General features: G+C 47.6%; 17 protein-coding genes across 17 annotated transcripts in view; 9 read left to right on the forward strand and 8 right to left on the reverse strand.

The window, feature by feature from the left end:
- Positions 1 to 295: 295 nt before the first annotated feature.
- Positions 296 to 3,330, forward strand: F5Y00DRAFT_218343 (fungal-specific transcription factor domain-containing protein). Its single transcript, XM_048005615.1, has 3 exons — positions 296 to 589; positions 769 to 2,944; positions 3,002 to 3,330. The coding sequence occupies exons 1-3, from the start codon at positions 433 to 435 to the stop codon at positions 3,138 to 3,140; spliced, it is 2,472 nt and encodes an 823-aa protein (XP_047867767.1). The 5' UTR covers positions 296 to 432; the 3' UTR covers positions 3,141 to 3,330.
- A 753-nt stretch (positions 3,331 to 4,083) lies between these two features.
- F5Y00DRAFT_218382 (glycoside hydrolase family 16 protein) lies at positions 4,084 to 5,881 on the forward strand. The gene is made up of 2 exons (XM_048005616.1): positions 4,084 to 5,132; positions 5,243 to 5,881. Exons 1-2 carry the CDS (start codon positions 4,650 to 4,652, stop codon positions 5,864 to 5,866), a joined length of 1,107 nt encoding a protein of 368 aa, XP_047867768.1. The 5' UTR covers positions 4,084 to 4,649; the 3' UTR covers positions 5,867 to 5,881.
- Positions 5,882 to 8,282: 2,401 nt separating this feature from the next.
- F5Y00DRAFT_274676 (glycoside hydrolase family 64 protein) lies at positions 8,283 to 10,482 on the forward strand. Its single transcript, XM_048013403.1, has 2 exons — positions 8,283 to 9,515; positions 9,681 to 10,482. Exons 1-2 carry the CDS (start codon positions 8,517 to 8,519, stop codon positions 9,978 to 9,980), a joined length of 1,299 nt encoding a protein of 432 aa, XP_047867769.1. The 5' UTR covers positions 8,283 to 8,516; the 3' UTR covers positions 9,981 to 10,482.
- A 781-nt stretch (positions 10,483 to 11,263) lies between these two features.
- F5Y00DRAFT_259330 (uncharacterized protein) lies at positions 11,264 to 12,205 on the reverse strand (the record flags this gene model as incomplete). Its single annotated transcript, XM_048010855.1, has 3 exons — positions 11,264 to 11,397; positions 11,452 to 12,006; positions 12,070 to 12,205. The coding sequence occupies 3 exons, from the start codon at positions 12,203 to 12,205 to the stop codon at positions 11,264 to 11,266; spliced, it is 825 nt and encodes a 274-aa protein (XP_047867770.1).
- Positions 12,206 to 13,465: 1,260 nt separating this feature from the next.
- F5Y00DRAFT_218405 (SGNH hydrolase) lies at positions 13,466 to 15,398 on the forward strand. The gene has a single exon (XM_048005617.1). It carries the CDS (start codon positions 13,667 to 13,669, stop codon positions 14,948 to 14,950), a length of 1,284 nt encoding a protein of 427 aa, XP_047867771.1. The 5' UTR covers positions 13,466 to 13,666; the 3' UTR covers positions 14,951 to 15,398.
- Positions 15,399 to 18,946: 3,548 nt separating this feature from the next.
- F5Y00DRAFT_218460 (uncharacterized protein) lies at positions 18,947 to 21,854 on the forward strand. The gene is made up of 2 exons (XM_048005619.1): positions 18,947 to 19,378; positions 19,549 to 21,854. The coding sequence occupies exon 2, from the start codon at positions 19,588 to 19,590 to the stop codon at positions 21,847 to 21,849; it is 2,262 nt and encodes a 753-aa protein (XP_047867772.1). The 5' UTR covers positions 18,947 to 19,378; positions 19,549 to 19,587; the 3' UTR covers positions 21,850 to 21,854.
- Positions 21,855 to 23,220: 1,366 nt separating this feature from the next.
- Positions 23,221 to 24,151, reverse strand: F5Y00DRAFT_259333 (DUF1649-domain-containing protein; the record flags this gene model as incomplete). Its single annotated transcript, XM_048010856.1, has 3 exons — positions 23,221 to 23,408; positions 23,487 to 23,825; positions 24,076 to 24,151. 3 exons carry the CDS (start codon positions 24,149 to 24,151, stop codon positions 23,221 to 23,223), a joined length of 603 nt encoding a protein of 200 aa, XP_047867773.1.
- Positions 24,152 to 24,852: 701 nt separating this feature from the next.
- Positions 24,853 to 26,643, forward strand: F5Y00DRAFT_259334 (Peroxin-3; the record flags this gene model as incomplete). The annotated part of the gene is made up of 3 exons (XM_048010857.1): positions 24,853 to 25,010; positions 25,076 to 25,455; positions 25,514 to 26,643. The coding sequence occupies 3 exons, from the start codon at positions 24,853 to 24,855 to the stop codon at positions 26,641 to 26,643; spliced, it is 1,668 nt and encodes a 555-aa protein (XP_047867774.1).
- Positions 26,644 to 26,933: 290 nt separating this feature from the next.
- Positions 26,934 to 28,199, reverse strand: F5Y00DRAFT_218477 (snare-like protein). Its single transcript, XM_048005620.1, has 3 exons — positions 27,965 to 28,199; positions 27,427 to 27,870; positions 26,934 to 27,327 (listed from the first exon to the last, which is right to left on the reverse strand). The coding sequence occupies exons 1-3, from the start codon at positions 28,005 to 28,007 to the stop codon at positions 27,224 to 27,226; spliced, it is 591 nt and encodes a 196-aa protein (XP_047867775.1). The 5' UTR covers positions 28,008 to 28,199; the 3' UTR covers positions 26,934 to 27,223.
- A 519-nt stretch (positions 28,200 to 28,718) lies between these two features.
- On the forward strand, positions 28,719 to 32,209 carry F5Y00DRAFT_229412 (Pkinase-domain-containing protein). The gene is made up of 7 exons (XM_048006763.1): positions 28,719 to 29,180; positions 29,313 to 29,394; positions 29,453 to 29,602; positions 29,660 to 30,053; positions 30,113 to 30,528; positions 30,577 to 30,714; positions 30,775 to 32,209. Exons 1-7 carry the CDS (start codon positions 29,002 to 29,004, stop codon positions 31,543 to 31,545), a joined length of 2,130 nt encoding a protein of 709 aa, XP_047867776.1. The 5' UTR covers positions 28,719 to 29,001; the 3' UTR covers positions 31,546 to 32,209.
- Positions 32,210 to 39,092: 6,883 nt separating this feature from the next.
- F5Y00DRAFT_218673 (serine/threonine-protein kinase hal4) lies at positions 39,093 to 41,684 on the forward strand. The gene is made up of 2 exons (XM_048005621.1): positions 39,093 to 41,138; positions 41,201 to 41,684. The coding sequence occupies exons 1-2, from the start codon at positions 39,792 to 39,794 to the stop codon at positions 41,330 to 41,332; spliced, it is 1,479 nt and encodes a 492-aa protein (XP_047867777.1). The 5' UTR covers positions 39,093 to 39,791; the 3' UTR covers positions 41,333 to 41,684.
- Positions 41,685 to 42,630: 946 nt separating this feature from the next.
- On the reverse strand, positions 42,631 to 43,812 carry F5Y00DRAFT_259338 (FabD/lysophospholipase-like protein; the record flags this gene model as incomplete). Its single annotated transcript, XM_048010858.1, has 4 exons — positions 42,631 to 43,180; positions 43,244 to 43,464; positions 43,529 to 43,683; positions 43,758 to 43,812. 4 exons carry the CDS (start codon positions 43,810 to 43,812, stop codon positions 42,631 to 42,633), a joined length of 981 nt encoding a protein of 326 aa, XP_047867778.1.
- A 2,287-nt stretch (positions 43,813 to 46,099) lies between these two features.
- On the forward strand, positions 46,100 to 47,602 carry F5Y00DRAFT_259339 (uncharacterized protein; the record flags this gene model as incomplete). Its single annotated transcript, XM_048010859.1, has 1 exon — positions 46,100 to 47,602. One exon carries the CDS (start codon positions 46,100 to 46,102, stop codon positions 47,600 to 47,602), a length of 1,503 nt encoding a protein of 500 aa, XP_047867779.1.
- A 44-nt stretch (positions 47,603 to 47,646) lies between these two features.
- F5Y00DRAFT_274688 (uncharacterized protein) lies at positions 47,647 to 51,437 on the reverse strand (the record flags this gene model as incomplete). Its single annotated transcript, XM_048013404.1, has 2 exons — positions 51,122 to 51,437; positions 47,647 to 51,044 (listed from the first exon to the last, which is right to left on the reverse strand). The coding sequence occupies exons 1-2, from the start codon at positions 51,180 to 51,182 to the stop codon at positions 47,647 to 47,649; spliced, it is 3,459 nt and encodes a 1,152-aa protein (XP_047867780.1). The 5' UTR covers positions 51,183 to 51,437.
- Positions 51,438 to 52,366: 929 nt separating this feature from the next.
- On the reverse strand, positions 52,367 to 54,591 carry F5Y00DRAFT_218705 (uncharacterized protein). The gene is made up of 2 exons (XM_048005622.1): positions 53,896 to 54,591; positions 52,367 to 53,724 (listed from the first exon to the last, which is right to left on the reverse strand). Exons 1-2 carry the CDS (start codon positions 54,165 to 54,167, stop codon positions 52,635 to 52,637), a joined length of 1,362 nt encoding a protein of 453 aa, XP_047867781.1. The 5' UTR covers positions 54,168 to 54,591; the 3' UTR covers positions 52,367 to 52,634.
- Positions 54,592 to 60,673: 6,082 nt separating this feature from the next.
- On the reverse strand, positions 60,674 to 63,229 carry F5Y00DRAFT_251624 (uncharacterized protein; the record flags this gene model as incomplete). The annotated part of the gene is made up of 2 exons (XM_048009845.1): positions 60,674 to 62,418; positions 62,536 to 63,229. 2 exons carry the CDS (start codon positions 63,227 to 63,229, stop codon positions 60,674 to 60,676), a joined length of 2,439 nt encoding a protein of 812 aa, XP_047867782.1.
- A 2,095-nt stretch (positions 63,230 to 65,324) lies between these two features.
- F5Y00DRAFT_259343 (putative glutathione S-transferase) overlaps positions 65,325 to 65,658 on the reverse strand; it is a gene marked incomplete at both ends in the record, with an annotated part of 858 nt that continues 524 nt past the window's right edge. The window contains one exon of the mRNA XM_048010860.1: positions 65,325 to 65,658. This exon is cut by the window's right edge and continues 426 nt beyond it. Within this exon, the coding sequence (XP_047867783.1) occupies positions 65,325 to 65,658 (334 nt within the window).

A 65,658-nucleotide genomic window follows, 5' to 3' on the forward strand; every position in this document is an offset into this window, starting at 1 on the left:
TAATCTCTATCAACCCCTCGAACCCCTCTTTCACTCATAACGGTCGCAACCCGCGCATCGTTAGCTTTTTTCCTGCGTCGTCTTATATTTGACGACTGCATCATCTCGAACACGTCTGTGCTTCGAGATTAATTTCCCCCGGCATAGGCCGTACCACCTTATTACAAAGCCCATTCCATGCTCCTTATACCGATACAAATGACCAACTATCATCAGTCCAGTCAAGAAGACACACTTTAAATCCCACGGGAGCGCGCGTGCGAGCGAGGAGAGCTAGGCGATTTCAACGATCGGCCTGTGAAGGTTCAAGAACATCAATTTTCGGAGCGTCGACCGCAATTATTGTTTAAAGCGAGAGAAGCCTATTGACTTTGGAATCCTTTTTTTATACCAACCACCCATTGTCAACCAACGCGACAAACATTATTCAAGATGCCGGGCGCAAGCGTGGCAGTCCTCCCCACATCCGCCTCGTCGACTCCGGTCCCCCGAAAGACCTCACTCGCGCAACCAGAGAGGAAGTATAAGTGCCAGTTCTGTAACAGGGCATTTAGCAGAAGCGAACATCGTAGCAGACACGAGCGATCACGTACGTACCGCGAAATTATCCTTTCCCTCCAATCTCTTTCAAGCCCCCAAACCCCTCCCTTCGACGCCGTCCCTTGCCCCCCATTGAAAATTGCTACCCCTCAACACCTCATTCAATTCAATTTAATGTAGTCAATTGCATTACCCCGAGTTCTCCAAAGCTGACTTGAAATGGAATAGATACAAAGGAGCGCCCTTTCAAATGTATGAAGTGTAGAAGTACCTTCGTACGACGCGACCTCCTTCTTCGTCACGACCGAACCGTCCATGCTAAAGATGGAGGTGTACCTCTTCACAGCGACGGAAAACGCCGCTCCGGCGCCGGCGTCTCTAAGGCTCGATCTGTCGGCGGCCCCTCCAAATCTTCCATTGCTATCGATACTTCGACCTTGAGCGAACAGATTGAGGCTAGCAGTGAAGGTGCTTTCGACGTTGAACACGCTGCTATGCTAGTAGCCGATCTCCACCACAAGGCCATGATGCGCGACAATGGAAGCCCGTACGAATCTGGCCCTTCAATGGCGTACACTCCGAACAACGCTCCGATAATGGACCCCGCTGTTACTTATCCTGCCAGCTCTGTTCCTCTACCTCATAGCGTACCCTGGGATTCGTTTGCTCCCCAGTCAACAATGGATGCCAAAGCCCAGTCTGTCGCATCGAACACATCAGGTTCATTCGAATCGCAACAACCATTTGCCAATGTGAGTGCCATCGAGGTCCAACCTAACTTGTCGCCATTGTCCCCCGGTCCCAGCTACAACAGCTACATGTCTGCGTCACAGTCCATAGCAAACTCACCGCTTCTAAGCACCGGCCCAGCGGCCTTCAACATACCAATTTCAAACGAGCCCCTTCTTGTGAACACATGCACTAACCCACCCCAGACCTCGGGTGGATTCAACGTTCCTCGAGTGAACAGCGACGAAGAGCGAAATATAATTTTAGATAATATCCGAGCGAACGATATCGAACACGCAATTCCCGAAGGTTTCCGTGTTCCAAACCTATCTTGTTTGAATCGTTATCTATCAACTTATTTCACCCTCTTCCACCACCACCTACCGTTCTTGCATCCTGCGTCGTTCGATGTCACTCAGGTGTCTCCTGCCTTGCTGCTTGCAGTATTATCAATCGGAGCGCTCTACGCTTTCGACCAAGACCAGGCTTATATGTGCCATATTGGTTCCAAGGTTCTCGTCAACCAATTCTTGCAGAATAAGGAGAACTTCAGCTCTCGGAAATGCCCTCTATGGACGATGCAGGGCTCGCTTCTTAATATGATCTTCGCTAGCTGGAGCGGAGACCCCAAGGGGTTAGAATGGGCATGTTCTATCAAGAGTCTTCTTGCCAATATGGTTGCTGGTAATCGCTATGAATTGAAGCTTCGGCAAGATGGTCGTGAGGGTGCGCAGCCAAAACGTGACGAGTGGATCGAGGATGAAGGTTGTCGGCGCACGTACTATGCTGTCTACATCTTTTTCGGGTTGCTCACTCTAACTTACAATCACACACCTGCCATTAGTTTCAACGAGTTTGAGGATCTCCAACTTCCTTCCCAGGAGGCGCTTTGGAATTCTAAAGTCACTGACGAAGCTGCTTGGCAAGAACAGTTAAAAGCATCGCCTGCAGTTACATTTATGGTTGCTCACGAAAACCTCTTCCAGGGTGTGATGTTAAAATATAGCGCCTTCGCAACGCGTGTTATGATCAACGCATTGTTCCTCGAAGTTTGGTATCATAAGCGTAGCCCTGAGGCCCTCCAAGACGTGGTGACTGAGTACAAGCTCCGAATGGCTCTAGAGACGTGGGAGAAATCTCTAGATCTCTGCGAACCCGAGGCTGATACGGTCCCGCTCAGCGCGCCTCACAAGGGGCATCCCCTAATCTTCAATGCCAAGGCAATGTATCGCAACGCTCGTGCTCGCCTAGAAGTCGACTTGAAGACAGTTCAAGAAGCGCTCCGATACCATGATCACTACGAAGTAGCCGCCGCCATGTCAAACGCACGCGACAGAGTAAAGCGCTCCAGTGAAATGATCAAGGTAATTGACGAGTGCTACAATTGCATTGAGACTGCTGTCCGCCAAGGCGTGCGCTGGGTTGCGCGTACCTCTCCGACCAACTGGAGCATCGAACACCCTCTGTGTGGCATGGATCTCATGATTACCCTCACGCTGTGGCTATACCGTCTGGAACATGACGAAGAAGCCGCCTCCGAGGAAGAGATGGCCATGTACCTGAAGGTTAGGAGTCTCTTCGATAAGGATGCGGAGGGTGCTATGAACTCGCAACAGCTGAGTTCGACTGTGGCTCACCTCTGGGGCTCCATGCTCGATGAAGTAGTCGTTTGGGGGTAAGTTACATATACGAATCTCTACTTTTTGATACGAGGCTAACTTTTGTTCTATAGCATTACCCGGCTCATGGGCGAAGCCTTCCGACTTCACTCTCAAGCACTCGTTGGCTACGTAGATGATGTCGAAGCATCGTCTAACGTCTCGACGCCCTCTATGATCTCACAAGGGGGCGACGAGGAGAGTGTGTATTAGAAATTATTACGAGACCCACGATTTTATTTATGGTTTTATCTACTAATTAGGGACGGTGTGGGAGTAGTGTACGCGGCATATACCTCCTACGTTCGTCTTTTTGTTACTGTCTTGTTTCTCAACTTGAAGGTCTGGACAGGCGCGAGGGTGTTGTGTTTCTCATAGTGTTTGCATCCGACATCTGCATCTTACGTCACTGGTCTAAGGGGGGGCCCGGAATTGGGAAGGCTCTCGCGATATGACCTAGCGGAAAAGGGGAGGGGAAACCTCAGCGCGACGCGCGCAATATAATGTGTGATGCAGTTGGCTGGCTGGACCATTTGCGATATCTTCCTTTCCCCTCTGTTCTATTAGCTACGGCACTCTTATTTTTATTTTAATGCTGCTGCTAGTTTTTTCGAAGCTTTTACTCTTTTTTTTTATGCGCCTGTCGTCGTCAGATACCTTGTTCTACATACTGGCTGTCGTTTTCTATCCGATGCTCTCCTTGCGCAATCTTCTGTTTTTTAGTTTCGTTTTTTTCTTCGTCCTTCTCCTTTTATTTTCACGTTTGTTTCTCATTTTCAACTTTCCTAATTTGAGTCATGTTAATAGAGTTGGCAAACCGAGTATCTCAGGATGGAAACTTGAGCCTGGTAAATCGGAAAGCACAGGCGAGTACACAGATTGAATTAATCACCTTTTTCGGGTTCGATTGGAAGTGGTTCTCGTCGAGTTATAGATAACTACACACGCGTCAGATATTCAATATATCACTTCTCTCTGCACACGTTCGGATATTTAGATGTTACACCATGTTATTACCGATCGTCGTATTATTATTGTTATGGTTATCAGTAAAAAGGGGAAGTGTATCACATCGTAGTATCTACCAAGACAAGCAATCGACCGATCTGTAAGCTCTAAGTGGACGCCACGGCGCCCTTTTTCTATCTGTGCGCTGCAGGCACCCGAACTCTCGTTGGTTCCTCCCGCCTGTTCTTACAACCTCGTGATACTCGGAAAGTGAAATTTCATATGCACATGAAGCCCCCTTATTGTGCTACATGACATTAAAATATCACCGAAGGGAGACCCTTGCTTCGAGTACAAGGGTACGAGTTAATCTATCCTTCACTACCTAACATATGCACATGTAGGTAGAGAGATGCTCTTACCCAAGTACCTCTATGATTTTGCTTATCGTCACTGCCAGCAATGGCGGGATATTTTCACCTTCAGAAGGCGTGAAATCGTGAAATCGTGAAGGCGTATCCACGGATGGATGTCACTCATTTGCTTTTCCTTAGCTTATTGCCTCACATGAAGCCAAAAAGTATCAATCAACTACTACATACGTTCAGTTTTCCCTCGTGTGCTTTCGCTCCCTCCGGATCGCTCCTTTACTCGAGTTTTTGCATGCGAGATTGCTTCGTCTTCACGATACCGCCCCGACACCCTAATCTGTCGGCGGCTCAGCAAAGTATTCACCTTTAATCCTAAGCGCGTGCGCGAATAATTTGCTGCATAATGGCTATGGCTTCTTTTCGTATACTAGCCTCGTCGTTGCTCTTTTTCAACCTCGTGCTGGCGGACTGCGAATGCGGATATTCGATAATAACGCCTTCCGACGACAAACGATACGTTTTCACCGATATATTGGAGAGCGACTTCGTCCATCTAGATATTACGGATAAGGCTCAGGGTTATGGGGAATACGGTTGGACGCCGCAAGAGTTTGATATGTCGAGCGAAGTCGCGAGAGGGCCTTACGGTCAAGCGTTTACTACGCAAAATGTGATATCAAATAATATCGCCGACGAACAAATATTCGGTGGGCCTGGAGTTAAGGGCGGTGATGCCGGTCTGAAGCTTGTGGTTGGAAGCGAAATCAAAAACGGGATGGTTCCCTGCGCCGACGTGTCCACGACGGATGTTCATTATTTCCACGGAACTTTCAGGGCGGGTATCAAAGTTACCGATGTTCCAGGAACCTGTAGTGCTTTCTTCTGGGTGAGTGGTAATGTGGTAATCCTAACGGACGAGTCATTTGTCCACGACTATCCCCATTCCCCACGTCCCAGTCCTAAAGACTCACTAATCTTATTTATATCTTATATCAGTATATGAACGATACTCAAGAAATCGACATAGAATTCTTATCAGCCGAGTTCAACAAGAGCAATAACACGTTCCCAGTTAACCTCGTCCTACAATCTCAGGAGTCGAAAGACCACGGGTTCGACGCTTCTAAAACGGGAGACTTCAAGACAATTCACCTACCGTTCGACCCCACCACGGATTTTCACGAGTATAGAATCGACTTTTTGCCGGACAGGGTGCTTTTCTACGCGGATGCTCAACTTCTCACGGAGATGAAGGGTGCTGGTGTGCCGTCCACTCCCGGAAACCTACAAGTGTCGCACTGGAGCAACGGGAATGTAGGGTGGTCGCAGGGACCGCCCAAGGCAGATGCTACAACTACAGTCAGCTACGTGAAGGCGTACTTCAACTCGTCCTTGAAGTCGAGGCAGGACGATTATACGATGCGGTGTAAAGACCCGTCGGCCCCGAGGGCAGTCTGCGCAATCCCGGATAGAAACGCGACATACTTCTTTGGTAATGTCGCCAACATGACACCTAACCAAACGACTTACCACGAGAACAACGGAAGGCGGGCGAGGCGGTGGCGACCTCTCCCATTTGCTGCGGCTATTGCAACTAGCACTTGGGTGGTTGGTCTATAAAGTATAAAGGAGTTTCTGTCTAGAATATTCTTAGAAGGATGTGATAGGGATGATACAATAAGGGCGACGACTCGGATAAGCATATTCTAGCATTTTGATTATGGCGCGGGTTGTTGAGCTAGCACTTTTTAGTTTTTAGTTGTATGATACCTTTTCAAGTCGGCGCCGGGACGATTCTTTTTAAAGCCGTCTGTTGCCGGGGGCTCTCGGTTGCCTATATGTATATCTTCTTGCAAGGCTAATTGAGATGAGACATTTATAAGTGTTGCACAGTTCATATGTACCTAGGTTAGGTAGTTGTTATATTATGTATTAAAATTAGCTTGAGTTATTTACACCTGGGTAATATTTTAAGAGAAGAGAGGTTTAAGAAGTAGCTAAAAGGGTTCGTTGCTAGTTACTACTATTTATCTTGGTGGACTTTCATATAAAATTTCATCATGTGCCAAAAGTGTAACGTTACTAACCAATGCTATATATTCACAAGCCAGAAACTCCATAACTAAATTTTTAAAATAAGAGGAAATGATGTGTCTCACTTGCTCCCCTTACATATATGTAAGAGTATCTCGTGACGCGCGTTGGATGTGTGCAACCGGCGGACGGGAGGAACCTAACTCGACGATCTCGCCCGGGTGACACAACCAACTTTAGCTCAACCCCAGCTTTTGCAGGTGTTCCCCCCCTCTTCCGCTAGGTTAGTTGTTGACGGCGGTCGCACGAGCCATCTGGGCTGGGGGGAATGCGGAGATGCTTGTATTGTAATGTATTATGTAGAAGTGGAATGAACTGGAGTTCGTTTTTTATTAGCGTCTTGACTTACATTAACCTAGCAAGTTTAGCATATGGGGAAGAATAGGTACATACCTAGGTTAGGTACCTGTAGGTATGTATAGAAGGAGAGAGGTACAACGCTACCTACATAGGTTAGCTGATGCTTAAAGCTTAAGTTGAACTCTATTATATATCGAGCGGTCCAGTCACATTGTGCGGTAACACTCTCCACCTGCCTGATTGGGGTGGCCCCCCCTTTTTCACACCCCCTTTTCTGGACAAACAACATGTGGTCATGCTTGGAGGCGTTTGGGGGCTTCGAATAGGGACTAGGTTAGTGGTTTCGCAAAGCTCGGAGGCTTGATCGATCGGATGGGGGATCGTGGAGAAGGGTAAACGTGTTTTCGGCTTTTTTCGAATTGGGCCGATCCAATTATATGCGAAGGACTTTAAGACTGGGAGGTATTTGAGGCTAATAAAACTTGTGATAATTGGTTATATACCTAGGTAGGTAGGGATCTGTTATATATTAGAATATGCAGATACGAGGTAGTATTGATATTTATAATATACGCTTCTTACTTATACCGTCTGTCACCCTTGAATATATATATACCTATATATATAATATAGATTTGCCATGATTTGCCATTACGTAGTTAAACACCCACACCTTTCCTATGCTGTTCCACATCAGCATATTGTACGTATATTGGTCATGACCTTAAGCACCTATAACAGACCCTCCGCATTTCTCTTACGTATAAAGACGCCGACGCCCGCCTACGGCCCGACCACCTTCCACCATGACGGACACCTGTCTTCTGCCGCCGGCCTTCTCCTTTGGCTGTAACCTCCGAGACACCAACGCGCGTGTTCACACAGCTATAATTGGTAAAGGCCTTTATTGGCTCCGTAGGATGAAACAATCTCATCTAGCCTCGCAATTTAGTAGATCTACCCTACAACACATAAGTCGATGACATACCCTAAACCATTAGGGATTTTCATCGTGGATGAGACGTCATACCTCATGTTCCACAGTCTCCTTTGTTTTTTCTTCCTGGATCCTGTTTTCTGTATCTCTCTACCATGTTAGATCCGTTGTTGTTGCTTTTCCCCTCGTCAGCCGGTCGTGGCTGGATAGTTGGATACCACACATGCTAGCATGAAAACCTATCGATTTCAACCCTCTCATGTCTTCTTCTTTGCCATGTGCTATGACATACTGCGGATGAGTGGCTTGAAGAGGCTGTGCCAGTACTACGACCCTATTTGAGATGTCCTTAACCATGGTTCGAGATACATATCACATGAAGTTCGTCACATCGACGACACATGATGCCACTTCTCCTTAGAGCTCGGTTAGATTTTCAAGGAATAGCCTAAGCAAAGCCTTTTCCCTATGCTCGGCGCATATACGACCTATCATGGAATTGCTTTTCCAGGTCCTGGTTGACAGGACTGGATATCAAATGATCGTAGGCCCAGCTCACAAGCCCGACCTAAGGGAACATCAACTGAACGGCTGGATTTTATCTTACGTATGCGGTATTCGCTCCCGTATGCTCTGTTGGCTTTCATCTCTTCTTGTCGTCCTACGTCTCTACTTCTTGACGGTCACAAGTTGCCCCCTTAAACAAGGAATCTCGAGCACATGCTCGCAAACTCTACCCCTAGACTTAGAAATCTCTTGGAACCCCTATACTTCTAACCGTATATCTAAAGCTCATCTCGCATTTCAACCCAAAGGAAGTCTACACATCCTCAGAGCTTTAAATGTAATCCTACGCACCTATCGGCTGAAGTTAGCTCGGCTTCGACTTACTTACCTTTATATCTATACGTGTTCTAGTAGACTAGGAAATCCGGCAAGATGACGAATCCCACAACCGCGATAGCTATCAAGAATAACACGGGCTCGTCCCAGGCGTACGCCTATATCACCGGCCTAGACCTGAACAATAACAACGCCCCGCTGTTCATCCAAGCCGACGGCACAACCGTGTACCGGCCGTCATCCCCGTCCGCACCCCAGTCAGCCCTCGAAGCCGATGTCTCTATCCCGCTCGGCGAGCCCGGCGCCTCGACATCCGTCACGATACCCCAAATCGCCGGCGGTCGCATCTGGTTCAGCACAGGTTCCAAACTGACGTTCCTACTGAACCCAGGCCCCGCCGTCGTCGAGCCTAGCGTGACCAACTCCGCGGACCCCAACTACAACATCGCATGGGGCTTCTGCGAGTTCACGTACAACTCGGCGCAGCTGTTCGTTAACATCAGCTACGTGGACTTCGTAGGCCCGCTGCCCATCGCCCTCGAGCTGCGCAACACCGCCGGCGACGTCCAGACCGTCCAGGGCCTGCCTGCGGGCGGTCTGGACACTGTTGCCGACAAGCTGACGCAGCAGAACGCGGCAGACGGCGCCGGCTGGGATAAGTTGATCGTGAAGGGGCCCGACGGCAAGACGCTGCGCGCGCTGAGCCCGAATAGCGGCCGCGTGGCGGACGCGAACCTGTTCCAGGGGTACTACGACGACTACGTCAACCAAGTCTGGAGCAAGTACGCATCTACCGACCTGACGATCAACACGCAGGCTTCGTGGGGGACCGTCACGGGGCGAGTGCAAGGCGACCTGCTGACGTTCGCGGACGTGGGCACTTTTGCGAAGCCCAGCGCCGGCGATATATTCAGCTGCTCGACGGGGCCGTTCGGCAGCTACCCCGAGGCGACGAGCGACGAGATGGGGGCGCTGGGCGCGAGGATCGCCGCGGCGCTGAACCGCTCTACGCTGCTGGACGATGCGCAGCAGCCGGATGGAGAGAAGATTGATAATTATTATAAGACTAGCCCGACGAACCATTATGCGCGTATCGTACGTCTGGTGGATTTCCTTTTTCTGTTTAACTTGACTTGATATCCCTCCCCTCCCCTTCCCCCTTTTCCATACAATCCCACAAAAAAGCCAAGTCAATTCAATCAATCATACATTAGGTACCTAGTTAATTCATGTTCACTAACACCCCCTTCCCCTCCCCAGACCCACGAAGTCAACCTCGACGGCCGCGGCTACGCCTTCCCCTACGACGACGTGGTGCCCTCGGGCGCCGCGGGCCCAGACCAGGCAGGCACCGTCTTCGACGCCAACCCGGAGCTGCTAACGGTGACGGTCGGCGGGCCGGCCTCGGGCTCCAACGGCCCGTCGAACGGAGGGGGCAAGAAGAAGGAGAAGGACGGCGGGGATAAGACTAAGACCCCGACGACCCCGACTACGCCTGCTTGGCTGAGTAAACTGAAGAGTTGGCTTAGCGCGCTGAAGAAGGCGCTGCATATCAAGTAGGAGAGGAGAGGAGAGGAGAGTCCGATTGTTCTGCATTATATTATACCCAACTATTGGCTTTGGCTTCGCACACTCGCTGAGAATATATTTTTTTTCGGCTTCTCGGGCTCGCCCCGGCGTTGGGAGGGGAAGGCATTTGTTTGTCTGCATGAGAATTTGAATTTGAATTTGAATCCAGGTTCTAGGATCGCTCGTTTTCTTCCCTTCGTCTTTCGTTTACCCCATGGGCTTAGTATTTCTTGCATATTACCATTCTGAGGCTGCATTGCTTTTTGGTCCCCTTATACCCAGCTATATTACCTGCTTTCTTGACTGCCCTAGTTTAGATACGGGCAAAGGGGGGGCTATCTAGTTGGTGTTGTTAGTTTGTTTTTCTTCGAGGCTGGGGTCGAGTGATCCTTAATTGTTGCCGTTTGCTGTATATAGTTCCCTCTTCGTCATTGGCCGCTGTGTATATAGTCTACCTAACTCTTAGAGTTAATTTGTCATATGTATATTGTAGCTAAGTTTATATTGTAGCTAAGTTCTAATCTACGTGATGTAGGCTCGCTGTTCTTTTATAATGTTGTACATCATAAACCAGGCAAACTTTCGGTGCTTCTATGTAAGATGGGAGCGATAGAATAGAATTCGTATTAAGGTAGCCGGTTCATATTCCCTAAGATCTTGTAGACTTACCCCAGAATTTGGGGACTAGGGAACTGTCATGCAGTGAATCTGACTGTTGGTATAGGGTTTGGTCTGTTCGAATCGATATCGGCGTCTCTAATTTCCGTTGTAGGAATATTTATATAAGCGTCTCGATATGGCCATAAGTTGCCTATTTTTTTTTCTTGGGGAGACAAACAGCTATTACATTACTTTGTTTGACTTGGCCTAACGCGAGATCAAGATGATAGGGAGAGAGCAAATATTTAATTACAGTGAATTTCGACTCTGATGTTTGATTATATTTCATTCTCAAGACGGGAATTAGTCGCTAAGACACTATAAACAAACTAGAGTAAATATGATTACATCAAATAAACGAGGAAGACAGCTTCTTCTCTTTAAGGGGGGATAATAGGCCATACGGAGTAACAGTGAAAATATTTCATATTAAATCATAACTACCTAGATAGTACTAACAATACAGACGCCGCAAAGCGAAAGACGCCCGAGCTAGACGGCGACTCCATGCCCATATAACCGCGGTAGTCAAACAAGGCGAGCATCACGGCTCTCGGAAATCGTGCATCATCATTATCGTAAGCACCCGTAGTCGATCGCTACGACCGGCGAAATCAGTGTCGGTGCAACTTATCCTTGATTTTCTGCCCCATGCTCTTCTTGTCCTTATCATTCTTGTCGCTGTGCTCCGGCGCAGGATTTTCGCCTTTCGGGCCTGTGGGGTGGATTCCCTTCTCCTCTAGCAGACCTAATTTCTTGTCAATTATTACAGCTGCTATACCGTTTAGCGTAGTAAACTTACGATCAGCTTCCCTACCGGCCCCCGGGTTCGAAGCGTCAAAGTCCCCGCCGTCGGCCTTGAGGCCGCTGCTCTTAACGTACTTCTCGCCGGTGCCATCGCCGGTACTCTTCGCGTTCGGGCCGTCTTTGTCTTCGTCTTCGCCGCTAGTCCCGCTGCTCTTGCCCTCGCTTTCATCGCCGGGAAGCGGTTTGCTCTTGTCCTTTTGTATTTTACCCGCGTCGCCGCCGTGATCGCGCGCTACTTCGTCGAGAGGTTTAGGCCCGGGGCCGTCTAGCTTCTGGGCCTCGTTCGGGCCGCCCTCGTTGTCGTTGACGTCAGTAGGCGCGGACTTGGGGTGTGTATTCGGGTCCTCTGGGTTGCGCGTGTCGTTCTGGGCCTTGGTTGTGTCGTCGGGTGCGGTCTTCGACTTGAGCTCTGTCGACGGGTTGTCTGGCGTATCCTTGGCCTCTGCTGCAGTGCCTGTCTCCTTAGAGAACTCGGCATCTTTAGTGTGTACTGTTGATCTGTTGGCCTCGCCATTGGTTCCTGTCTTGGCGGCTTGGACTTCAGGATCCTCTGTTTTAAAAGTCCATGTTAGTTTCTAATTTGTATGATGATATATTTGCGGAGGAATATTACCAATGTTGCCAGCATCGTATGGTTCACCTTTGGAAGTGTCGCCAGCCTGCCCCGAGATAGGTTCCGAGCCGTTTTGCTTATTCTCGCCCCAGACAGCCTTAGCAGCGGCAGAAGCCACGTTGCTTACGGTCTCCATGGTGAATTAGATCTTAAGAGTAATATGCTAGATTAGGTGTATAGGTAGGTTAGGTATCTAAGGTTAGGGTAAGGGTTAGGGGTTTGAAGCTTATTTAGATGTTTAGGTCGTAAAGGGTCGTGTAAATCTGGAGAATTAAGAATGGCCAAGACCAAATAAGTGGTAGGGTAGGTTTTGTAGGTATTATATGGATATATTTGCTACATAAGACTGCAACTGGGTAGGTTAGAGTAGAGGGGGGGCCTTGTCTCTGACGTCTTTTATGATGGAATACGACCGCTTCCTTGTAAGGGAAGAATGACCGCTTATGACGGCAAGGAGAAGACACAAAGAGGTTCCTTGTAAGCCCCATATTCCTTCCTTTCGGCATACGAGGATATGTGGCTTGACTACGTGAATTCGAATCTGGGATTGAAGCTTTGGATTGGTTGCCACTGACCTAACTACCTAGGTATACTCACCTATAAACTGACTTATACGTAAGAGCTATGTGCCACAGCCAAGTTAATATCAAGATATCAGGATATCAAGGAGTCTCTAGCCAATGAAGGTTACTTCTGCGTACGTATGAATGGTCGAGACATGAATAATGCTGCGTATTTGGAACAAGCTTAAGCGGGGGGAGGATGGGAAGAATAGATGAGCGATGACGTTGGTGGGGTTAAAGAGATATTGACGTCATTGTATTTCTAGTTCGGAACCGTTTTGAGCTTACATACATACATGTACATATGAGCTGCAGCAAGAAGCAAGTACCTTTCAGCTATTTCCACACTCGCTTGAACTTTAAACATTTAGTTCGAATGCATACAATAAGTCGATATGCCACTTAAATGACGAAAAATCACCCCAGGAATAATGAATGCCGTTACCAACCGGCTGGAAATTTCAAGATTATCCCCACTGCCTCTGGTATCTAGTAGTGTAATGTTTCTACTATTATTCTTAGAAACGTGTCGTAAGACAAGGCTCAAAAAGCTAATAGTTAATTTTTAATGAATGATATAAAAGGCTAAACATATCTAGTCATTTAGACTTATTAATATGTCTACAATGCGAATTGCTTTGCAAAGGGGGAGGGTGTGTTTTCCATAGAGGTAAGCTTGATTACATAGACCACGTGTGGCCGAAGCTTTTTATACTCTCCGGCCTAGGAGCTAAGATAACCAGATAACAGAAGGAATCAGGACCCCAATATTGCGCATGTGCATAAGGCATTGGCTCAACGCTTCCTATTGGCTTAGTCTTGTGACTTCACCTTGTGATCCACAACATAATGCAAACAACGCATACAACGCAGTTGACGTGACCTCCTTTTTCCTATCTCCTAAATGGCTGCCTAGATCTACTGAATGTTGAGATTCATATATTTAGATTCATATGTTTTACCTCAAGTTCTAGAACTTATACTACTCGCACTATGCATCTTGACATTCGGCCTCATTGAGGCCTAGCTTCGCTATGCGCCTGGCTGCTGTACTCCATCTTGTTGTCTCCTCCAGGGTTGTTTCTGGTCGCGCGTTTCAGCAGCGTCGACCAATCGCTCCGGAGGGTCAATATGTTATCGGGAACGGCGTGTCAGGCCATCATCGACGACCGCCACTCCCTATCCCCTCGGGCTCATCCGAGGACATTGGCTCAGTAACCGGCTTTATTGCTTTGGGTGATTCCTACAGTGCTGGAATTGGCACCGGTGTAGATGGCAAGGAGGATGACTGTCGACATGGTTTAGGTGCTCATAGTGTTTTAATTGCTTCCGATTTGTTGGCCGACGAAGACGGACGGAATTCTACGACGTTCCAATTTTTATCTTGTACAGGAGCCACGACCCAAGAGATTCTGTCCAGTCGTGACGGCAGTCATGATAGCCAGATAGACGCTTTCAACGCTTCACTACCAGTAGACTTTGCACTGTTGTCAATCGGCGGGAACGATCTGGGCTTCTTTGACGTAATGAATGCGTGTGTGTTTCGCTTCTACAACTTCTACTCTGGTACCTGCGAGACGGCGCTTAAGAACACACGGGACCAGATCGAGAGCGATGAATTCGAGCACCGTCTGGAGATAATCATCATGGAAATCCTCGATAAAGTCCGTTGGGAGAAGAAGCCCTCGTTCACAATTACGGTTACGGGATACGCCCGGTTCTTTAACGATGTCACCGACGACTGCGACGAGATGAGCTTTGGTGTCTGGTGGCGCGGGCCGAAGCTGAAAAAGGACTTGAGGATTCAGATGAATACGATGGTACTCACAGTCAACGCCAAGATCCGTAAGACCATCAACACGATAAACTCGCGGTTTACCAAAGATAAGGTCATATTTATTGATTATGACAAGGGGTTTGATGGTCATCGGTTCTGCGAGGAGGGTGTGAAAGAGCCTGATTACGACCGTAGAGATACGTGGTTTTTCCTCGTAGGCGGCCCGGATAACGCCAGAAACGGAACCCGATCAAATCATGTATCTGACCTTCAGACTTTGCCCCCAACATCGGCTCTGGTTGACCCATTATCGTGTCTTGATCCAGCGCAAGCATCTGGGGATTGGGGCCGATTGGCTTTGTGTTATATGGCTATGGCAAAGCATCAAGACCCGAGCTTGCAGCTTGCCCGCGGAGACTTCGTTGCCGAGAACTCAATGTGGTACGTCCCAACATATTACGGCAAGACGTTCCATCCTAGGTCTCTTGGCCACGAGGCCATCAGAAATAAAATTTATGAGGTATGGCAAACACTAGAATAGTTGGCTAGTTTGGCATATTGCTTGCAATATTGGTATGTACAGTACCGAGTTCTCATTCTGATGACCACGTACGTACTTTCTATGCTACGCCTCGTAGAATAGAGCCTCCTTAGGGATGACCACGCCCCTTCGTGGTTGCTTTCAGAATGTCACCGTCCGAGTTACTGGCTCGCCTGATTTTACATCTGCAGTCGGGCACTCCGAACTGGTAGCCGCTTCCCCGTCATTTCTTGAAGAGCTCGTCTTATTATCATATACTCCATGTAGTCTGATCTTCATTTATAATATATTGTGACCGAAAAGGTCTGCTAGGTTGAGTATAGTATTTGCGGGGAGGAGCGTAATAACCAATTACGTGTGCCGGTCCAGCTAATAGGCATAATTTGTTTTAAGGGTCTTTAGAATAGTGTCCTGGTATCCCTAATTAGATACAATGTATCCAAGATACATCAATAAACATCTTCTCGAAGGCTGAGGGTGTTGATAGCAATAATCGTGTGTACTAATTTGAGTGACTGAACCCCCTTTCACGAAAAGGGGCCACCGGTATGCAGACTTTCACAACTGTCTCCACCGAGTGATAGCCTATTCGAAGGATAGGCCAAACAAGCAATAGTTCAGAAACACGGACCCGAAATCTGACCTGTAAATCCTTCAATTCCTCCAAGCAGCCGTCAGAATGCTACCAATGAACCAACGGACTAGCAATAGAGGTTTGGCCTAAACAAAGATGATTCATTGTATCCGGTCTCAGACGACCAGACCAATACTGGGCCGGATCTGTGACAAGTTTCTCGATTCGATCTGATGATGAAGACCTGCTGCTATCCTGGAGCCTTTGACTCTATCACCTGGCCCTATCCATATTGCTAGTTATTTACGTTGGGCTTCATCGGCGCCCAGCGTGAGCCTCGCCTGACCTACTAACACACCCTCCGGCCCCTCATGGCTCACTCACGAAAGATCTCGCGCCAATTTCGACAGCGCGAATGGCGGCGACGGGCAATTTGGGGGTTGTTGTCTCTCGTCAGCCTAAGAGCAATGGTCGTTGCGCATTCTATGGCTGCGCTGAAGGAGGGCCATAGTGTATCTGCCTAGGTCTGAATATGCTTCACCGTCTATTCTGGCTGACGCTTCGTGGTGGTGTTACTACCGGGTGAAGGGTATGGCCTGATGATTACTGGGGAATGCTCACAGACAACTGTTCACCACTAGGCTCGTGGGGAACCTTAGCTATCATAGTTATTAGTACGGCCTACTATAACCAGGCATCTCACGGACGAGACGGACCTTTGGGCTGGGGGTCTTGGCCGGTCCGATGGCGGCCACGGGCCTGGAATTCCCGTGTTTCATAATTTATCGCATCTCGTAAGGCGTCTGGAAACAAGATGTCGAGCACGTCATAAACGCTAGTCTCATTTCTGCCTCGTTGCTTAGTGTAGGACTTAGGTATGTATTGTACTCGAGGTTATTCCCAACATTTCTCAAATCCTATGCGATATGTCCGTACGTATCATCGATCGAGGCCTCATACTATATTATACTAGACTAGTTATACTTATGCTTTGCACTATACCATTTGCACTTTGCGATTCAATGCGATGTCTGTACTGACGCGGCACAAAGGTACGTAGTCGGTTGACCTGCCTAATTAGGGGTTAATGGGAAACGAATAAAGCAGGGGTATGCGGTCAAACTCCAAGGCAGATCGCGAATCAACGGTGAACTTGGAAGATATCATTTCTTAGTATAATAGCGTATGTGTGTTATGGCAGTATGGCAGTATGGTAATGTGTGATCAAAACTGGCATGGTAAGACTCTGGAAAAATACGATTCCTGCCAATGGAAGACGGCGAAAAGATCATGGATGGTCCTGGATCGCCGTCGTGCTGCTGTTGGCCGAAGTGGCGACGATAAGACTACGGATGCGGCCCCATACCGGAAACTGAACTTACCTCTCTGCTCTGCTGGGAAAATATTCTGCAGTGGCTTCATCCCGGCAGCCGCCCGGGTTATGTGGTTCATTGCCGGACTGGCTCGTTTAATTAATTAAGCTAGAAAGGGCGCGATGAGTTGTACAGTAGCTTTTACCGTGGCGCATGGGGATGGTATGGTGTACAAGAAATACTTGCACGTTCACAACACTGTTTTAAGCTGTTCGGGATAGATGGTTCACATACATACACTACTAACATAGCTCGTACTTGAAATTGATCGGAAACAAGAATTCGATCGTGTCTGAGTACGTGGTACGTTTTGGCGGTAGTTTAATTAGAAAGTTGAGTCAGATCGAGACAGCGAGGCTTTAGTCTAAGACGGGCCTAAGGGCGATCGTCGGAATTAGGAATGGAGTTTTAATGGGACCCGGCTGTCAGGCCATGATATCATGGCTCGTTGTAGGTATTCTTGGTTTATTCTTGGTTTTACTAGTCCGGGCGTATCAAGATGGCGCCGGCAGATGTGGAATTCCAAGGTGCTAGGACGGTATTGAATTTCGACATGTTCGTGCCAACTCTACATTACACCCCTTTTCGTATTGTACATATACGAACCAGACTTTCGGGTTGGAAAGCAAGTATTTAGACAAACATAAATCTAGGAATGAGCGCATTCAATATTGAATACCTCGGTTTACATAGTGCCATTTACATTTGACACATTTGACATTGCGTCTGAGAAGTAATAAATGCGCGTACCTTAAAATGCGTACATTAGGTCAGGTACCCGATAGTATGGGATAAGGACTCACTAACACAAGGTTCGAAATGGATTACCATAATAGGAAAGATACATTGCACAATGTACCACTTATGCACCTCTTATGCAGTAACGCGCATAATTAACCTTTCATGGCTTGCCAAGGTGGTATGAAGTTAAAGGTTTCGCTCTGATTGGCTAGGCGCGCTTTTCAGGCATAACAAAGGGGAAGTCACGGCGACGCGCCTTCGCGTTCCAATCACTTCTCTTCATCTTCTTAATCCTTAAACACTCTAACACTTTGGAGCACGTACGCGCGACCTTCGCGACCAATCATTTTCACTTTGTCTCGCCAATTTTAAACACTCGTACCATCTTCAGCTACCGTTCTACACAGTCGATACTGTTACAAGCTGAGAAAGAATCTGAAGAATTTTTGGGGAATAATCAGTGCGACGCGGCCCTTTCAAGTCCGAGTCCCAAGTCCCAAGTCCCAGCAGTACCTTGGGTACGTACATACCTAAGGTTGTTTGCTTCGCATTCCTGGGGATCGATTAACTCCGCCCTCTTCGGCTTCTGCCATGGTAACAACCATCATCACAATCATCATTATCATCCACCGGTCGTTGATAGGTTATCCTAATTGCAACCTACGTATTGATATTTGATATCTCTTGCGCTACCACAGTAAACACACCCACACCCACACCCAGATAACCTCCAAACAACCCCAACAAACAAGATCTTCACAATTACGAGCATAGCGTTCGCATCTATCCTATTATCTTGTTATCCTGCACAGCCCATCGGCAATCGCAGGTCAAAAAAAAAAAGACCAAAAGGCAGGGTTCTAGCCTGCTACCCTGGTTGGAGACCGTATAACTATCAAAACTGGCCAACCATAGCACGTGCAGAAGCACATCTTGCACATCTTGCACATCTCGCAAAATTCCCCCACTCCGTAGAAACTAGGATTCTTCTTGACATTCCTTGCGAGAATTGGTCTGTCAAGCCAGTCAAGTCTTGTTTAAAACAAACCTTGTTAGCGTCGTGTCAGCCCACGAAGCTATCGTCCAATCCTATCCCGCATTCTACCTCCATCTTCCCATCTTCCCATCCGCACATCCACCGGCGGGTCTACCTAAGTGGATCTTTTGCTGAGCTGGCGTTCTGCTTTCTACCAATCCTGGCACACTTTATGCTACTTCCATTAACCCTATTCGGCCTTCACGCTGCTCCCCCGGCCCTGGTTCAATCTATTCTCTGCGTGCCGACCCTGCAGCCCTTCGTACACTAGCCTTGACACACACCTCTCTCTTCGACTCTTCTGCTAGTTGGTCTTGTCCCAAAGGACCCAAAGGCATTCCTGTGCTTCTATCGCACTTGTAACGCCCGCATACCTAAACCAGCAATACCACTAGTTCAAGGTCGCGGAAACCATTCAGTATCTCGATCCCCCACGAACCGGCTCTCCCCATCTCTTCCATCTCCTTTCCACCCCTTCTTCTTTCTCCATCGCTTCCCTCCATCTATCGGCAACCTTCTCCATTACTGCTATCTACGATATCAATGACAGCACCACGGCGACTATTGTGCATATCGTTATTTGAACTTTACGACAACGGTTCACTTTTGAGACCCTCTATGCTTTAGGCGTCAAGTGCCTGATATCTGGCACGCCACAGGCAACCCTTGCTTCGTGGCTCCACAGCTAATTAAAGTCACCCACCGTGAGTTCTCACTGAGTACTAGATCGTTCCATTTTCACCAATCTCTCAATCGTTACGCAGTCCAAGAAGCGGGAACAAGAGCCTGAATCTGAACTCATAAACGAACTACACCTGAAGTCACACATTAATCGTATCTACTTCCTAACCGACGTCGATAGCAAACATAATAGTATTTTCGAGCGACGAACAACCCGAGAACATTGGCCAATATGGTCAAACCATCTCTTCTGTCGGCCAATTCTGAGCCGCTTCACATATTTCAGGATGACTACTTGGACCAGCCCGCCCCATCTATTAGTCGGGCACCGATGCCCTCGGTTAATAAGCAGCACTCTCCTCGCCGGGCTCTACAGAGCTCAAATGGAAACGTAATATTTAATCCGCCCAATGCGCACGCGAAACAGCATTCACCGTTTAAGCCTACCGGACGCACCGCTACTTCCCCGATGACACCGCTCAGATCGCATGGCAGCAAACTTAATGCGGTATCGATACTTCCGCCGGCGTCGCATGGACAGACAACAGATTCGATGCAGAAGAAACAACCGCTAATGTCGAGATTCAAGACGGTTGTTCAAAAGCCGCTAGTGGATGCAAATGCAAGTTACGGAAAAGAGAATGTTCATCCTACGTTATATCCGGCGCCGTCTACCTTCAATCTAAGCTTGGAGAACTACTATCAGAACGCACCGCCCAGGAAGCGAGCATTACTCGAAGCCGCCCCAATTCAGGACTCGAGACCCGCAAAGAAGACCAAACTGGAAGAATCTCCCTTACCGCCACACGATTCCTTCCCTGCGATTGAGGATACTGGCGCCAAACCATCATATAGCTATGCTCAACTGATCGGGATGGCAATTCTACGCGCTCCCCAAAGGCGACTTACACTTTCACAGATTTACAAGTGGATTTCGGATAACTTCTCCTTCTATAACGCTCAAGATGCGGGGTGGCAAAATAGCATTAGGCATAATCTCTCCCTCAACAAGGCCTTTATCAAACAGGAGCGACCAAAGGATGACCCGGGTAAGGGTAACTACTGGGCTATAGAGCCTGGGATGGAACATCAATTCATGAGAGAGAAGCCGAGTAAGAAATCCACAACAAACGTGGGAAATCCCCCTTTTATGTCTAGTCGGGTCGAGCCTCCGCGCATTGAGCCTACTAGTTTCCATGATGGTCTACCTTCTCTACCCCCTGTGCTCCCAGCACAGCCGAACCCATATATCCATGATTCCATAGTATCACAAGACCTAAGTCAAGCTGGACCTGAAGTCTCGTCTGATGCTACTATTCCGTTATCCGATAATGTCGGACCGGAAGAGCAACCGGATAAGAGCCAGGAACAAGGGCAACCTCCGGAAAGCGGCGCATATTCTCCTCTCCCTCCTGCTATACATTCGTCGCCCCCGATTCCTCGTCGAATAGAAGCCCGGAGCAATACTCCGCCTCCGACTAGGAGAGAGCCTCCTTCATCTGGCCCTCACAAGCGTGGCCATGGGCGCAAGTACGCTTCGATGGACGCCTGTATGGACGATAGTGGATATATCTCGTCCTTGGAGTCGTCAGCTATGCGCCCTAGAGGCAATCGAATCCTTAGTTCGGGAACTGATCGTCCCCGAATTAAGCGAGGCCGTGCCGAAGAAGAGATTGCGCGACTTCGTGCCTCGTCCTATGATAGTCCCACTAAGGGACGTCCTTATGAGTTTGCCCCTCCCTCTTCATCACCACTAAGACGGACAAGCGGCGCTGGTCAGATGCTACCTCCTCTGACACCCGCCGTTAAAATAAAGCCGCCCCCGAAGCCTCCTGCTTCCGTTTCGCCCAACACGAACCTACGCATCCACAGGGACAATGTTAGGTCCATGCTTAATTCACCCCTTCGTCGTGTTAGCAACATCACTGAGGATACTATGCCGTGGAGCCCAGCATTCCAAATAGACGATTCGCTGTTCAACTTTAACGATTTCGTCACGGACCCCACTGAGTTTGATATATACCAAGATCAATCCTTAGATCAATTCTTTGGTGCTGCGGATAATGGCTCTCCCCTGAAGCGTTCGGCTAGGAGGGGTCGCCTTGACCGATCTGTATCTACTAGTGTCCTTGGTGACCTTACGAATTCAGCGTCGAAACGGTCGATCACGTCGGCTCCCTTGCTGAAAGCACCGACTTCAACAACTCCCCTGTCGTATGAGACCCCAAGTAAGGTGTTTGAAGACATATCTTCCCCCAGTAAAATATTCTTGCAGTCCCCCACAAAGAATGTTTCTTCTACAAAGAACAACTGGATGGGCCTGGAAGATTTTTGCACCTCTCAATTCTTCGAGGACGAGGCGGACGAGGGTACAGGTATAGATATCCTTCAGGGCTTTGAGAGAATTAGCGGTAGCCAACCGCCTCGCGGTCTACCCGCCTCCTCCAAATCCTCAAAGCCGGCTTTAGGTCGTAGTTTTACGACCAAATTTTAACGCGCCTGCGCTACACCCTTAGGGGTGGCATATCACATTGATGATGATTACGAATAATGACCTCATTGCATCCCGGGCATCTTCGATTCGATTGCGTTGAATACGCCGCCCACCTTCGACGAATATAGACCTTTTCGCCTACCTTCTCGCCCCGCGGCCGGCGTTCTTGCCTATTATTTGATATCATAATGACGACGACACGTGTCAAGTACATATTTCACTACAACGCCTACATAATGAGATCTGGATTTTCTCATTTGCTTTTTGCTTGGGTTTTGTCTGGCGCAGATTCAGGGTAGACTATTTTCATAGTCTCCCCTATACACGCGCCCTTTAGCCTATGATCTTTAGCGGACACGCGGAAGCATGCGATAAGGCGTTGGTTGGATGAAGCCTACTTAAAAAGAAAGGAAGGCAGGGAAATCAAGGAATTGTATTGAGGCACAGTGCCTCCGGAGGAGTTTTGCGAGTTGGAGAGACCCATACTCGGTTGAGATGGGATTTTATTGCTCTAGTGATAATCTTTTCTGCTTTTTTTTTCTTTGCGAGGACGGACGGACGGACGGACAGCTAGGATAGCCCATGTACGGCGGACAATCATTGGAGTTGGGGTTCATCTTGCGATGCTTTTTCTATAAGTACCTACACGTAGTACTTAGTCCGGTCTTATACCGCAACGTCGACCTCTTATTTTTTCACCTGAACGATCTTGGATCTGTGTGATAGTCGCTATTTTTATGTTGTGACTTGTGTGCTGTAGAACATGTCCAGATGTTCACATGTCTTGACCAATTATAATACTCTCGTCACGACGCTCCCAAGGACTGCGTAAAGCTAGCTCATTCATGGTGCATACAATATATTTACTTACGATGGGGGTATCAATCGGTGATGTAGTTGTATGATTACACCGGCCTACCATGACGAAATCGAAATCCGCGAAGAAGCCCAAAGTCTATCATAAGGGGACCGGATTTCCCAGAGCGCCTGTTCCCAGCCCAAAAGTTATGTTAGTTAACATGAACGCCTTCCCTTCGCCTCGCTCCGAATATTTTTGGTGGATACTTTCTCCTTTCCTTTCCTTCCCCGATCGTCGGTTCGCGCGATGCGCTGTGTTGCCATTATAGCCTCCGCTCCCTCCTTAGTTGTTAGTCAGTTGGCTAGTTTAGATATTCCCGTCTCGACTAGCCTGTGCCTAGATTCTATGCGTGTCCTGTTCCTGCGCCGGCCTATTAGGTTATGTATATGTATATCCCGTATTCGCCTACGCAGCCATATATGTCTCTTTCCCTAGCTACAGCGTTGTTATCGATGATGTTGAGGTTATCTGGCGGAGGGCCCTATTCTAGTAGGTAGTATCGGCTTCAATACCTAGTATATGCCGATGCGGGTGGCCCAGCCTGCGTCCTTTTGATTCACGTTGATTTGGTAGGGGAAGGGGTTGGCCTCGCTGGTGGTTATGGGTGGGATGTGGTCTTTGTGGGTGTTGACGCAGGTAACGATCTTCATGACGCTTGTCAGGAGGGTTTGCTCCATGGCTTTGCGGACTTTGGCGCGTTCTATGTGGTTTGCTTGTTAGCGGATGTAATATGCCCTTTGTTCTATTATAGGATAGCTAGGATAAGAGGGAGACAAACCGCTCTCTGTGCGCGGTTCTGCTACGGTGACCTTCACTGTCCAAGACTCCCAGCAGACTTCCTCGTCGCCGCCGCCGTAGGGAAGATACCACGTCTTGCGGCGTTTCTTCTCGAAAAACTGGACCGAGATGTTACCGCGGCCGCCAGCGCTGCGGTGGGAATGGGTATGCGAATGTGTTCGTTCGGCATCGAGTTCGCGCGCTAGCTCGGCGGCACGCTTCTCGATCATGGTATCCAACTCGGCATCTTCGACGTACGGCAGGGTGATATCGAGGACCTCGCGCGAGCGCGGCAACAGCGAGGGGAAGAAGCGATGGAAGAAGATGGTGTGTAAAATTCCTATGTTGGGAGGTTCTATGCATTAGCCTTTGCTTGGGTATGTAAACATATATTTATAGGTAGGCAGATCTGTGGGGAGACGCAGAGGTGGATGCGGGATATGGGGATTTGGCTTCGTGGACGACGGCGGATGGGCAGATGGGCAGATTGGCGGATAGACGGATGAAGGAGCGAGTGGTGATGATGATAGGTAGACGGCAACGATGATGACGGTCGCGGGGCATATGATTGGATGAATGGTTTTTAATACCTCTTACTACATCACGGACGGAAGCCGGATCGGCAAAAGCCTCGAGGATGAACTCTTGAGGTGTTTGTTGTTCCATAGTATACCTAGGAGGTAGTTTACCAAGTTGGGGATGGTTCTGGGTTGTTAGGAGGAAGTTTAGGGATTGTTGACCCTTCCCGAGGTCGTCTATCAGCAGACGCCGGCACGATGGATAGATGATCATCAGTCTGATGCGTCTGATGGGAGGATGGAGGATGGAGGGGTCCCGACAAAGGGGCTGAGCCGGAGGGGGAAAGACTTGGAACGTGGGGTGAATGGAATTGCACATGTACAACGAGTACATGTACTACATACCTAAGGTAACCACATGCGTCATATTAGCCACATCTATCCTGTGGCTTCTAAACCCCACACTGGAGGTACCTATGTATGGAACCTTACTATTATGTACCTACCTATGTACCTAGTAGTTAGCTGCAGGGGCTACGGACGATCAGGCGCTTATCTTATCAATTGCTAAGGTAAGTACGGAATAGACGACTCGCGCGCTTGGACCGAGGCACACGTCAGAACTCAGAACCTCCGAACTCCATTAAATGTAATTTCCAGGTGAAAGGACTCGCTGCAGGTTGGCTGCATACCTCAACTCACAAGCTCCCACCAGAGCCTTCCAATACAAGCCTTCAATACAAGCCTTCCAATGCCAAGTTCAATGCTAAGGTACCTGACCTAAAAAGTTACAACGGAATATTCACCTCAAAACACTTCCACTCCCCGAACCTTCTTCAGGGGCCCAGCATGATATCAGCTACACGGCGATGGCTCCGCCGTAATAGAACCCCAATAGCCATTGGTGTTGGTGTCATTGGCGCTGGCTACTTAGCCACTCAATATGTCTTGAACAAGATCAACGACGCGCGCGAGCGCATGAGTAGCGATCGTATCGCGAAGGAGAAGTAAGATCGCGTTTTCACAGCCTTCTTCGAGAACCCACGAATAGACCCTTCTAATAATTCCCTAGCCTTCGACGTCGGTTCGAGCAGAACCAGGAAGACTGCACATTTACAGTTCTGGCATTGCTGCCGACCGCGACTACGAATATACTCGAGACTATGAACACGGAAAAGATTACACTCGAGATTCAGCAGATGAAAGGCAGTAAGGCCCTGCGTAATGGTGGCGAATCGTCAGCTGCACCTCCTAGCATTGCTGATACTACTTTAACCGAAGAAGAGGGAAAGAGTATCGCGAGTTTACCGAGCGAGAGCGGCGCATTCGCTAGCCAGATGACAATATCGTCTGCGTCCAATGCCGGAGATGGCTCCCAAGATGGCGGTCAGCAGTCTGTGCAGAGATCAAGAAAAACGAAGAGACAGTTATGGGATGATTTAACGATAAGCTGTGAGCCTCCCTTTTCAACGTCGGATCTCTGTTTTTAGGCTGATTAGTGTTTCTCTAGCAATAACACGTGCTTTCACTCTCGTATACACGTTGGCCCTTCTTACCATGCTTACGCGGGTCCAACTCAATCTTTTAGGGCGACGTAGCTATTTATCAAGTGTGGTGTCTCTAGCAACAGGAACAGCACAGTCGACGATAAGCTTAGAAAATAACGATGATGACAACACGGAGCACGCATACGGTAGCGATTTTGAGACGAACCGGAAATACCTGACCTTTAGCTGGTGGCTGCTGCACCGCGGCTGGGTTGAGATCATGGAGAACGTCGAGGGCGCCGTTCGCGAGGTCTTCGGACACCTTAGTCCCCGTGACCTGCTGAGCTTCGATACCTTCTCACAGCTCACGCTCGAGGTTCGTAAGAAGATGGAGAGCAGGCCAGAAGAGACCAGCGAGTCGAGACCAGGTTCCAAGTGGCTGCCATTCCTACTGCCCCCTACTAAGATGGAAGACTTTGTCCTCCGGGAGTCGGGCGTTTTAGGTGACAACACGGCGGCATCTGCTCAACCGGATGGCTCATCAGCATCGTCGGATACGCCACTCCGTCGTCTCCTAGACGAGACCTCGGACCTCATCGAGTCTCCTCCTTTTACGCGCGTTCTGACGCTCCTCCTCGACGCTGGTTTCTCTACTCTTCTATATAAGAAAGTACTGCCGGGCGCCTTCCAAACGCCAGGAACACCCTTCACCGCCCCTCCCTCGTCTGACTTGGGAGCGCTAGTCGGTCAGCAGGCAGCCGTGAAGGCAGCCGGCTCAAAGGTTGTTCTATTGCCTAAGATCCTATCAGTACTTACGCGACAAGCCCATGCCATCGGCAATGGTATGCCCAACGAGTACCTGCAGGAGATGGAGCAGGTACGCGACCTAGAAGCCTTCGCAGCCGTTGTCTATTCGAGCAACTGGGAGAATGAGATCCAGGACTCGGAGAACCTAGCTGCGGCGCGGGCCGCTGACGAGACGACAAGCAATAGCAATAGCAATAGCAATAGCAATCTACATGTCCCAGAAGGCAGCAACGTGGGTCGGTTCTCGCAGGTTTCTACTCTGGGCGAGGAGAGCATGGTTATGGTCGACCCGTCGCAGACGCAGTCCTCATTCGAGACGGCATGGGATCGAGCAACGGATCGGTAGAAGTTAGAAGATGAGCGATAACTATGGCATGACAGAACATGATTACTATGTGTACTGTGGATACTGGTTCAACTAGGTATAACGAAATGAATTGGATATTGTTGGATCATGCGGGGAGGAACATAATGGGTTGGTCTTTTTTTTTTTTTTGCGAAGATACATTATAGCGTATGTATTACGACTGCTGGCTTTTCAAATAGCTTTACATAGAGGGCTACATACATGTATATACATGCACCAGTACTGCGGATATCGAAGCTTCAAGTAAGCCTCTCGGTTCCGGAGGGGATTTAATGATACCATCTCTAGCTCTTTAACTCCAATGCCTTGTTTTGCAGTTCATGCTGACTCCAAATACTTGGGCCGCGTGTACGCCGCGCCGGAAAAGTGATGCACCTCTACGGTAGCCCTCTACCCACCCATATATATCCTCTCTTCTGGGACACTTATCCCCAGCATTGATTAATTCTTCAGCGTCCAGGCTGACCGAAAATGGATTGCCTAAGGGCTAAGTTCACGTTCTCGGCTACCCAAGACCGGCATTATGCCATGCTTTTCTATCCTATATCGGAGCATGCCGTCACATCAGGCCTCTAACAAACTTATCTAGCCCCATCTCGAACATCTCGTTCCGCACGCCTTCGCCGCCTTTGTGCTCGACTGGCGAGAGGGGGTTCTTGACGACTGGGACGTAGCGATGTTAGCATTTTTTTTTTTCATTTTCCAGGGACACGGCGTTTTCCCTTATCCAGCAATCTTGTACAATCTCACGACTAGACTCACCGTACTCGACCCAGAGGTTAATGTAAATCTGGTGTAGAACGTTGCGCATGCTGAGGGCGCCGGGCTCGGTGAGCATGGCGAAGCGCAGGTTGGTCGGGGTCTCGTAGTAGTGCAGCTTGTAGTGGGCGGTGCGGAAGGCGATGAAGGCGTCGTCGTCGCCGCCGAGCTTGCGCACCATGTTCCGCAGGCTGAAGACGGTGCCGAAGATCAGCTTCGCGTCATTCTCGTTCTTCCTCCGGGTGATAGCTGCGGCGGCGGTGGCGGCGGCGGAGTTTGCGGGAGGGGTGGTTGTAGCTAGGGGTGCGGAGGATGGTGCTGCTGCTGTTGTCGTTGTCGTTGCTGCGGCGGTGGACGGGGGCTGTTGCGATTGCGGCCGCGACGGAGGCGGGCCGGCGATGCTGGATGATGGCCGGGGGACCCAGAGCTTTGAGTATACGCACTCGGCTGCGCGGTGTTGGGGGGTTAGTTAGGTATTTACATAATAGAGAAGAGAGCTACGTGTAGGTAGCATCCAATCCAGGACCGAGGTAGTTCTTACTATGGCGGTCGAAGATGTAAAACGAATAGACTTGTATAGGCATGGCTGCTAGTAGCTACTCCAGCGCGGGTCGCAAGCTGGGGAAATCACATGCCCGTGACGGACGGGACGAGAGTGGGATAAGGACTTGGGACTGGACTGGATCGGACTGGATTGGCTTTTGCTTGTCGCTGTTGCGGTTTGACGATGCAGGTGCTAAAAATAATAATGGGAACGGGGAACTGGGAATTGAAACGGCGGCCGGCAAGTCGGCACATGCTATACTATGTACCTAAACGTACTTGAACCAATATTTGCGGGCCGGTCCAGGGGGGAAGGGTCCAGCCTTCTAACCTTGAATCTTCAGAGCAAGACCAAACTTACAGTAGCGTCGCTACCTATCAACTGATGTACAATATTAGAGTAGATGTACCTAAGACATCTAAAAGTATACTTGACTTTTCATAGTTAACTAGTTAAAACATACCTAACCTTAAGTACACATCATCAACTACGTAGCAATCGAAAAAAAGGGTCACCGCCTACGTTCTGTTCTCAACAAGAGACCCTATTTCATTCAATTCAATTACCGACATCATACCATACCATATGTATAGGTAGGTTAGGTAGGTTAGGTATTCAGCTGTTCAAGGGTTAAGCATGCTCTTATCTTCCAGTTGTTAGATGTGATACTGCAGCAGCAACAGGGATCATGGGACTGCAGTTGGGGGCCATGATTTGCCCAATCGCCGAATTAGCTCTGCCTTTGGGCTGAACCTCTTATAAAATCCATTGTGCCGGGGCCCGGGGGAGTTGAGAAGAAGGAATGGTGCAGAAAGAGTTGAGAGTACTTCGTATCTATACCTCGTATCTATATTCCGTACCTTTCTACTACATATTTTATCCTACCTTTGGCCATTTTACTGCTCATGTTTCTCTCTCTTATTTATGTTCACTACATAGTAACAAATTAGAGAGTCATGCGCCAAGAACATAGTCGACTCTTCAACATCTGATGTTCGTCATTCCCTCCAACGGATAAAACGAAACCGCCCACGATGCAAACCTCATCTAACGCAGCCTCGGCCACCTCTACGCCAGCACCCAACGAGCTTATCGAATCAGGAGGATCCGAAGAGCGACTATTCGATAGTACGCATAGCTTGCCCCTGTCTCCGCATATTACGATCCAGCAAGATGCGGATGGGTTCAACCGACCGTCCTTTGCCCCTCACTTGTGAGTCTTGGAAGCATATTATACTATGTATAAAGTCGAGACTTCGCCGGGTTTGCCCCGCGATTTGTCTTGGCCGTCTAGGTAGTGGATTGTATGTGGATGTGTGGCTAAGACATCGAACACTTCTCCTAGATCTGCGCCCCCCGACGTACCTCATTTCCAAAGCCCCATGAGACATCATAGGAGGACGCCGTCTCAGCATCGTGAAGTGAAGGTCCGTAGAGAAAGGGATGATACATACTGCGCCGTCGTGAACTGAGATCCCGTCGCAGGAAACACTCAACGCCAAGACCGAGTATACCAACGATGAGACAGATGGCAGGTCGCAACAGACCATCAACCAATACACCATTCGAGAGGAGATTGGAAGAGGTTCCTACGGTGCCGTACATCTTGCTACCGATCAATTCGGAAACGAATATGTAAGCGCACGCGGCCGGCTTTGGGTTCATGAAGCCATCTAACCACTCCTCGTATAGGCTCTCAAGGAATTCTCAAAATTGCGCCTCCGAAAACGAGCCCAGTCGAATATCTTGAGAAGACCCGAAGGTGGGAGGCCGCGCTCACTTGGTCCGGGACAAGGTCTTCACAGCGCCCACAGAAAACAACTCAGCCGTCATGAAATTGCCGAAGCAAAGGACGCCCTCTTTTTAATACGAGAGGAGGTTGCTATCATGAAGAAACTTGACCATCCTAACTTGGTACAGTTATTCGAAGTATTGGACGACCCTGAAAACGATTCATTATACATGGTACTGGAAATGTGTAAGAAGGGTGTTGTTATGAAAGTCGGTTTGGACGAGCAAGCAACTCCCTACGACGATGAACAATGTCGTTTATGGTTTCGCGATCTCATCTTGGGCATAGAATACCGTAAGTTCATATTGAGGTACGGGTCCTGCTGAACGCCCACTAACCCCATATTATCCTAGTGCACGCTCAAGGTATTATACATCGTGATATCAAGCCCGACAACCTCCTACTAACAGAAGACGATGTACTCAAGATCGTCGACTTTGGAGTGTCCGAGATGTTCGAGAAACCGGATCACATGGTGACCAACAAATCTGCAGGCTCTCCTGCTTTCTTGCCGCCCGAGCTTTGCCAAGCCAGGCATGGTGATGTACCCGGCAGACCAGCTGATATATGGTCCATGGGGGTTACTTTGTACTGTCTCAAATATGGTGGACTGCCTTTTAAGCGGGACAATGTGCTAGACATGTACGATGCGATCCGTACCGAAGAAATTCGAATACCCTCCGAGAACGAAGATCCAAACTTCGTAGATCTCATCACCAGGATTCTGGATAAGAACAACGAGACAAGACTGACTTTACGAGAAATAAGAGTAAGTCTACCCCATCCCCAGTTAAACAACGAATACTAAATTAAGCAGAATCATCCTTGGGTCACAAAAGGAGGCACCGATCCCTTGCTCTCCGAGGAAGAAAACTGTTCAGATGTGGTAGAGCCACCGAACGCCCTAGAAGTCAACCATGCATTCACGCGAAAGATGGACCACCTTATGTGTGTGGTAAGAGCTATCTGCCCCTATAATACCCATTTTCAAAAACTTACCTGAGTTCGATCTTAGTTGAAAGCAATTCGTCGGTTTAAGAGTCTCATTTCTAAAAGTAGAGTTGCAACACCCGAGATTAAAGTACCTCAAATATCTCACGCGCCAGAAATCGTACAAGAGGCCATCCCGGAAGATACAGGAACAGCCGCACCCTCGATTTCAGAAACCTCGACCATCGCGCAGCCGACACGTCAAAGATCGATTGCGGAAGAGGCTGCGGAGCTTGTCAAGCAGCGTAGAGCTTTCCTTGAAGCTCAGAAGCACGCATCGACTCACCCACTGGCATCGCCCGGGGTGGAAGAGAAGGGCCAGGCCCACGACCCAACGGATAGGGCACCGCTTTTCTTAGGTATCGGTACGGGAGGACACGACGGATTCACTTCCTCTGAGGCTCCGGTTGATATTGTGTCTGACTCGCCTACCGGTATCGATTTTGATATCTATGACCGTGCTTTTGAGACGGAAATCAAACGTATCCGTTCCGATAAGAAGAAGGGTCGAGCCAGAACCTATCTCACGAAACTTGTAGGTCCTCAAGAGAGGGGCAAGTATGCCGGCGACGATTATATGGTATTGGAGGCTACGAAGTCACCAACCTCCAGTTCGCCAGGTTCAGGGGGAGGGTTGAATTTGGTAGAAAGAACGATGGAGCGTATGGACCGGGAGGGGCACGAAGCTCAGGATGGTGCCAGGAAGGCATTCGATGCCGCCAAAGAGACGGGACATAGGTTCGCGAACCTCGTCATGGCCGCGACCAAGGACCGAAAGGAGAAGAATACGAACTAGAAGTGAAGTGAAGTAAGGCTTAGTGAGCATTCCGAAGTCTCCGGGCGTGACGAGCAGCGTAAGGAGGAGGCGAAAAGGAGTATGATATATCGTATTCAAACCGTCACGATATGACGCATCACTCGCTCGCGAGTAGTTCCCTCCAGGTTGCTAGTATATCTATCCAGGTAATAAAAGAAGCAAAGGGCGATAGAAACGCCGTTGCGTATACGTACCTACCTAAATCAAGCAGAGCGGGCGTTTCGGTCTGGGTCGGAAAGACAGGAAAAGCGGATTTGTGGGACGGGCGGAAACGATTGTCGGTTCTCACCACACTCTCAAATAATAATTCTAGTGTTGCGCGGGTTCGCGGGATTACATGTGATAGGAGAAAAATAGGAGAAGCCGTCGATCAAGCTGGACTGGTTATTATGGTGTTGAGATATCTACATAGGTACCTAGGTACGTAATTCAAGCACTTGATAGGTTAGGAAGTAGCCAATAATCAAGCTCCAGCGTGGTAGTAGGTATCTTCGCTTCTCCCTCGGATGTAGCTACCGAAGGGAGTTTGAGAGCTGTTGACTTATTCGGGGCATAACTGTGTAAATCACATGTATAAGGTTCTATTTGTCCGCCGCGTCTGCTTACCTGCCTACCTAGCTATACATACCCTAGGTACTCTTCGCCTCTCTCTCTCTATGTGTGTGTGTGTATGTGTGTGTCTAGCCCCTGGACAAGCAGAGTGATGATATGTATGTACTGCGTAGCATATGCATTGCATACCTACCTAGGTACGCACCATCGCATTACTTGCAGAGAGTGCGGCGCAGATTTTCTCGTTGCCGATTTGAGGAATACTTGCTCAACGTACTTACATATGTAGTATGTAACTGGCCTCCCACATAGACATGTATACCTACCTAACTTACCAGGTACCTACCTACCTATATATGTTCCGCATAGGTTGGTATATAGGTTAGACACATATATCGACGGATAGATTGGTACCGAACGCAGGACAGACGGCATTCCTCACCGCGGGAATAAGCCAGCCCAGCTCACCGCACCTCGGTGCTTGTACATAGTATACGTGATATACGTAGTATTATTACCTTAGGAGAAGAGAAACACGGAAGGGAAAGGGGGGGAAGACAACTGGCCAGCCGGCGAGCAGGGAACGTAGGTACGTAGGCAAAGTCGAAGACAAGCCAAAGAAAACGCAACATTTCGAACACGTGTAGGTGTTGATGAATATAGTAGGCAGATGAAAAACAAAAGGGATGACATGATGTAGGCTACGTTGGCGAGGCTGACGGGCATGTCTTTAAAGCGGTCATACACCGCTAATCATCCGTTTACCTAGGTAGCTATCATCGCCGATATGTTTTATAATAGGTAATACAATAGGGGGAGACAAGGGGGCAAGGCTGTTTAAAATTTATATTCCTTCGGAAAGATAAAGAATGAGGGATATACCTGGCGTTTTATTAGTAGGCATTCCTTAGGGGAGGGATGATGAGCAAATACCTATATCAAACTTGCCTACGTAGACTTATTTGTTTTTGTGTGTGCTTGCTTGTCTTGTCTGTTAGAGGGAAGACTTACAGCCATGTAAGTCAGTCCTAGGGCTATCGTCCGCCTCGCGCTTTAGAGACTGGAGTCATCCCCTCCGTCCCTCCAATGCAATCCTTTTTCATCTCCCTGGCTTCCCTCTATCTGCTTCTACTCATCTTCCTCTTTTCTCCTGTGTCGCCTATGCATGTTTGTATATACCTTAGGTATAGGTATCTGTGTATGTAGTTAGTTACATAGTTCGAAAGTAACCAACTCCAAAGCCCTACTCTACCCTCTCGAGGTAACCTAACCCCAGGCTTCTTTTACTGCCGCACCACACACCCAAAAAAAAACAAAAAACAAAAACAAAACAAAAAAGAAGCCGGCCCCGTTAAGCGAGACAGATCTAGATCCCTCCCCGTCAAGCCTGGCCTTCTTCTGGCACTTTCGGCCGATGATTCCAACGAACCGAGTGCAGACCTTGGCGCCGCGCCCCTTTTTATTTTTTTTACTTTTCGTCTTGGTGATTGCAGACCCGTTTACTCGAAATCTTGAATTGTTGTCTTGCTTGGCTTCGGCAATTGATAACCGGGGCGGGAACGGCCCGCCGTAAGAAAACGCCAACACTTGAGCGTATGTACTTATTTACCAGTCGCAATCCAAAATTGATGGCCGGGTCTTGGCATTCTGAACCTTTAGGAGGCTGCTCGGTCAATCAGCTAACGAGACAGGTATTCGGTGATACAGCCGAGTACCTATTACAGGTACCTAAGGTAGTGTCTGTGCCGTATCGTTATCTTGAGGAGCTAGAACTCTTAGTTAATTGTTAATCACCGTACAAAACTCCGCAACATCTGAACACCCCCTTTTCTATATCCCTGACCTTCTTCGTAGACTTCTTTACCTTTCGGGGATTACCTTACCAGCCTGAAACATCGACATCCCACGTTTTTAAACTTATCTAGGTACGTATTGTACATGAGGATACACCAACATTCCGCGCATATTTTAAGATACCTAGGTGAGATACCTAGGTACATATATATGGGGACGAGGGATTTATCGAGACAATAGCCGCAACCCGCATGGATGGCTACGCCGGTGATTGGGCCTTGTCCCTAAATAGCAAGTACAATATGTACATATAAAGCTATCCCGCATATGACGCCACTAAGCGACCGTACGACTAGCAGGGGACTGAAATACCCCATCTGATCCCCTGCTCCTTAACATCTTACATACCTCTTTACTAGGTAGTAAAGAGGTCTTGTGTGGTTGTATATCCCCAGGTTTCCCCGTCTCCATGTATAAGTCATGTATGTATAAGTGCGCGAATGGTATGGAATGCCACTATACACTACTATACGTGTGACGATCGAAGCGACTGGATAGCACCCCTAGGATCTAGAATCAGTCGATAATTTCCCCGGTAATCTCGTCTGAATTAATTGCGCCGTGTGGGTGCACAACAAAGGCCGGTTGCTGTTCACGTTACCATACCATCTGATGTTATAATGACTAGCCAGGCTCAAGATGGAAACCCTATCCGACATATCGAGGAGCCTTCTTGCTATGCCTTTACGGTACCCGTCATTATTCTTCATACCCCATGGACCCGTATCTGCGTTTCGCAGGCAAGTTAACAGGTACTGAACCTCAAACCATACATACTCTTCGGTTGGTAGATATCGGACATCTTAAACCACCCCGCAGAAGAACGAGAGAGCATCAAGTTCAAAGTATTGCTTGCCCGACACGAGCGGTGTGATATAAGATGCGAATTCGGAGACTTTTAGCTTAATCGTACCTAAGGTATAAGGTATAAGCAATCCTGATTCAGGACTGCTGAATATCATTACCTGGGATGCATGGCGAATAGGAAGTGAACTGGTATAAAATTGGAACGATGCTCAGGTCGGAAACGGGGGAGCTGTATGCTTTGCGGCGTAAATTAGGTTAGTAATAGTAACATCGAATATGGCCACGGTGATCGGCACAAAACGCATCGTGCGACATGTGGTTATCGGGATTCTAGGCATCTGATCTTCATTGCATGGTGACCAAAAGCCTTGGCATTGATATCTGTCCGCTTCGGGTTTGTCGATGGACATGCTGACATGTAAGAATTTCGTCGTTACTTTACTTTTTCTTCCTCTTCTTTTCTTTTCCCTGCGAATGCGCCGTCGCGGATGCGGGACGCGCAGGATGGTTGCAGATGAAGGAACGGCCACTTGACAGGAACGTATTAGATGGCCAGTTGCTGCTGATGGGATGATCAGATAATGCGTGTTCCCGCCGTCGTTTTACATCCATACCTTAGGTACCTACCTAGGTATGCATTAATTCGCAAGGATGGATGAAATACATATGTACGCTGGTCGGATTGACATCCTAATTTGTTACACAGTAGATGCAGACAAGCTCAAGCAGAAGCTTGTGAAATTGTGAAATTGTAAAATTGTGAAAATCAGATTCATGACGTCAGTCACCAAAACAGTAATAAATCCGGAAGACAATTCGAACGGAGGAATAACCGCTGGGTAATATGTTCGATGTGAACTACCCCGATGTTTTCCTGTAGGACATCGTGGTTGGCATTAATAACTGCAAATTGGGGCCAAGAGCCAATCATTCTGGTAATCAAGGCCGCACATGAGATCTCAGTTTTCCTGAGTAGATCGGAATAGGTTTCTGTCATAACTTGTCAACCCCTCCCAAACTCCTGGGTCCAATTGAGATCTCATGTAGTCGAGAGCCAAGTCTCCGTAGCCCTATGACACATCTGTAGTAGTACGGATTACGCGTAGGGAAACTTCCGGATGTCAGAACCGATTCGGGGCGGAAACCTTAGGCACCTAATCCACCTATTTATGTAATCGTATAAGCGGATATGCAGCTGCTGTGGAGGCTACATAGTATTTGGAGGCCTCCTAGGTGATAATAGGCCAAAGAGAGGGAAGCTTGGCGTATGGGTGGAACAGCTCTGGCCCGCGTAAGAGAGAAAGCTTTCATGCTTGACTCGGTTATGCATGTACTGTAACTGTTAGCTACAGCTATAAGCTGCCTAGGTATGCAACTATGAATAAAAAAAATAAAACTTTCGACAATTCATGACTGGCCTGCTGCAGCAAGGATAACAATATGTATAGTGATCCATCAAAACAGCAGTCAAGCAGCAGAGCAGTAACAGTACAGAAAGAGAAAATAATTATGACCCTTTTACTAAATCCTCGACGCGTATCGGGCTCCCCTGTCTGTACCTACATACCGAAGCAATACCTGGCGGAGAAGCGGTAGGATATGTAGTAGTATAGTAGACAAGCTTGTAGCGGTGAGCGTATCAGGATTGGTTATGTTGTGCGTTTAGAATGGCGCCGAGTTCAAGGCGATCGATAGTCATGAATACTCGTAATATGTGGTCCTAGTGCGGCATAGCCGAGCTAATAGATTGCAGTACGAAGGCGGTCCAGATCTAGTCGTTCTAATATCTCCTTGTTAGGTTTCAGTCTTAGTCCTGGGCGGGAAATGCCTCATCCAGTACACGTAGTCAGCGGCAGAAAAAAAAAACCATCATCCAACGCTCAGATAACAGTTTGTGATGCTCCCGTAAGCTACCGTAATCAGTTAGATAGGACGTCGTCCTTCCGAGGTGGGTATGGTGCCATTGTGAATAAGGTCCCTTTGATGTACAGTCGGTAGTCCGACGGAAACCTCGAAGATGAAATATAAATATAATAGAGTAGTACCAGGATAGGATAAAAGAAAAGAGGTAGAAATGCCTAACACATGAGTTCCGTCATAGGAAAAGAGGGTACATATCTTAAAGGGCAAGAAAGTTAAAGTTCCTTTATTATTTGGTGAAACGAAATAAAACGAAACAAAACAAAAAACGAAACGAAACGAAACGAAAAAAAAAACTGATGATAATATTAAACTTATCCAGACTGGGCAGAGGCGGTAGGGCTCACAAGATAGATCGGGAACAAAAGTGTCAGTCGGGAATAATCGTTGTTAATCTGGCATGAGGCTCTTTGTGAACTAGGCGGGTTGGATGGCCTCGTGGCATTCTCGATACAACACAACATATGCCTTAGTTAATTAAGCGAGGGTGTGAATATTATTTATCTTTCGTCTTATTAGGATGGGGGGATTAGGGGGGATTGATGGGAAGTCGAAGGGTAGTAAATGGGTAGTAAATGGTCAGATTGACTTAGATGGTCTTCGGAAGGGATGGATCGTGTCACGATGCTCTTTCACTTATTAGATGCGAACAAGGTTACCTATTGTACTACCTCCTAAAGCCATCTATACCTTAGGTACATTAAGGTAGGTACCTATGTACCGTAGCTTGCGCATGCAGATTCGAGATAGATCGCCTACTGGGGAACTAAAAGCCCACCAATTGTAGCTTCTGCAGTTCCTGTTACGTGCAGATGTCTCCATCGTAGTTGCGACCTCTCGCGTAACCGCTTTATACTGGGGTAGATATGTACCTAATGTATGTACTGGATACGAGCCCCTCGGGTTCCCTCTCACGGACACAAGTCCATATATCGCTACATATGGTAGGTAGGTAAGACTTAACGTCAACTTTAAGTGGTAATCACAGTTTTAAGTATCTAAAGTAAAAAGGAATACATCTTTAAGTTTTCATTTCGAAAAGCCACTTATACATAGGTAGTTGCTCATGTAACTAGGATATACCTCTAATGTAAGCAATATATAATGTCGCGTTTTGCATTATGTACAATTAAGATTTAATTACCGAATGATATTCACTTACGAGCTAGAGGATAACATGTATATTGTGCATCTGAGGTGCGTCACTCGTCCCGCAGCTGAGCCTAGGGTTAATTGGTTAGTCCTGGGCACATACGTAAAGTACCCAAATAGGCAATGCAAGTTACATGTAAGGAAAAGTGTCAAGCTGACTACATACCTCATATGTATGTACAGCCTACATAGCTTTTCCTAAAATAAAGTTTAGATAAGTTGTCAAATACGACGTATAGCAACAACGGGAAGGTACTATGTACAATACAGAATTAGCCATACAGCCCGTATGTACTGCCAGCACGACAGCCAGAAGTCAGAAGTCAGAAGCCAGAAGCCAGAAACAATCCCACTCATTAGCATGCATCCCGCGCTGCATTGGTCATACCTACATAGAGACATGATCACCTTCACCTTTCCTTACTTACCTACTTACATATTACATGCTTGGCCATACATACATAAACACACCTATACCTAGGTAATAATAGTAGAAAAGTTACCTCGTTAGTTTTCCCTGCATAACGCAATTGTATGAATTGTATTGTATATACATACCTACATACAAAACCCTGACATCACCTACACCGCAGAGCGTCCAATACCCTTTTTTCTGGCCCTCCTTTCTCGCGAGCAACAATCAATCGGTTCGTTCCTAGAATTGAAAAAATAAAAATAAAAATCCGTTTGGTTTATTTGCGGCCTCTCCACTTGGATCGTCTCAACCTGGCTTCCCACGAATCTTAATTCTAGCTGCTTCCGTCCTCCTCCGCGCACACTCTCTTTGGTCCTGGCTTCTGACAATGACAGTCTTCACTTCGTCAAAACGTAGTCTAGTTAGCCATCGCCCGCGCCTCCTCTAACATTAGCTGGAACCCTTCCAAGGTTCCTATCGATTCGCCTATAAGAAAATCATCATAACGTCGCTGTCTACGGACCCGTGAAATCGGCTCATTGGCGACGTACTCCTCCTAGCTTGAACTAGAACTGAAACTGAAACCAAACCATCATCGTCATCATCATTATCATCATCATCATCTCCGAATCTCTATCCCTTCTTGCCTGCGTGACTTACATACCTCCACACTACCCACAACCCGTTACGTCGTCAGATCCCCCTTACTGCTGCTAAAAGAAGAAGATACCTACATGTAACTTTTAGCCAGCTGCCAGCTGTACCGACATCACCTACCTACATACCTAAAGGCACTGTCCTACTCAACACCTCGATATTAACTAGCGCCAAAAGGACAAGGCTTTTAAAACTTTATCTAATACTTCCACGCTATTCATTAGGGAGACACAAACAATACCACTTAAAAGCCTCTTTTTTAATTTTGCATTTCAAGACTTGTTTATTATTCATTCACTCATTCATTCATTCATTCATTCAATTCAATTCATTTATTTTTCTCTCTCCCGCATTACCATCAACCACGAAATATCGATCCTATCTCCAGCAGCTCTCCAATAGCAAACCCGCACCATAACCACTTTTAATAGTTTAGACGACCTAAACTCTGCAGCGCCGAGAGCTAGACTACTAGTATTACACTACTAGTATTACAGTAGCCCAGTTCGCCTCCCCACACTCTTGCCCTACTTTGATTATTAACTTTCCTGTCACCGGAAACTACAAATTGCCATCCGCCCGCTTCTAAATAATTTCTTTCTCATTCTCGCTTCCCTATTGCGAAAAATCCCCCAACGCGATCAAAGCTGTTTTGCAATCCGTCTTTAGTGTCGCCAACACTTGGGCGCAGCCCACCAAGGCGACCTCGAGCCGCCAACAATCCTTCTCGATTCGCCGAATTGACCCTCCTCCCTCTCTCTCCACGCCGCTTCTCCGTCGCCAAGTCACCTTTTTCCTATTCGAGACTTGATCCATAACTACACACCCGCCCGCCCAAGTTAACGAATTCGCATCGCCAATTTTAGAAATGTCGAGCGCTTCGGAAAAGACGGTCTCTCCTAGCGCCTCCAAGCAATCTTCCATAAAATCAGTCGAACTTTCCACGCGATCTCCGAAATTACGACCACAAAATGGAAATGGAAATGGACAGCCCATTGGCGACGCCTCTCATGCCGAGGCTCAGCCGAAGCAACCCGAGAAGGCTTCCATCAAGGACAGGTTAACCCGAATGTTTTCCAATAAGGAAGATATACCTAGATCCGTCATTATCGATACTATGCAACCATCTAAGCGCATCGTTGCGAGTCCTGCTCCTAGCCAAACTGGTGTTAGCACGCCTGCAAAGCCAGGCGGACTGGCCCGTAAGCCATCCTCTGCCGATCCACCTGTCCCATCTAAACCAATACCATACCAGCGATTCGTTGCGAATCCAGACGTCCCCGGCGGCCATGAACACCATCTCAAGGGTAGCAAGCGACAAGAGAAGCTCTCCGATATGTGGAAGTCTCTACTTGGGAGAAAGCAAGACCAACCAGCAGAAGCTGATTTGTCTTTGGTCTCCAGTTGGGTTGACACCCTTAAGCAGGAGAAAGAATCACTGGCCAGCGACAAGAGAGGGGGTCCGAACCAGAGCATTACTCTGGTCGAGAAGTATGGTAAATGCCAAGAGGTGGTGGGTCGTGGTGCTTTTGGTATCGTAAGAATATCGCATAAGAAGATGGAGAACGGAGAGAAGCTCTTTGCCGTTAAGGAATTTCGTCGCCGACCAGAAGAGACGGAGAAGAAGTATAGCAAGCGCCTGACGGCAGAGTTCTGCATATCTTCCTCTTTGCGCCACCCGAACGTCATACATACGCTCGACCTGCTCAAGGACCAAAAAGGTGATTATTGCGAGGTTATGGAGTATTGCTCCGGTGGTGATCTCTACACGCTCGTCCTCGCCGCCGGGAAGCTGGAGGTGATGGAAGCCGATTGTTACTTCAAGCAAATGATGCGCGGCGTTGAATATCTACACGAGATGGGCGTCGCACACCGCGATTTAAAGCCCGAGAATTTACTTCTGACGAGTCATGGTGCCTTAAAAATCACGGATTTCGGCAACGGTGAATGCTTCAGAATGGCGTGGGAAAACGATGCCCACATGGTGTCGGGTCTCTGCGGCTCTGCACCTTATATCGCTCCGGAGGAATACATCGACAAAGAATTCGATGCTCGTGCCGTTGATGTCTGGGCTTGTGGTGTTATTTATATGGCGATGCGAACCGGACGACACCTGTGGCGCGTTGCCAAGAAGGATGAGGATGAGTTCTACGAGCGGTACCTCGAAGGACGCCGCGATGAAGAAGGTTATGGCCCGATCGAGTCATTACACCGTGTAAGTTTTCTTCAATTTTGCAGTAGCTTATGATTGCTACAATCCTAACGAATAACATGAAGGCTCGTTGTCGCAATGTCATCTACTCTATCCTAGATCCCAATCCTGCGCGACGTATCACAGCATCGCAGGTTCTCAAGTCCGAATGGGGCCGCGAAATTAAGCTCTGCAAGGCCGGCGAAGAAGGTCTCTAAGCGATGCTGCTCTTCACGAGCGGCATCTCTTGACTAAGGGACGAACTCTTCTATTGTTAGACCGATAACCGATCGTTATGGATTGTTTTGTCCCTTTGGTGTCCTCAGCTTTACAGAAGATGACGACCCTGACGTTCTTCGCCACCTTTCCGGGGAGACTGCTTCGCTATCAGCCATATTAAAAGCATCAATCAGACTCTTCACGGCTCAGGTTTCCTTTGATCTTGCATGGTGTTCCGGTAAAATTACGATTTCCTGCATTTCGCTTTTATTCTCAAGTTCGTATTTTTCAGTATACATTTTAGTCTCGATACTTCGGACCACGGCACCAGGATTCCATCGCGCAGGCATCAAAACAGGATAGGTAATAGATGCGCCATGCGCACTGCGAGTGAGCGCCAACAGAAGCGGCTCTTATCATCCGTGTAAAAGGATAGAAGCATACTCGCATTTTTCCTGGTCAGCTGCAAAGAAGGGGAGGGGAACTGGGCGGCTAAGCTGTGTTTTTTTTTTTTCTATTTTCTCTGCTCGCTTGTTCGGTTACCTAGCACGTCTTTGAGGGCGGATGTAATAGCCATGATCCGGTTTGTTCATTAGAGGACTCGGATTCAGAGCATTTTAGATACCTAGGCGATTCAGTCCGAATTCTGAGGCTTGCCTTGGCGTCTCGTGTTTAAGGGGTTGGAGGTTGGCATTTACCAGCGATGAAAGAGCCGTTGGATCCGTTTGATCCGGGACAGAGCGGTGGTGTCTCCACAAAACAACACATTGCACACGTATGGCATTTGTTCCATTTTCTATCCAAGCCAAGAGTGAAGATTCATATTAGCGCACTGATCTGTCGTGGCCTTTCTCCTTGCGTGACGACATGAATATGTGTTGACTTTGGGGCAGTTGGTGTACGCTAAGCAGGTCTGGTGAACGAAAGAGGCATAACGCATATATGTCTAATAGACTGTACGGCAATGCCGGCCGCGGGTAAGCTTTAGAGGGTCAGGTTCAGGGGTATAGAAATATTGTATTGCTATCATGATTATATCTAACTAGGTTACAAAGTCCTAAATTATAGTAATGTTATGAATACACTAGATGCCTTGAGTCTTTCTTATATTAGTTATGAATAAATATTATGAATAAGCTTAGTGGAAGATATGTGGCACACTCCAATACATAGCCACAATCCAATTATTAACTGTGCTATATCACGTGATCCATCCCGCTGAGTTAGATAATCATATTTCCACGACTGCCACTCTGCTACATAGTACTTCATACATTCATCCGGTAACAATCCGCTCTCATCTCAGACGCGTCGCACAAACCTCGAGGGTTTCGGCTATACCTTGTAGATAGGATTCGGTACTACTTATCATGACATCTACCTTCTCCCACTCATCGAGCCTTACGTCCCCTATACCCGTAGGGTTATAACGGAAGTACTTGCCTTGAAATTTAGCATTAGGCGAGCAACATATCTTCTTGAATGATCTAGCCACGGATTCTGCATCTGTCATAACCTTCACGTAGGCCTTAGCTACTGACATAAGGCTATTGCTTAAGGCTATAGGGCCCGAGATTCCCGTCCCTATGCTAACTATACAGGATACATCTGAATCCGGAAATGCGGACTGGACTTCGTCGATAAGCTCGAATATCGGATTGTTACTCCTAAACGCGCCATCACGGAATGTGCAACCGTTGCTGAAGGTGATGGGGTCAAAGAATGTAGGCGCTGCTGATGTTGCCCGTGCTGCTTCCCAGATGCGGCAGTTCGAAGCCTCCTCAATGGTAGAATGATAGTTCCTCAGTCGCCTGGTGTCTGCGTTCAACATGCTTGCGCAGACAAATCTAGCAAATGAATTTAAGCACTCTTCCAAATATGACCGGACGGCTCGAGTGATCGTAACTTACATCTTGCAGTCAGGGTCCTCCTCGAGCAGGGCTGCATCTGCGTCCCCAAGCCGGTCTTGTACTATACCACGGATCTTGTCTTCAAGTACTTTGTGATCAAACATTGCCCTGCCAATGATATTTAAAAAGGTACGACCTAGGATCCTCATCCATAATGACATCTTGAAGACATCCTTAGACATGTCAATGTATGCCTCGATGCACGACGCCACGTCCATTCTCTGTTAAGGGGGGGAGGGGGTTAGTAAGCGCTACATTTGAAAGCAGATAGGGGGTATTACACACAAGCCTCCCTAACATTATTGCGATGAGACCGCCAGTACTTGTCCCAACGATCATATCAAAAACATCACAGGGCTTGGGCGGTTCTTTAGGATTGACAAGATGCATCAATCTCTGCAATATGAGCAAGCTAACGAGGCCTCTGACTCCGCCTCCATCTACGACGATTATTGTTAGTTTTGTTTGACTGTCCGATTTTTGATTAGATTGTTAATGAAACATGAAAGCTCACCGAGGGAGAGCAACCGAAGGCGTCGTTGAGGTGGCACACTTGGATTATCAGGCATTATTGGCTCATCAATGACCTTATATAAACCAGCACCTAGTAAAACACATTAGGCTTATAATATAGGTTTAGAAGTAAAGTCATGATTGTTATATGTTAAAGGTGTTTGAGGACATATATTCCATGATGATTCAGTTAATCGCTTACGACAAGAAGACATGAAGTTAAAATTATAATAGGATTATAGAGTATATGGCTTATGGGTGTAGAAGCAATGTTAACAATTGACAACTACAATTTTCTATAGAGTATTACCAAAATCCGTAGCTACGAAAAAACCTAGTTACCAAAACTCGTAGTTACCAAAACTCGTAGTTACCAAAACTCGTAGTGAATTACCAAATTACGTAGATACCAAAAGACGTAGTTACGAAAAATGGTAGTGTTACCAAATCACGTAAACACCAAAAAAACGTAGCTACGAAGAATGGTAATATTACCAAATCACGTAGATACCAAAACACGTAAGTAGCTACGAAAATTGGTAATGTTACCAAATCACGTAGACACGAAAAATGGTAGCTACGAAAACTGGTAGCGCTACCAAATAACGTAGATACCAAAACCCGTAGATACTAATAGCGTACAACAAATCGAGAGTCTAGAACTGGCAATTAATAAATGGATGGGGCTATTCACGTATCTTCTCTGATGAGATTGGCCTCCCATTGTCGAATCAACGTTGTGACGGCCTCGCATCCAACCACGCCACGCCACGCACTTATACCTTTTTCTCGTAGGTAAGTAAGTTCATATATTTCCTACCCAATAGAAAGACGCAGGATAGAAACCAAAAAACGTAAAACAGGAAACGCTTTTTGGTAAACAAAATACCAAAAATCGTCGACGAGTAGGTACTAGGTACCTACCTGAGTAGTTTTAGGTTAAGTCTTCTTAACATAACTACTCCTTTTTATAGACCTATTTCCCAACTGACACAAAGGTAAAGACTTTTTTTTTTTTTGCTAGGTAATGCCATAGTAGTGTTGAAGCATTATTAAAGCATCCAACTGAAGCAATGGCACCAGCAAGATTATACCAACGATAAAATATAGTCTTTTACACTTACCAAAGTCCTTGATATTAACAAGTCAAAATACTATAGCTAACTAACTAGGACTCAAGGTCGTATAAAACCCAACGATTGCAGTTCGATAGTAAGATGCCCAACGTCTCTTGCCTTGTAAGCTTGGTTTAGTGACACTAGGAAAGTCGGCTGGATTTAGTCTTTAGGACCGAGTTTAGAGAAGAAGGAGATAGGTATTTTCGATTTACTTTACGGCTCAACGATGCACGGCACATAGCACCAACGCAACAACCATCAGTGAACTCGGCGTTGCCCTGTAAACTGAGCACATGTTCCATGTATATAACTGACTTGATTTTTTTTTTCTTTTTTTTTCTTTTTTTTTTTTTTTTTTTTTTTTTTTTTGGTGTTGTACTAATGCTTGCTTTCGCCTGCTCGCACCCAGAAGGTGTTGCACATAGCTACCTACCTAAGGTTAAGTACTTAACTAGAAAACAAGCAAGACGAAAGATTCACTCCGGAACAAGTGGGCTTCCCACCTATTTCGAAGTCTTTTTTAAACACTATTAAATTTTATACCTTTTCTACTTATTTTCAAGCGTTGAATGACGTTTTCATTGGCTCAGAGACTATCTTTTGTCTTGACTGTTTCCTTAATTAATGTGCAGCACTTTTTAGGTGCAAGGAGGCAAAAGCCAGTACTGACAAGTTTTGATTTATTTATTATATACGAAAGGGTAATTCAGCAAGTCTCTAATGTGTGATTCTAGCCTTTAATTGGTTGGACTGATATGTTTGATGGGGGGAGGGAGGGGGAATGCAAGCCGTTAATCAGTAATACATACATAGGTAGTATTATACAGTCTTGTCACTTATTAATCATTGATCTATTAAGACGCTTAGGAATAATACCTTCACCGCAGTCATTTGACCGCTCCCTCATTGCAGCTCTACTTCATTTATAGGGGGCGCAGTGTGGTAAGCGGCATCCCGGGCAGTCAAGGCTGACTCTATCTTACCAATAGTATGGTATATTTACGCATTGGAAGAGTCAGCCAAATATCCCAACCCCTCATGCATCTGCCTCCAGGCTCAGGGGAGTTGTGTGGCTTGGCTTGGCTTCAGCACTTATACGTGAGAGCAGCTCCCGTCGAGTTAATAATCTCGACACGCGTACTCGTCTAGCCAGAGGAACGATTATTCACGCTCTTCTCTCGAAACAAATACCTCTTCTAATAGGTATACAGCAGAAATCGACAACATGTCTGTCTCTACGGACGAGCTCCGAAGCCAATGGTCTAACCCGGGTGACATCCTCAGCCTTCTCCTCCTTATCGGTAGCGATATTGTGCAAAAAGCCATCGCTCAACTCGTCGGGCACAGGATTCACCTTTATGGAGATAAAAGAAGTCAAGGTCTTCCAATCGCACCCGTTGCTTTTTCTTTCGGGTGGGTAGCTTACGGGTTCTCTAACCTCCTTTCAGCTATCGGGGATAGGAAGCTGATGCCGACGAGCGATTGTCCCTCTCTTCTCATAAACTGCTCCAACGGATTTGTGAGGGAGAACCAGTCTTGGGTATTAGGCCGTCTTCTTCGGGATCACGAGATTAAATATGCCGTCGACCCACGGCCGAAGGATGAAGGTGGCCGAGCTGAGTCTATTCGAATCGATGTCTTTGACCTGCCCCCCGCCTCGCGCCCTACTTGCGACTTCGTGTGGTGGCTTGGATGGGTAGTATTACTTGCGCAGGTTGGCATTGCTATTATACCCTGGGTCTTATATGATGACTGGGGAATTTTCGTAATTACTCTATGTGGGAATTTGTTTGTTGCTGCTACCTGTGCTCTACCGCAGTGGACGCAAGAGAAATGGGCTGGCCGCAAGTTGAAGCGCGACAAGGTAACATGCCTGACACGTGGTAACGGGCACTTTCATATTATGGTATTCATCGGCACTCGAGACTCCTGGGATCTGGAATCTCTTGCAAGCAGCATATCTGTTCCGCGGCCAGAGACTCGCTGGCTTTCCCTGCTTCTCGCTATATTGTGGACTTGCCTGCTTATTAGCATATCGGGACTCAAAGAACACACCTGGTTTCTTGTCGGCATTGGAGGTATCGGTATGCTACAAAATATATTCGCAGCCGGAACACCTCGAGATCCAGGAGCTTCTAATTTACATATTACCCAATTCTCTCGTGTGTCGACGATCGTAGGGAGACGCGAGGACTACGAAGACGACACGGATTGTAAAGTTAATCTAGAAGAGGCCCTTGAGGAACTTGTCGACATTGATTCATGGGCATCAGGAAAGCCGCCACCAGTACCACAACGTGATAATTCTCCTCCAAACGAAGCCGCTTCAATACCACGATGGCTAGTTACGATGTCTAAGTCTGATGGTGTTCCTACTTGGTTGGAGCCCCTAAAGCCAGTCTCTTTGACCAACCAGACTCCACCCACGTGCCGTTTGATATCAAGAATATGGCAACGGCCAGTTACCGATAATGGCAAGCCGGACGAGGTCGTATACGCTATCGGGGTTCACGGTGCGCTGATCGAGCTTGAGAAATGGGTGCCGACAGCCGGGCTTGCGATGACCCAGATATTCTTCCCGGCAGGTCTCCAGTACAACGATGCGGCCATACGGGATAAAAAACATAAAAAATTCTGGCAGAGAGCATATCACACTAAACAAGTCAGAGAACGAGCAGAAGTAAAAAGGAGGGCCGAAGAGGTGACCCCGGCTCCGATGGGAGTCTAACTAGACATACATAGCCTTTAGGTTTATATATTATTATATTACACTTACATGGTCTCAGCCTCCTCGAGTAGCTGTATTATCTCCTTGTGACCTCCCATTCTGGCTATCAATTCATCATCGGGCCAAACTTTCGCCCCTTTCTCAAGTAGCAACCGTACTATCGTTTCGTTTCCTCTGGATACTGCCACTGATAACAGCGTACGGCCACGATCGTCACAGATTTCGATATTAGCTCCTTCTTCGACTAGCCATCGTGCTATGTTTTCGTTTCCTCTGGATACTGCCCTCCGTAACGGCGTACAGCCATCATTGCCACAGATTTCAATCTTAGCTCCTTTTTCGAGTAATTGTTGTACAATATTCTCATGGCCTTCAAGTACCGCGCAAAGCAAAGGCGTCTGGCCATATAATCCGAGGGCCTCGATTTTAGCTCCTTTTTCGAGTAACAGTCGTAGTATTGCTTTATGGTTCCCCCTCGCCGCCGCCTCTAATGGCGACAAGTACCGTTTAAATTTTAAATCAATTTTAGCCCCCTTTTTAAGTAATAATTTTACCAGTCCTTCATTGCCTCTTTCTGCTGCTATATATAACGCCGACTTGTTTAATTTGTCTTTTAGATTAATGTCAGCACCCTTTTCAAGTAGTAGCTTTACCATTCCTTCGTAATCTCTGCTAGTTGCTTCCAATAATAGAGTCCAGCCATATTTATTTTTCAGATCAAGACTGGGGGACTTCCTTGCAAAAATCCCGCCACGTTTCTTAGTGTCGAAGTTTAAGAGGATCTCCACGACAGCCTCGTATCCCTCCGTACAAGCCCAGAATAAGGCAGATCGGTCATATTTATCGTCTCGTGCGTCGAAGTCCAAACCCTTCTCTTTTAATAGCATACAAACAACCTTCTCTAGTCCTAGTAACGATGCTATCATTAACGAAGATAACCTATCCGGGACCTCATTTCCTCCGTAATATCGTCTCCTGTTCCAGTAAATTCTGAACCAGTCGTTATAGTTTTGCCTGTTGCTACTGCAAAGCAATTTTGCACGACACTCTATCTTTCCCGTATTCTGATTAGAGGCCATACGGAAGTGAGCGTGCCAATTATTTGCAGCATAATCCACAAAGACTGGGAGACCACCTTCGCCTGAAGCCTTGAGATTCGGAAAACAGAGATAAGTGATACATATCCCTGCAAGTACACGATGTGATTTTGAGGGATGAAATGAGTTTTGCCATTTGGTGTTGGTGGGAGTGAGCTTGTGCTGGTGGTAAACCAAAAATTCTCTGGCTGTTTGATGTAGCAAATAAACCTTAGAATGTACGATAGTAACGAACAGCCCGCAAAGTCCTCTGACTGTATCGCGGAAGCGATTTTCTGGCTCGAGCTCGAGTTCGCTGTAGGATTCGTGTTCTTCTCTGATAGCCAGCGCTATTGCCATTTCTTGCAACGACAGTGGTCTCTCTGCCGCAACGACGATATGAAGAAGTCTCCTGGCTTTTACAATATCGGCGCTTCCGCATAAAATCTTCTCATATGCTGTCTCGACTGTCTTCGGAAGTTGGTGAATAATTGCTTTCAAGTGCCCTTTTGTAATTCCTTCGCTGTTATTTATAACGTCGAAAACAAGGTAAACCCATAAATAAGTTCGGTGTGGGATACGGGTAAGTTCGTCTTCAAGGAGCTGTACTTCTTCTTCTTCAAGGTTAAGACGTTCGCCGGTTTCCTTCGCATTAGTTTTGATAACAATATCAATTTCCTTTGCGATCTTATCGACTTCAGCTTCATTCGCTCCATTTAAGTGGATTTCGGGGTACCGGTTCTCAAGGAGCTGGAATCCGCGTCGAATATGGTTGTATGGTCGACTAGTTAAAAGAAATTTGAGGGAGGATTCGCCTGCTCCATCCTTGTAGAGCGTCTCTAAGGCCTTAGTTAGGCGGGTAGTATCTTCGCATTCATCTAGGGCATCGAGAACACAAATGATCTCTCCATCATCGTTATGGTATGAAACACTCGTAAGAATATCCCAAAGTCTAGAGAAGGAAGAGAAAAGTTGCTTGTCATGGGCGAATTTATCGACAATCTCGTCGGTAAGAAGAGCAGGCTTCTGAAGGAAGAGTTGATGCAATAGACAACGTACAGCGCCTTCTAAACTCCTCTGATCCTCAAAATCGTCTTTGAAGAAGAAGTAGCATGTGGATCTCGTACTGGTAGTTGGAAGGACGTTATCCACCAAATGCTTCGCCAAAACTGATTTCCCGCATCCTGGATCTGCGGATATCCAGAGTAAGCTCAACGTTTGGCCGCATCGCCATTTTCGAAATGTCTCATGACTTGTGAACCATTCGCACGTTCCCTCTATTCGCTCACGGTTTCTATCCTTACGATCTCGGTATGGTAAGCTGGGGAGTTCGCGAAGGAAGAGGTCACGTTTGCGCATTTTATCTGTTTGAGATATCTCATCTGCGTGGGACAAGACTGTAGTTGAATTGAAGTAAGCATCGAGAAGACTAAGGATATGCGACGACTTACTGCCTTTAAATAGACCTTTCTGTATTAAATTCCGTAATGCAGCACTATTAATCCGCCCCAGGTCATCTGCTGCCTTGCGGATCTCGTCCGAGCCAACTGCCATTACTCTTTCCTGTGTCATTCCCCTATATCTTGCAGCCTCAAGGTTTAGTCGTCCCATAGCTGCATCATAACAGTCTTTAAATCTACTGATAAGTGAATCCGCGCTGGTGTAGATTTGCCGAAGTAGCGTGAAAAATAACCAGTGTAAGTCGACCTTCTTAGACGACTTTAACTTGAGGAATAAGTCGCAGTTGTCAAGGAACGGTAGGTACGTTACAGGCTCTTGATCGAGCGCAACGGGAATAATATCGTGATTATTACGACTTTGAGAACTCCTGATTTTGAGAAAGGCAAGCTCAGTAAGCACATGATGAAAAGCATCATGGGAGCAACTGTCTTCTACCACCTTCCTAATACCTTCTTTGTATTGTTGTACGAAGGATGCGGTTCGTCCCTTGGTATACGATGCTTCAATGGCACCTATATAAGACGAGGTGAAATCATCTTCGTAGTATCGTTTAAGCAGACCCGAGCTACACACCACCACCCTCTCGACGCCGCTGATGGTGCCGGCGTTATTGGAATCATTCGGTGCTGGGAGCAGACAAAATTGGTTATCGAGGATGTTTCGGGTGGCAGCAGAACCACCCTCACGATCATCAAATAGAGGTAGCGGAGACTTGTCTGAAATAATTCGAGCTTGAATTCTTCTGAAGTACTCGATGAGTCTCTTGACGCTTTCGGCATTGGCCCTCGTATCCAGCTTAGGATTCTCATGCGCATAGACAATAAATATGCTGGGGGAAGTCGAACAACTAAATACGTCTATATTTGCAAAAAACTCCAGTATCTTGGAGAACAATTCCTCTCGCGCTAACAAGGCTATTAGTTAGTGACGGGAGTAGAAAATGGCAGATGGCCCATGACGAGATGGCGCCCAAGAAACGTACCGGCATCCTCTTGATACTGGAACCCATTCGTGGAATCCAATTTGACTGGATGTGTTTCCATTGTCGACTATGCGAAACTTAAAGATTCCTGAGACAATAATTGAGTCGACGATACCTAGCGGGAGCAAAAGGGTAGCTTGAGACGCATATTAGACAGTAGGAGTAGAATGCAACGAAGCTATAATGTAAGATTTAGACAGAAATCAGAGCCCAATTCAGCATCGGGGTGTTTCGTATGTGATTGGCGGGAAAGGAGCCAATTATTGGGCTGTGTGGCGTGGTAGCTGAAACGTGCATCTTCGACCCCTAAGCAGACTTCAACAACATCGTGATAACAAAGATCGCTCGAGAATTCTAAGTTAACCTGAAACTGAGAGATACGTAGGTACCTGCCTATATATCAAAGCTTACGGTTAGCCAAAACATACAAGCAAAAAAAAGGGGGGCGGGGTGACGTTGGGGATCGGATCTGGGACAACGTGCTTCGTTTTTATCCTATAGGGTCCTCTCAACAATGTCTACCTAACCTATGTTTCTCATGTGCGCATAGATAAAGTTTAGAATAAGTCTGTGAGAAACACCTCGTTTAAACGAAACAAAACGAACGTTATCGCAAACCTGTCCCGGTTAGCCCTTGTTTACTATGAAGGGGACTGACATGATGTGCTGGGAGATGTAACCGCTATACGACGGTAGGACCTACGCTTTCGCAGCGCACGGTTATATCGACTACGCGTAAGAGTTTAGAAGACGTAGATTCAAAAATCTATTTCACCCCAACTGTTGGAAAGAGCCATATTATGTATTTACCAGAACCTGTTAGTTCTAGGCTCCCTCCTCATATACGTCCAGCTTCTAGACGCAGTACCGTTGTACCAGTTCCCTTGACCCGTAGCCTCCGCAGGTTTAATAAATACACGTCCTCCCTCCCTCGGCCTGCCTCTTATCCCGTAGTCCCTGCTATATTCCACCCTTAGCAGATGTCCCACGAATCATACCCTCATTTCCCCCGCCATACCAAGAAAAATGTTTGAGATGAAAGATGGCGACTCCCAAAAAGCAACAAAAGAAAATACTCCGAAACATCTTTTCCCTTCCAGCTACCATCAGTGCTAGGTATCAAGATCTCCAGACATGGGTTCCCAGTACAGTCGTGCTCCAGATTATAGCATCTGGCAGCTGAAGTATGATCGCCCGCGGTGTCCGTATCCGCTGACGCCGTCTCAGAACGACGTACTTAGTACTAAGACATTATATCCCCCAATCCGTACCCCGTATCCCTCAGATGATGGGCTAACGATAGGAATATAGGATCATATGCGTAACATAGTAGCGGGTATAGTCCGCCCAAATCCCACATGGCCCGTCGACAAATGCACATTGCCCTTACTAAAAATCCATATTGGAGCATGTATACACGGAAACAGGGCCGTATGTACTTCGTGCCGTGGCATTAAGTCATCAAGTTGCAAATGTCAATTCGATCCGCCCCGGTAAGACCGTCGCGGGAGGTTCACGAGTGAAACAAATCCCAGGCTCTCTCGCATATCTTCAAAAACTCCTCGCGCTTCTGTCGCTGGGTCTCGGGGCTGTCCCGGCCGGCTCCAAAGGGGCCTCTCCGAGTGGGTGCAGGCCCGTGGCCGAGCGGGGGGCTACTACCTTCCTCGTATTCGGCGCGGGTTCTTCGCCTGCTCGTACTTCGACCCGTATCTAAGGGGTTAAGTCCATTTCTAGGCGACGGGGGTGTCGGGGGTTGATGCCCGGTATAGTGGACAATCTTAGGTAGCAGCTCTGGCCGCCCGCCGGCTAGTTCGTGTTGTACTTCCTCGGCCGACTTGTATTCTCGACCCCGGCCTGACATGGGAGGCTGCGAAGGGCCTGGCGGCGGGTGACCAGGCGATGCTAATGGTCCGTGGCTGGAACCAGGGTAGAAAGCTCGCGCACTTGATTCTGCGTGTGAGGGAAGGCCTTGGCCACCGAACACATCGGAGATTGGAGGCAACCGATTCGCCGTTTGGTTCGCAGGTACGTGATGAATGTGAGACGTACTGGAGAGGTTCGAAGGCTGATTAGCGAGATGCCTCGTTAAGGGCTGCGGGTTATGGCGCCCGGTAAAAGTCTGACCCAATGGCGCGGATTGGATCACCCGCTCGTGGGCGAACTGCTCATGTGATGGTGCTACAATACTTAACCCCGGAGGGGCTTTATTTCGTCGAGACATCCCGGGGGTTTTTGCGGCGAATTGGCTAATAGGGTCCTTTTCCTTGCCATTATCCGGACCATCCCCCTTCGCCGATTGCTGTTGTAGTCTAGCTTCGATAATACGGCGTTGCTGTTCTCTAACATTCATGCTCTGCTGTAGGTGTTCTTTCATAACAGGATCCTGAGTGACGAAGCCGGGTGATAGACATGCGATACCCACTTCCTGGATACCGAGTCCTTCCCTCCCTAGCGCCGGACGTGCCGTAGCGGCGCCCGACCCGGTGAGACTCTTGGAGAGATCCAGCCTTCTTGGGCGATGACGACCGGCCGGTATATCGGGAGATCCTGGCTCTTTTTTTACAAAGATTTTGGGTCCAGCAGCGCTCGACGCATTTCGTGTACTGCAGCGGAAGCGAGGGTTAGCGACAGGAATATTCCGAAACTACGATAACGGAGGAATGGGATCTCTTTTTCTAGGGGTTGGGTATTTTCCGTGACGGATTGAAGGATCTGTCGAGTCCGAAAAGGGAGAAGGGCGAAAAAAAGAAAAAGAAAATTTTAAAGTTACTTACGCGCTCGGGGGAGAAGACTTTACCGCGGTCTGGGCAGCGGCTCTAGGGGGACTTCGGCTGGTAGGACGTTGCGTCGCAGAAGCAGGAGCATTAGTGTTCGGAATGCCCGAAACTGCAGCCGAAGTACGTGGGACGGAAGGTGAAGGCGGCGCTGCGGCAATTCCAGTTAGAGTCGAAGAAGTACCTGCAGCGCTGGTGGCAGGCGCCAACTCAGCATAAGCTGGTCTGTCGTGGGGAGCCGGGGAAGGGGCCATTGCAATCGCTGCACTCATGGTGTACGAATGGCTTTAAGCTTTTTTTTTCTTGATATGGTAATTACAGGTACGATGATGTTAGCTCGAAATTGAGTTTTTTTTCTTTCCCTTAGATGCTGATGCTGTTGCTGATCCTCTCCTATTTTTATTCCCGGCTGAAATGGCTGATGCGCCACGCGGGAGTTGGCAGCAGGGAAGGGAAATGGGCGGAAAAGTCTTGAAAGTGTTGCAGCGATGGTACAGACAAGACGCTCCAGATGTCAGTGAAATTGATTGATGAAGGGATGAGGCGCACTTTGAGCCCCCCTTCACGCCTGCGCTTAACTTTGCAGGCTTGAGTTGCAGGAATATTGATGTTGGGCCCCGATTATTGTTCAGATGGTTGCAGCCAATGATTATCTGGTCCTTCTACTCAATCTGCCCGACTCCGTATTGGTACGTGTCCAAACGCGCCAATGATCGGGTCGCTCGATCGATTTAACCTATTAATTCCTCTGATGAACTGCCTTAGCTTGCCAATCGCGAATGATACGGAGGGCGAGTAGGCAGCACGTCAGCTCCGAGTAAGCAACCAGTCCTGTATCGCACTGGAATATTTCGGGCCTTGGGCCGGACGGGTCAACTTTAGTTTGATGCCGAAGCTCGAGAATGCAACCGACTGGAGTAAAGTCCGCGGGACGGGGCAAGATCCGGTGAGCCAGGTATTCGGATGTGATCGAAGTTGGATTATCGGTTCGAGGGATGCCCCCTGAAGATCGGATCCGGTATGTGGTCTCCCCTCCTTTGTCTCTCTTCGGACTTGCTGCTCTACGAATTGTCTCTCGACTGGATCCGCCCTTTTCTTTTCAAGGTTGGTATATGTTTTAAATGAATGTTAACTCGCCTATCCACTTTCTCGATACTACCACACCAGAATATAGGCGACGCTTAATTTGTGTTGCGCTTTGCGTTGGGCTCGTCACACAAGTGGACGAGTCGCTCGTGGAGGGATGTCTGCCGGTCGATGAATCGGCGTATTACTATGGTTATGGTATGGACAGATACCAAAAATGTGGCTGGAATTGGAGAATTGGAAATTGGAAAATCGAACGAAACAGTACGAAACTCGATCAGATAGGGATTGGTGTATATACGGTTGCAGCGAACTTTTCTTCCCCCAAGAGAAAATAAAGAAGAAAGCAAAAAAGAGGCACTACAAGGAGGAAAGATGTAGCGAAAGAGACTGGACGAAAGACGAGTGCGGAAGGTATGGGATTAAGGTATAAGGTTAGGGTAGGCAAAGTCGAAGGGAGGAAAAGGTAAGAAAGGTTTCTCGAGGCGTAAAGAGGGGCAGGCTGATGGGCCGACCTCCCATGTTATTAGCGGTTTCCTTCAGGGACGAACACAGCTTCCTGCCGTACTGTACAAGCATGTATTGTACAATACAAAACAAATGTACTTGCTCTATTAGGTACACTGAGTCGTTAGCGTGCTTTAGTTGCGCTACAGGTACAGCACGGGCCCAGACGCGGCCTTGACGCTAGTGTGCCAGGTAAGGCACTAGAGATTCAAAAAATCCCCCCCGGAATGGAGACTTATGAAAGGGGAGGCGGAATATGTTAGGAATGACACAGTTATGTGTGAGAGAAGTGTGGGTTCGACGAAGAGGACCTGGGGGAGCCTGGGATTGCCTGATAAGCCTGGCAAACCTGGGACTTTGAATCCCTGTCGCGAAGAAGAAAAAAAAAATTAGTGTATTATGAGGTAGAGAAGCGAAGATGTATAATTGGTTCCCGATTTGATCGTTGAAGCACGGCCGGTGACCCTTCACTTGGGGTTTACATCATACCATAGGTAGTAGTACACTTTTTCTAGGCTGATATGCATTTTGTTGAAATCCAACAGTTTTATGTATGTCATATTTTCCTTTTTCATATCAATTTTATTTATTTATTTCCTTTTATTTTATATATAGTTACCATCACGAACACACACTTCGAATACCTGCTCGTTTACTTTACCTCTTTACCTACATGCAGGTACAAGCTAAGGCTAGTAGAAACAGTGCACACAAAAGAGGTACATCATATATGGGCTAATACGACGCATATGGTGAAACATAACCAAAAAAAGTTGGGACTATTTCAATCTTCTTTCCCTAACCCACACGAACTCGCCACACGTCAGTCAATCAATACACTATGTATTTGCCAGAAGAGCTCGATTCAGACGGCTTGTGGGTACGCATGCCTCGTAAACGGTGAAGAAAGCAGCAGCTCTGTGGGACTTGTTTCTGTTCTGGACGGATTTGTCTGCTTGTCTGCTTGTCAGGCAGGTTTGGTGGCGTGTGTGGGTTGAGCCAAGGAATGGGGGGCCCCCCGTCGCTCTGCCTCCGTATTCCGTAGACTGTTTTACATTGATGCTTAGCAACCCGTCTAATCCGGTCTCGATTATGATTGGATCCCGCGAGATTGATCAAAAAATTCGGGAACTGGAATTCTGGAACTACCTCCTAGTATTCCAACACTTTGACATTTCATCATCATCATCAACGAACAAAGTTGGTGATCTACAACAAGACTATATACCTAACTATATACCTAGGTAGACTGGGTATAGGTATAGACTATCGAAATGTCAGATGCTATGTAGATCGACCTTCGGCTCGAACGGTTCGGTTTCATCATTCGTCCAATGGCGTAGCACAAGTCGCCGAAGATAGAAAAGTCGAAAAGGGTTGGTTGATCATGGATTAGGTGATTGATTACCTAGGTACCTAGGTAGGTATCAGGATGTGATTGCGTCTAGTCTATCGATTCCCTCCCATCTGTCAATTACCATTTGTTGCCGCATGGTCCACTCCGTTGCACACGAGCGCAACGTCGATTTTCAGGTGAATTCAGGTGAAGCTACTCTAGACATGGGCCCTTGCGTTGGTTGGGCGTTATGCCTTTTTTGGCTCAGACAAGGATTACATCGGCCGCAAACTTATTCGGTTTTCTTGCTCAACTCTGCCCAGTAGATCGGACGAAGATTGCCTCTACTTTTTACTTGACCCGAACAGGACACCGTCCCGTTGGAAACTCTTCTCCTGCCTTAGCGTTACCAGTTACCTACTAACCACCTGCATATGTAAATGTAAAAGTACAGTGTGGTAGGGGAGTTACCTTGGTATGGTATGGTATGTTAGGTACAATACAATACATCCCTCCGTCCCATCCCGTTCCATAATCCATCCCATCAGCTTCCCTTAAATGTGCAAATTCCAGAAAGAGTAACCTCCCTCATCCAGCTATCCCCTCATCGATACTTTCACCGTAACCTTTAGTCGTGTCAAGTTTACCACCCATCTACCTACACTAGGTAGGTATGTATCGAGATGCATGCAGGTAAGTTGCCCTTCGCGGTAATAATGTCCAGATCTATTATGCCTCTAAAAATTTCCGTATGTTTCAGTCCAGTCTCTGACGCAGAGGAACAGTTGAGGGAACAGACTGCGGGATTGCGGCCTGGGGTGCCGTGTCCTCGGCACGTCAAATCCTTGCGGTGGTGGCCCGTGAACATACATCATCAACTAACCTTTTTTTTATAATCAAATAAGTCCTTCTAATATAGCGGATCGCCGTCATGGGTATCGATGCAGAAGAGCTCTCGTATTGACAGGCGTACGGAATATACATAGGCAATGTACATAGCAGATCCCCGTACACGTATGAGGGGTGGAGGGGTCTGTCTGAAATCTCCTGCTGATCGGTTTGTGAATCGTGATTTATTAAGTATCCAGTGCGGTGCAATAAGGCGGAACCCCCCCCCCCCCCCCCCCCTTGTCTACGAGCAGTTCCCCGTCCGCGAGTTTGTCAATCCGATCAACAACATCGTCATCATCGTAAGCACAACCCGAGCTAAAACGTCTACATACACTATTATGGTTATCATCTACATACGTAGAAGCAAACTCTTACATGAACTGTGTGGAATTTATGAAAAGGAACGAATTGCCGATGGGCACGACACGACTTACATACTTCAGGCGTGTAAGCGCCTTAAAAAGTTGAAACGCAAACCCTTGGCTCGTGTCCAATACAATGCAGTGCTTATGAATTTCATATTATTCATCCTCCTTCGTTCCGTCGAAGCTACATTACGAAAAAGTCGTTGTCTCAGATTCTTGTCGATTTGACTCGATTCGAGAGGTGAGATCTTATCACTTGGATGTTATTGGCACCAGGTAGCAATGTAGTATACATATGTATCTAGGTAGTATATCATGTATGATGTACAGTACACACCCCCTTCATACATTATATCATACACTACGCATTCCTTTCCTCATCTAGACGCGGTTGTAAAATTTTTGCGGCATCGCTGAGCTTCACGTGTGTGTGTGCGTGTGTAAAGATATTCGTTTCGTGGGGGCGGTAGAGCATCCCGCGTCTTTTTTAAAATGCAAACGCCAATACCATGATACTATATCAATCAACATCGTATTTTAAGCAACATAGCGCTGTCGGTGGTCTGCTCTATCGGGTATAGGTCCGATGCAATTTGCCGCGCGGCAATGGGAGACCTCTAAATAAGTATCGCGTATATACAGGTAGTTATACCTAACCTATATCTTCTTTTTACCTATAATTATATAACCCATCCCCTGAGCTCGTGTTGACATCGTCAAAAAAGAATCACCGCCATCATCACGAGCATGTCGTCACGAGCAACGAAGGAAGAATAAATCCACGTCTCAAGTAGCGCTGCGCCTACATACGAGTCCCTCTAACAAAACATCTTGAGGCGCAAATACGCGCTACACCCCTCCTAATCCACACAGCCACGACACATACCACAGGATGATGCTCGTCGGTTAAATTAAATTAATGGACAGGTATATGTATTGAAGAATATATCAGACGGGTCCACTCGCGGCCCTTTCCGCGCTGCTCTTCTAGAAAGACCAAAGTAGCGGATCCCCCTCAGCTGAAGGAGCCGTGGACGAGGCGAGCATACCCGTCATCTACCGTGCATATATATATACCTGTATATACGTGAAATTTTCGAGGGGTGTAGGGTATAGGTAGGTAAGTTAGGTAGGTAGGTGTGCAACGATTTCATCCTGCTCCTCCTTAGCGGTCCCCAAATCCGTACATACATACATAATAGTTCTCCGCGGCGGGAGGAGTCGAGAATGGTTTCCCCCCTTTCGAATCTCCAGTTCTCCAGTACCGAAGGCTGAAACGGAGCGCAAATCCTAATTGATTGATGTCATGGCGGAAGAAGTGGGAGGGAGGGTTGATGTGAAACCACGGCAGCGCCACGAGGCTGCTGTGTAATATGTTTATTTATGCCGCAGCGGATAGATGGTTGTCCATGTCGGAAGGCCCACGGATTACCTCTGACTCAAGCTTACTAAGTAAAGTACGGCAGACGACGAGAGATAGGATCACTTTGATGCTATATGTCCCATTTACTATGCTCTATATCCAAGACTCAGATTTACCTGGCTCAAATCCAACCGTATTTCGAACACCCGAGCGCCCCCCCTTTCCTATCAGCCAGCGTTCCACAAGCATCGTCCCCGAGGAGGTATCACCTCGTCTTCAGCAATAACGCTATTGATAAAAAAATACCAATAGCCAAATATATGTCTTAGCTCTATCTCCACGTGGTACCTCGTACCTCAACGACCGCAGATACATATGCAGACGCAGCCCGCCGAGCCAATTCGTCCATGCGCGGGCACCAGGGACCCGGGAAGCGTCGACGGATACGAGCTCGTGCGACGCGAGCAGAAAACAAGATCCCTTCCGTTCCAACTGAACTAGTACCCGACGGTAAGTAGGTATGTATGTATGTATGTAGGGAAACCTGGGCTAGACGGATAAATACATGACAGCTTAGATGCCTGGGTTTCGAGCGCTTGCGGAGTTATACCTTGTCGCTCGACAAGTAGTTAGCCGAAATATTACCTCTATATAACGCGGGTAGTATATGAAAGCAAATGATGAGTTATATAACCAGAGATGAATAAATAAATACAACTCGGTGCTCACCCGACGCCAGATCGCGTAGCACTGTGACACCCCCATATCGTGGGAAACGCGAGCTCGCGAGTAGGAGTAATATGTCTGTCTGTACGAGTTTTCTTGTATCACCAAGACAGGTAGGTAGAAGTAGAGGTAGAGGTAGGAAAGAAGGTAGTTACACATAATCCACCCGGTACAAATTCTCTATCAAGGCTCACCATGTCGTAGGAGAAGGTATACTAGAATAGAGCTACTACCGACGATTCTACAGTATAATGCTATGCAAATGCCACAGGTCTCATCCGCAGTTAAGCCAATATCAATACCCTTAAACCCCAACCCGTAGGGTGGAAGAAAAAGACCCGTCGCTAATGAGGACCTATCCAATGCGCCCGTGCTGCCTTTCTTATTCTTTTCGGTTGCCCGTATGTCTTTATTTCTTTCTCGGCAATCTAAACCGTTCTAATAAAACCCGGGTTGTACTTAGTTATTCTATCATAAAACCCTAATCGCGCGGCTGCGACAAGGTTAACTTCCAGGACCTTCGAGTCCGATGCCCTTCCGACGACCTCTTATCACTGCTAACAAAGCCTTTCCGACGGCATCCAAATCGCCTAACATGGTAATGTGCCCCCTATCAGTACTAACTTGACCGTCACGTACGAGCTCATACCCCTCAGGGAGCATGGCCTCGCGGGCAAGTACGACGCCGTCGCCGCTGCGGAAAACTAAGTCGTCGTATGCATCCGCGCACGCAATTGCTTCGCGTGACGTAACGCTCGCCGCCCACACAGTTGGTACATCCTTGCCGTAGATAACTGCCAATGGTGGGTATGCATTGGCTTGCGTGTGCTCCGGCCGGTGCTGGGTCTCTGCCCGGAATCGCTTGATCTCGGCGAGCGTCCGTGTTAGGTACGCAAGGTTGCGGTTGCGTGTCCCGGCGTCGTTGTCAAGGTTTTTCTGCTGTTGTTGATGAGCTGTGCTCGAATCTCCATGCAGCGTTCCCATTTGCGGTGCTAGGGTCCTGTCGTTAGATATCTCGACCATCCGTACCGCTTCGGCCACTAGATTGCGCGTCGGCGACCGAGATTCGCTAGCCGCACTATTTCCTCGGCTCCTTAATGGTGTCGGTAATCTCTCAGAGAGCTCTCTCAGGGAACTGAGTGCGCCGGAACGAGACTTATAGGAGGGTAAAGATGGTTCTATACACGGACTCAAGCTGTATTTTATCCATTGTTGCGGGTCGTAGAAATCGACTGGATATTGTTCTCCGGTATACTTATTTATGAAGCAGAAGCCGTCTTCCGGCAGGAAAACAAAACTCGTCCTTAACGAAAAGTTAACTTGCGCCGTCAAGACCTTTTCGTTAAAGAGTACAGCGTCGCCATTGCGGATCGGTCCTAATATATTTATACATCGTTGCGGAGTCCCTGCATAAATTACTCCCGAGAACAGTTCAGGCCGTTGGTTTACGGCGTGGCGAGTAATAAGTCCTCCGAGACTGTGTGCAATGACTAGTGCACCTCTGCCTTCGGAGGGATTAGAGCCCTGGTTCGAGGGCAGCTGTTCGAGAAAGGCGATCAATTTGCGCGAAAGTAGATGAGGACTTAAGCGCCAGTCCCAGCCATAATCCCACACTCTCAGTTTACCCGACCTAGCATTTTCGCATTCTCTCAACCTCTTGAACAAGCGCTTCGAGATATCAACCGGACCTATGTTTTTAAGCATACCGGAGGCGTATATCGTCTCTTCCATTCTTTCCTCGTCCTCGGGATCCAAACCAACTTCCAAGTTCACTTTTCGAATGTTCAACCCAACCTTTACGGGTACCCAGACCTGACGGTTAGTTCTGGTAGACCTTAAGATAGACCCACGGTATCCACCCATGATGACAATATCGCCGGTTAATAACTCCAAAGCACGATCCAGATCCGACAGATTTGTATCGCTGTTGTTTGATGGGCCGACATAGAATATTGTAGAGGTACGTGTGGTACCTGATAAAGTCGAGTCTGACTGATTGAATCCTAGTGTTGAATTTCTCTTGAGCGGAGCTGGAATGATACTTGGAAACTGAGGTAATTTGAATGTAGGTACGTCCAAGCTATCCGTGATAGCTTTGAGCCTGCTGTTTTTCTGCTCTCTAATATCATTCCATCTATCGTCATCACCGAAGGAAGACATCCTAGATAGTGAATGGTAGAGTATGGATTCATCAGAAGTTGACCGCCGCATTACCCGTGGCCGAGTTGGCGGTCGAGACGATGTAGCGCCTTCAGCATTGCGGATGGGCAGATCCATAAGCGATTGCCTATTTTCCGGCGGGGGTATGTTCCTAGAAGTTAGGACAGACGTTTCTGTGAATATGAGCCGCCCTGTCCTTGGCGCACTTTCATTGGAAGTAATAGTCTTCTTTGCATCCAGCCCTACACTCTTCGTCGAAGATGGTCCCGAAAAGAATGACGGCAAAGAAATTGATGGCATGGATGGCATAGACGGCAAAGCCTCCCGTATCCTCTTCAGCGCATCCGCTCCCCCGGACGAAGAACGGCGATGGCCATTATTTTGACCAAATACAGCAGATAGAGCTGGTCTCGAATTAGGCTCATTCTGCACAACCATCTGCTTTGGCCCCGACTGCCATGGCGATGGAAATCTGTACATAGGTGAATGGCTTGAAGGAAGTTGACCTAAGGAGAGACCTCTACTTTGGCGCGTTTGCGCCCTCGTACCGGTCGTTTGGTAAGCCGTCCTAGTCGAACCCATTGCTAATGGATGTAGTCTATCCGGCTCTGAAGTGATTGGGCCTTCGATAACACTGAACAGACCTCCGCCTGGCACCCGCTCCAAAGCTGCCACCTTCTCTGCTGCAGGAGTCTTCGGCAGGGTGAGCCTCGTTGCTGCAGGACTTAAAGCCGGCTGTATGATAGATTGGGCATCGTCTTGGTCGATATACAGCTGCTCCTCATCTGCTGCACCATCAGATGACGGTGATACCTCTCCGTCGGAAATTACCAAGCTAGGCGGCTCTAGTATACCCTGGAGGAGCGAGGCTCGACGTTGACGTTCAGGTGTGTTCGCCATACTGGCCGATTAAGTACCTTTACCTAGGTACATGTAGGTATCATCGACGGTTGGACTTCATGAGAAGTATAATTGAATTATAATTATCATTATCCACCTGGATGCTGATGATGGAAACCTGTCGGGAGTGCATTTGAGAAGCAGCTATAATCCACAGGACAAGTAATGTCGCATTTCCGGAAGTACCGGGGAGACGATTATTTAAGACTCCCAAATGAAAATGAATTATTTTAGGTAGTCGAGCTTGTGACTCGGGAGCCAGGAACGGAGAGCAATCCACAATAGACGGGGGCAAAGCGGGCTGTCATATGTGATGTAATAGCGCTATTGGAGGGTTCACATACACTATACCTCGGAAGTACCTAACTTAATGCTGTTCGTCGGGCTTTAAAGGCCTTTGTTAGAAAGCGGAAGGGTAATACCTTAAAATACATTAAGGTCGGGCAGCACAATGGGCTGAAATCGGACGGCTTCCACGGTACATTTATATGTAATGAACTAAAAAATGATTATAAAATCTGGGGTTCGAAAGCGACGGATCCAATGAACTTGGCTATTAACACTTAAGTACCTGCACTATAGATGTTAACTTTGCACTAACATCGATGGATCTTAGCGTACCTACCTACCTTCTATTATGTAGGTAGGTACCTCCTATTATACTCTAGTGCCTGTCTAGTAGTCTAGTAGCCCGGTAACACAACGCAGCCACGTACTACAGGCATGAACTCCTCCATGACACGTACCTCTTTGCACGTAATTTCCCATCGTAGACATTGTTTCCGCTCGAATTGGACCCTCTCCTCTAATCCCAGCCCCCTCCCCCTCCCTCTCCCTCTCCCCTCAGCTAACCGGGCGTAGTGTATGTAGTTGCACTGCAATCCATCGAAGGAATCGACGGGTAGCTGCGGGTTCACCATGAGGTTTCAATAGGCATCCATTACCTATGAGAGATAAATCAAGGCACGGCGCTATCTGATCAGGAGCGGTGAGTAAGCTTATGAACAGGCATGACAGGCTGGCGGCTAGCAAGAAGGCTGACTTTAATGTTGTTGAGAGGGATTTGATCTCATGCAATGCAACCGTACATTATGAATGCATAGAATGCCTACCCATTCATTGTATGTACACATTGCCCATCTTTTTATCTCGTTAGTATGGGCATATTGTGGAGAGACAGACGGTTGAGCCCCAGACACAGCCGCCGGGAGCCGGATCGGCGCTCTTGGTTGGTCAATTATTGGCTGCTCGGTGCACCGCTGACGACATCTGAAATCCATCTTTTAAATTGTTAGTTATCAGTTTGACATGATTGAGCAGTTCATATTTTATGTTATGTATGGGGAGTTATGTACAAGAAACGGGCATCACATCTTCCTTTCCCACCCACCTTAGACGCCTCGAGCAGCTCGAGTAACAGCTGAGTCGACTTCACCGTACGTCGCTGCTTCAGACACTACTGGCGTTTTTCATTGGATTCATGAATGACAAGCTTCGAGATAAGCCATTGTCAATAGCATTGCGGGCGTCTTTGTCCAACAACTCCCTGGCCTTAGGGGTCTTCTTCAATGCCCACCACATATTAGCTCTATTCTCTACGTAACAATTCTACCTAAACCTCCAGAGTTAGCAGGCCTTGCCGTCGCTTGAGTCTAGGTACATCGGTACCAAATAAAACTTACGGCGCTTGTAGCTTGCTAACAGCCACATCGAGTGCTGTCCAATAGATCGTATATTATTCTATAATCCAATATGATGTTCTAGCTTTGCTCTCGATATATCATAACTCATATCATATGTATTTACAATCACTATGTCGTTGTGAGGCTCACATCTGAGACAAATTACTCCGCTCCATAACATGTCTCATACCAATGGTTTTTTATCTCCATGCTGTGTTCAGTTTAGGATACCAATGAAGCCGGGGCTAGGGTAGGCCGAGGCTTAAAGCGGCGTAACGACTGCATCAGGTTTTTAATTCCCAGCACGCAATCAATTTGGTACGTAGGCGTAATCCGGGTCCCATGTACCCAGTACCTCTCATGATGGTCTCGCATGGAGATGAGTGATACTGCATAATCAGGACTTTTCAAGTTCACATCTTGGGTGTGAACATGATACCCAGGCTCGAATCAATCTCCTTAACCTTTTGGACCGACTTCTGGTATCCGGGATGCGTCTCAAGCCTATCGATGTACGCGAATACTTTAGGGAACAATGCTTTAGGGCCACCGCTCTCCCACGCTCCAAAAGTCTCAAACTTATCCTTGGCTGCGATTAATGCGAAGCTGATAAGTATGTCCGCGGACGTGAGTTCCTGGCCGCACAAGTAGTCGCCTCCCGAAGTCGCTAGCTGCTGTTCCAAGAATCCCAACTGCGACTTCGCGTTCGGGAAGACCAGGCGGCTGAATATTTGGTTGGCGACCATG

The sequence above is a fragment of the Daldinia vernicosa genome, assembly GCF_022497035.1.
Source record: "Daldinia vernicosa strain CBS 139.73 unplaced genomic scaffold F5Y00scaffold_9, whole genome shotgun sequence".
NCBI lineage: Eukaryota > Fungi > Ascomycota > Sordariomycetes > Xylariales > Hypoxylaceae > Daldinia > Daldinia vernicosa.

What these genes read in the sequence shown, in the direction of transcription:
- F5Y00DRAFT_218343 (XM_048005615.1), top strand. Translation starts at nt 433, where the DNA reads ATGCCGGGCGCAAGCGTGGCAGTCCTCCCCACATCCGCCTCGTCGACT. An exon ending in TAGCAGACACGAGCGATCAC is followed by an intron (nt 590 to 768) that starts GTACGTACCGCG and finishes GAAATGGAATAG; the next exon opens with ATACAAAGGAGCGCCCTTTC. An exon ending in GATGAAGTAGTCGTTTGGGG is followed by an intron (nt 2,945 to 3,001) that starts GTAAGTTACATA and finishes TTTGTTCTATAG; the next exon opens with CATTACCCGGCTCATGGGCG.
- F5Y00DRAFT_218382 (XM_048005616.1), top strand. Translation starts at nt 4,650, where the DNA reads ATGGCTATGGCTTCTTTTCGTATACTAGCCTCGTCGTTGCTCTTTTTC. An exon ending in CCTGTAGTGCTTTCTTCTGG is followed by an intron (nt 5,133 to 5,242) that starts GTGAGTGGTAAT and finishes ATCTTATATCAG; the next exon opens with TATATGAACGATACTCAAGA.
- F5Y00DRAFT_274676 (XM_048013403.1), top strand. Translation starts at nt 8,517, where the DNA reads ATGACGAATCCCACAACCGCGATAGCTATCAAGAATAACACGGGCTCG. An exon ending in CGAACCATTATGCGCGTATC is followed by an intron (nt 9,516 to 9,680) that starts GTACGTCTGGTG and finishes TCCCCTCCCCAG; the next exon opens with ACCCACGAAGTCAACCTCGA.
- F5Y00DRAFT_218405 (XM_048005617.1), top strand. Translation starts at nt 13,667, where the DNA reads ATGCGCCTGGCTGCTGTACTCCATCTTGTTGTCTCCTCCAGGGTTGTT.
- F5Y00DRAFT_218460 (XM_048005619.1), top strand. Translation starts at nt 19,588, where the DNA reads ATGGTCAAACCATCTCTTCTGTCGGCCAATTCTGAGCCGCTTCACATA.
- F5Y00DRAFT_218477 (XM_048005620.1), bottom strand. Translation starts at nt 28,007, where the DNA reads ATGCCTATACAAGTCTATTCGTTTTACATCTTCGACCGCCATA. An exon ending in TTACATCTTCGACCGCCATA is followed by an intron (nt 27,871 to 27,964) that starts GTAAGAACTACC and finishes AACACCGCGCAG; the next exon opens with CCGAGTGCGTATACTCAAAG. An exon ending in TAACCTCTGGGTCGAGTACG is followed by an intron (nt 27,328 to 27,426) that starts GTGAGTCTAGTC and finishes GCTACGTCCCAG; the next exon opens with TCGTCAAGAACCCCCTCTCG.
- F5Y00DRAFT_229412 (XM_048006763.1), top strand. Translation starts at nt 29,002, where the DNA reads ATGCAAACCTCATCTAACGCAGCCTCGGCCACCTCTACGCCAGCACCC. An exon ending in TGACTTTACGAGAAATAAGA is followed by an intron (nt 30,529 to 30,576) that starts GTAAGTCTACCC and finishes TAAATTAAGCAG; the next exon opens with AATCATCCTTGGGTCACAAA. An exon ending in TGGACCACCTTATGTGTGTG is followed by an intron (nt 30,715 to 30,774) that starts GTAAGAGCTATC and finishes GTTCGATCTTAG; the next exon opens with TTGAAAGCAATTCGTCGGTT.
- F5Y00DRAFT_218673 (XM_048005621.1), top strand. Translation starts at nt 39,792, where the DNA reads ATGTCGAGCGCTTCGGAAAAGACGGTCTCTCCTAGCGCCTCCAAGCAA. An exon ending in CGATCGAGTCATTACACCGT is followed by an intron (nt 41,139 to 41,200) that starts GTAAGTTTTCTT and finishes AATAACATGAAG; the next exon opens with GCTCGTTGTCGCAATGTCAT.
- F5Y00DRAFT_218705 (XM_048005622.1), bottom strand. Translation starts at nt 54,167, where the DNA reads ATGAGTGCAGCGATTGCAATGGCCCCTTCCCCGGCTCCCCACGACAGA. An exon ending in AAGTCTTCTCCCCCGAGCGC is followed by an intron (nt 53,725 to 53,895) that starts GTAAGTAACTTT and finishes CTTCCGCTGCAG; the next exon opens with TACACGAAATGCGTCGAGCG.